This window comes from Lonchura striata, chromosome 37 (genome assembly GCF_050655825.1).
Source record: "Lonchura striata isolate lonStrDom1 chromosome 37, ASM5065582v1, whole genome shotgun sequence".
NCBI lineage: Eukaryota > Metazoa > Chordata > Aves > Passeriformes > Estrildidae > Lonchura > Lonchura striata.
Window position 1 is genome coordinate 2,247,484 of NC_140739.1, and position 72,089 is coordinate 2,319,572.

Sequence of the window (72,089 nt, forward strand, 5' to 3'; positions counted from 1 at the left end):
CTCCCAGCTCTCTGCCCTCTCGTAGCCGCAGCTGCCTGGGATGGTGCCCACGCCCTGCGCTGCTGCCTGGTCCCCGCCCTGTGCGGTTCTGGGCTCCTGCCGGCCGGGTCCCCTGTCACTGCCCTGTGCCTTTCAGGTCCTGCATTGCCTGGACTTGAGTGCATGCAGTGACAGCATCATGGATCTCTTGTCGAGGCACTTGCTGAGTGAGCACACGGAGATGCGCCGCCAGGTTCTGAGAGCCCTCCTCTTGGTCAGGGATAATCCCTCGCTGGTAAGGAGGGGGCAGCAGCTGAAGCCGTGCAGGCAGCGTGGTGCTGGGGAACACAGTTGCTGGTCTTCAGGCACTGGGTCAGCCGCTCCCAGCTCTCCTGCCTCCCACTTCAGCTGCCCGAGGGCTGCGGGACAGGCCTTTGGCCTCTAGGCCCTGTGGCAGCAGGGTGGCCTTTCACACACTTTTGTTCCGCACAGGCCAAAAGAATGCGGAGCCTGACCGAAAGCCTCGGGGAGCTCCTGCAGGAAAATGATACTGATGTGGTCAGGATGAGCATTGTTCTACTTAGTGATTTGTTCCTGGATAATGACACCCCAATACCCAGCCCCATCGCCCTGCAGCTGGCTAAGGTGCTCCTGCCACTCTTTGAACACGTAAGGCTCTGTGCCCTCAGCCACGGCCACTGGCTGCTGCCCAGACTTGTGGTGCCCTGTGGAGATGCAGGCCTGCGCCAAGGTGGGCCAGAATCAGCTGATGCCAAGGTCTTGTTTCCTTCCTGTTACACAGGATGACTGGCATGTGCAGTGGATCTCCATGTTTGTATTTCGAGCCTTGCTGTCTACTGTAGTGGAAGAAGAGAAAAAGCTCCTGATGACACAAGTGTGTCACAGCCTGCTGCCACTCTTCTTCCACTGCCATGATGAGAATCAGAGTGTGGCAGAGGTGAGGACTCACGGGCTGCTGCTGTCGCCCTGGGAGGGGGCTTGGCTGCCTCCTGCCCTGGCGCCTGGCAGGCTGCATCCTCCTCCTGGCCCTGGCACAGGGATGCTGATCCTGGGCTGTGGGGCCATTTCCGTGTCTCTACTGCTCTCCAGGCTTCTTGGGAAACCCTGCTTTGTGTGGCCAAATTCGTAAACAGGAGAGATCTTGAAAAACCTGTGAAGAAGGAGAAACTGTGGAGGTTCATTGAGATCCTGGTAAGGAGGGCCGGGAAGTCGCAGCCCCAGCCTGGAGCAGCCCCTGAGCGCGGTGCTCGGTGTGCGGGCTGGCAGCTGTGCCCCTGCCCGCTGCTGCAGCCCGAGGCCGCGCGGGCTCTGCTCCAGGCTCCTGCGGCCCGAGCCGGGTGCCCATGGAGCCCCGGCCCGGGGGGCTGCGGGGCCAACCCTTCCCTCCTGTCGCTCTCTCCAGCTGGCAGAGGACAGCAGCAGCGTGGCCGAGCACCTGCGCCGGGCCCTGCCCTACCTGCAGAGCCCACAGGAGCCCCTGCGAGAGGCGGCCGTCAGGTTCATGGGTGAGCCACGAGCCGGGCCAGGAGGGCGTGTGGGCACAGGGCTGGCGGCGCCGCTGGCAGGGAGCTGTGCCGCTGGGCCTGACAGGCTCTGTGTTCCCAGGGACGGCCGGGCGGTACCTGAGGGGGAGGAAGGAAGAGCTCCATCTCATCTGTGAGGGTGAGTGAGGGCAGCGGGCTGCACGCGAGGGCTGCCGGGGGAGCTGCGAGCCCTGCCCCGGCTGTGGAGGGCTCTGCTCCCTGTGCGGACCAGGGGCAGCGTGGACAGAGCACACAGAGCTTTCAGGGCACCTGGGGGATTCGTGGCCAGCAGCTTTGGGCTGATGCAGCTGGTCCCTGCTCCCTGCTGGCCATAGCCAGAGCCGGCTGGGATGGCCCTGGCACAGGGATCTCCTCGGGTCCCCTCAGATGCGGGAACTGACCATGGCGCTGTTCCTCTCTCTTTCAGCCCTAGAAGACACGGCCAATGACATCAGTGTTGCCGTTGCGAGCCTGGCAGTTCAAACATTGTCTGTCCTCCAGGGAATAGAGAGAGCTCGATATTCCCGCTTCCACAGCCTGCATGATCGGCTCTGCAGGGCATGGAGGAGACGGCCTCGTCTGTCGGGGCTCGGCTGGCTGCGCTGCTGCAGCTCTGCAGAGAGCTGATCCCAGAGGCTCTGTCTGCTGGGGCCACTCGAGCCAGCAGGAATGTTTCGTTTCTTTAGGATTGTTCTTTTCTTCTTTTTGTTTTTCTTTAGCATAGAAATATAGGATGTGTTGTAATAGACAGACTCCCAGGATCTTTCTTTTGCTGCCCAGGCTCTGCAGGGCCTAGGGGAAGAGGGAGAAAAGGGTTCCTGGGCTCAGCAAGCTGCCCAGGCATGCAGGGTTGCAGGGAAAATGGCCAGAAGCCCCTTGGCCTTTGGTGGTTCTGCTGAAGCCTTTGTGCTGCCCACAGAGCAGATGGGCAGGGGCTGGAGCTGTGGGGATCTCTGTGAGAGCGGTGCCTGGAGATGGCCACAAGCCCTGTCCCAGGCAGGAAGCGCCATCCGTGTCCTCCTGCCCGTGTGTTGCTGCCTGGAATGCTGAGGGCTCCCAGGTGCCTCTTGATGGGGCAGGTTGGCCAGGCTGGGGGAGACCCTGAGGGGACGGGGCCACGAAGGGATGAGGGGCTGTGGAAGCCCTGACAGGACAAGGCAGTGGGAAGGCACGGGGGGGACGTGTGAGGGAGTGGGTAACGTTGGCTCGGGGAGGAAAGTGGGTTGGAACCAAAGGCACCACTCACCCTCACAAAAATATCACCAAAAGTCCTCACAAAAATATCATCAAAATCCCATAAAAATCCCCCCCAAAACACCCAAAACCCAACTAAAATCTTCCTAAAAAATCCCCCAAAACTCCCCAAAATCCAATAGAAATCGACTCAAAATCCTCACAAAAAATCCCACCAAAAATACCATAAAATTCCCACAAAAATTCCACTGTAGATTCCTTGAAAATGCCAGAAAAACCACACAAAATCCCAGGTAAATCTCCACAAAAATTCCACCCACAAGCCCACAAAACTCACCCAAAAAAATCCACAAAAAATCACCCCAAGGCTCACAGAAATCCCTCAAAATCCCCATAAAAATCGCCCCCAAAATCCCCTTAAATGCCACACAAAAATCCCACAAAAAGTCCCACTAAATCCCCATGAAAATCCCACAGAATCCACAGAGAAAAATTTGTACAAAAATGCAGCCAAAAATCCCCCAATCACACAAAATCCACACAAAAAATCCCACCAAATCACCCAAAATATCCGACCAAAATTTCCCTAAACCCCCCCAAAATCCACACCAAATACACTCAAAAAATCCGCGCCGAAATCCCACCAAACCCCTCTCAAATTCCCCAAAAAATGCCCCCAAGTCCTATCACATCCCACCCGAAGTGCGAGGAAATCCACCCAAAAAATCCCCACGAAAATTTCCCTCAAAATCCCAGCCAAACCTCCCAGAAGCAGCCCAAGAATCCCGCAGAGATCGCTGCGAGTGCCCGAATCGCCCGGAACAATCGCCGAGCCATCCCCGCCCGGCCCCGCGCTCCGGCCCCGCTCTCTGTGGGGCCGGGGCCTCTCCCCCCTTGGCTCTGCGCTGGTCCCGTTCGCGCTCCGCTCCCGCTCCCGCCCCACCAGCGCTCCCTGCCCTGGGCCGCGCTGGCCGAGCCCGGCCGGGCGCGCTGGATCCGCTGGGACGGCGCATCCCGGCCCCGGCCCCGGCCCCGCGGGGCTCCCGGGGCAGCTCCGGCCGGGATGCGGCACTGCCGCGGGGCTTTGGGCTTTCCCGGCGCTGCCCGGCGGCTCCCGGGGATCTGCGGCTTCCCGAGGGACTCGGGGAGCTTCCAGAGGGGACCTGGGCTGGCTCCGGGGGGATTTGGGATCACTCCGGGGGGAGCTGGGGACGGCTCGGGGGGTTTGGGGTTGTTCCCGAGGATTTTGGGGGGATCTGGAAGAGGCTCCAGAGGGGATCTGGGGCTTTCTGAGGGATCTGGGGGAATTCAGAGGGGATCTGGGAGAGTTTCAAGAGGGATTTTGGGGTCTTCCAAGGGATTTTCAGAAGTTCGGAGGGATTTGGGGATGCTCCAGAATGGATCTGGGGCAGTTCCAGAAGCAATCAGGGACGTTTTTGAGGGATTTTGGCAAGTCCTAGAAGGAATTCGGGGAATTTCAGCAGGATTTTGGGGTAATTCAGAGGAATTGGGGAGGTTCCAGCAGGGATTTGGGGTCATTCCCAGGGGATTGCGGGGTGGATTTCTGGTGAGATTTCCGTTTCTTCCCCAGATTTCAGGCTTTTTCCCAAGATTTCCTGTTTTTTCAAGAATCTGTGGATTTTTCCCTGAATTTGGGTCTCACTGTGGGGTAGAAGGGGAAGGTTTGGGAGATTCAGGGTGAATTCTTGGGGGCTCCTGGATGGATTTTGGGTGGGTTCCCAATTGAATTTTGTGCTTTTGTCCCAGAATTACAGGATTTTTCCCAAAATTTGGGTATTTGCCTGAAGATTCTGCTATTACCACTGGTTTGTCCCGGAAGGGGAAGCTTTGGCGGGTGAGGGGGGGGGGGGGGGGGGGGCGTTAGGGTGAATTTTAGGGATAACTGAGGCTGGATTTGGGTTTTTTCCCAAGGATTTTGGAGTTTTTCCCAGAATTTCAGGATTGTTCCCAAAATCCCAGGACTTCTACTCTGATTTGTCTCTTACCATGGACATTTGGTAGAAGGGGAAGCTTTGGGGCAGTTCCTGGTTGGATTTTGGGGATATTTGAGGCTGCATTTTGAGTTTTTCCCCCAGGAATTCAGGATTTCTCCCAGAATTTCAGGATTTTTTCCCAAAATGTCAGGATTTTCCCAAGGATTTGGGTCTCACCATGGACTTGTCATAGAAGGGGAAGCTTTGGGGGGTTCCTGGTTGGATTTAGGGGTGTTTCCAACTCAATTTCAGGGATTCTTGATGGGATTTTGGGGGGAATCCTGGTTGGGTTTGTTTTTTTTCCTCAGGATTTTGGGTTTTTTCCATGAGAATTCCAGGATTTCACCCAGCATTTCTGTCTTACCATGGGCTTGTCATAGAAAGGGAAGCTTTGGGGTGCTCAGGGTGAATGAATTTGGTGGGATTCCAAGTTGGACTTTGGGGATATCTGAGGCCAGAGTTTGGCGGTTTTTCCCCAGCATTGCAGTTCTTTCCCCAGTGCCAGAACTCCCCCAGTCGCTGTCTCCCCACGGGTTGGCCGCAGGAGGGGAAGCCCTGCAGGGAGCGCAGGGCGTTGGTGGCGCTGCTCATCTCCCTGAAGGTGAGGAAGGCCTGGCCCCGCAGGCCGAGACTGCGCCGCACCAAAATGTCCAAAATCTGCCCAAACGGCGAGGAAACGGCGCAGAGGGACTTCTCCAGCTCGGGGACACCCAGGGGACAGCCTGAGCCCCTGGGGACAGGCACGGACACTCTCAGAGCCCCCAGGACCCCCCAGCCATCCCCGTCCTCCTTGGTGTCCCGGTTCAGGTGGTTGATGGAGATGCTGGGCTGGGGCCGGGGGTCCTGCACCGCCAGGGCCGGGACCCCTCTGTGGGGACAGGGGGGCTTCAGGGGGCGTCTGGGGGGCTGCGACCCCTTCACCCCCTGGCACCCCTTTAGGTGTCCCCAGAGCCCCAAATCCACCCCAGACCCACCTAAAGCCCCCAAATTACCCTCAGATCCCCCCACTTTACCCCAAAATTGACCCCAGAGCCACCTCAGAACCCCCAGATCCCCCCAGTTCCTCTCACAACTCCGCCAAAGTCCCCTCGGACCCCCGCAATTACCCTCAGATCCCCCTAAACCCAACGGAGAACGCTCCAGAAGCTCTCAAGCTCCCCCCAAAGCTCCCTAAAGCCCCCTCATTCCCCCAAACCCAGCAGACACACGCCTATTTCCTGTCAGTTCCCCAGAAATCCCCAGTTTCTCCCCGAGCCGCCCCAAACCCCCCGTTCAGTTTCCCCGGCCCCACCTCAGCCCCTCCTCAGCCGCGCTCCCCTGACAATTTCCCGCCTGCACCGCGCGCGCGGGCTCCTCCAGCCAATAGCGGCGCGCCCCGTGCCGAACCAACCAATCAGCGCGCGGCTGCAGCCAATCAGAGGGAGCCGGGAGCGGCGCCCCTCCCCCGGCGGCCCCGCCCCCCGGGCTCGGGCGGGCCCTGCGGGCGGCGCTGCCAGAGCGGGGGAGGCGCTGGGAGAGGCGGGAGCCGCGGGAGCCGCGGGGGCCGCAACGCTGGGGAGGGGGCTCCGCACAGGGGCCGGGGGCTGGGAGGGGCTGGGGGGGCTGGGGAGGGGTCCTGGGGGGATCGGGGGCCTTTGGGGAGGGATCCGGGGGGAGTTTAGGGAGGGCTCTGGGGGGTCCTGGATGGCTCATGGAGGAGTCCTCGGGGCAGTCTGGGCGTCCTGGAGGGCTCTTGGGTGGGGGATCCTGAGGGGTCCTGGAGGTGTCAGGGAGAGTCTGGGGAGGGGTCTTGGAGCATTGTGGGGGGACCTGGGGGGTGGGGATGGGTCCTGAGAGGGGCCTGGAGGGGGGGTCTTGGGAGGGTGTGGGCGGAGTTGGGGGAGCGGTTTGGGGGATCCTGGGGGCGTCCTAGGAGGTTTTGGAGGTTTTGGGGAGGGGCTTTGGGGGATCTGGAAGGGTCCCAGAGAGGGTCTGGGGGGAGTTAGGGGTTTTTGGGAGAGGTCCAGGAGGGATCTGGGGAGAGGCTGGGGGGTCCAGAGTTGGGTTTGGGGCGGGGTCTGGAGGGTCCTGGAAGGGTCCTGGGTGGGGTCTTGGGAAGCGTCTGGGGGGGTCTCAGGGGGCATCCTGGGCTGGGTGCAATTGGGGTCTGGGGGTTCTCAGGGGGTCCTGGGCCAACTTTGGGGGTGGGGCTCTGGGGAAGATTTGGGGTTCCTGGAGGGGGTCCTATGGAGATCTGGGGGTCCCAGGCAGTCCCAGGCCCACCCTGAATGGGGTATGGGGGATTCGGGGGACGGGGGCACAACAGCGGTGATTTTTAGGGGATTTTGGGTGTTTTTAGTGGAATTTTGGGGGCCTTCATGTAGTAAACAGGGCTCATGCCTTTATTAATGTTCAGTTCTTTATTAAAAAGATCAGCTGGGCAGGGAGCTCAAGACGGAGCTTGCCCCCGCTTTTGTAGCTTTTTCCCGGTAGCCAAAGGGTGAGAAGGCTGCAGAGTCACTCCCTGGAGTCTCCGTGGCACACTGGTAGCCGGAGGTGAAGAGGTGTGCAGTCTGTGTCTGAAGTCCTGGTAGCTGAAGGGTGAGGGCATGTGCAGAGCCTGCTGCCAAAGTGCAGCAGCAGCTGTCCCCTGTCCTTCCCTCCTGGGAACACCAGGAAGAGTTGTTCCTTTGTTCCTGCTTCCCACAGCCCAGTCCAGTCTGGTCCCCTGCAGGCTATGGTGACAGGTCAGACACAGACCAGGGATGTGGTTCCCTTTTCCCCAAGCAGCTCACCCATCCAGCCCCCTCCACTGTGCCCAGCCTTCCATTTAGGGGTGTTTTCATCCCCAAAACCCCCTCCCGTGATTCCACTGGTCTCTCTATTTTGCATCCCAGTCCTAGAATGGTAGTGTGGGTGGGGGTGTAGGTGATTCCCAGGAGCAATTCGCTAATTAATATTTCAATGTCAGTACTTAGCCCAAACCGAAATGTCTCAGCAAGGCTGTTTTGTTCATAATAAATCCCTCCACTATTTCTTTGATCGGGCTTAAGCCTGCATCAACTTACAGTCTCTGGCTTTTGAGGGTTAGCTTCTTTGGGTAATTCTCTTAATTCCTAGCAACTAAGTAAGACTTAATAATATTCTAACTAAAACTTTCTTCAGTTGACTTCCTTGGCTAAAGGACACTTATTAAAGAATTACAAAGTGTTTAAACTTTTACTGTGGTACTTTAACTCAGAAACGGTTACTACTACCTTACTGTATATCAGCTTCTAGCAAGTTTTTTTTAAATTAAAGTCTTCGGGTCCCCTAATTACTGTCCATATACAAGAGGAGGTGGGTGACCCTGTTGGGTCTGGTCTGGTGTCTGGGGGTGGCACTGGTCCTTTTACTCTGGTGATATTGATTCAGCCTTTTTCTTGAATACCTGGAAAGGTCCTTCAAATTTGAGGGTTAGTGGAGTGGTGGTGTTCTAGGATTTTATTAACACCCAGTCCTCAGGACTGATGTGGGCATTGGTATCCAGAGGGGAGGTTTTGGGGAGATAGCCCTTCTTTCTGAGGCCTTCTAGGGATTTTCTTATGATTTTTAAATATTTTTGAGTTGCTGCCTCCCCTTTTAAATAATCTGCAGTACTGAAAAGGGTGATTAGAAGAGGGAGTCTAAACATTATTTCATAAGGAGAAGCCCCTATGTCGGACCGAGGTCTTGTTCTGATGCACAAGAGAGTAAGAGGTAAATATTTGAGCTAATTAATTTTTGTCTCTTTAATTAATTTGGTTGTTACATTTTTAAGAGTTCTAGTCATCCTTTCTGCCCTTCTCGAGTTTTGAGGATGCCATGGGGTGTGCAATCTCTACCTTATCTCCAGGGTTTTTGTTACTTGATGCAAAGTTCAAGCGACAAAATGCGGACCTCAGTGCGAGTCAATGTTGTTGACTAGCCCGTATGGAGGTATGATATTTTCTAAGATTATTTTTGCAACTTCTTGTGCGGTTTCCTTTTTGGTAGGGAAAGCCTCTGCCCAGTGAGTGAGATGATCTACGATCACTAGTAAATGTTTGTACCTCTGCACAGAGGGCATTTTACTGAAATCTACTTGTATGTTTTGGAAAGGTCTTAAAGCAAGTTTTCCTCCCCCATGTGCTGTTTTTCTCATTACCTATTGGTCAGTTTTCAGGCAAATCGCACATCCTCTTGTGACTGCCTTTGCCAGGTCATACACTCCAATACATAAATTTTCCCATAAAATGTGGTCGCACAAACCTTGGATTCTCCAGTGGGTCAATTCATGACTTGAACTATTATCTTTTTATCTCGTGGGATGGTCCTTACCCTTAATTGGATTTGCAAGTTGTGAGAACCCTGGGTTTGGTTTGGGGTCTCGAGTGGTGGTAAAGTCTGTCTTCCAACCCGTGCTTCCAAAGAAAAACTCCACAGTCTCTTGTTGTTCGGTCTCAAGACGATTTATTGCGAGTTATCTAACAGATTATGTTCTCGGGCTGCGTCTGTTTGATCAGCGGCCCGGGCAGAGACGCACACACTCCTGACACCCTGACTGTCCGGTGTCTTCTTCTTCTCCCTCCCCGCCCAGGGCTGCTGCTATCTTTTATAAGATATATTACGTATAACATGTTTACAATTATTCCCCAATACCTACTACCTATATTACCAAGTGATTTTCTACTCTAAACCAATCTGCAAATGCCAACATCACCAAGAACATGGAGGTAAGGAAGAAGAAAGAGGAAAGACAGGAACAGCCCACTTTCCTCCATCTTAGAACTTCTGACCCCCATGTACAAAGTAAAAAACCCCTTGTATATATGCTAAAACCCCCCTGTACAATACTAAAAAAATTTCCCCTCTACTTTGTAACTACTTTTACTATACTATCTAACCCTTTATGACTGCTTGTTTCACCTTCAAATTTGGTAATTCATTCCATGGTTCAAACTCGAAATCACAGCTGTTTCCAGCTGCCTGCCGGGGTCTAGAATGCCTCTGACCAAGGCCTGGAACCTTTAAAAATGTCTGAGAGACATTTTGAGTTCCCACATCTCCCCTCCCTGTTTGAACCAAAAACACCTGCTTTGCCACTTTGTTCAAGGCCCTTAGAATACACATGAAAATGCATGGCATAACAAGCAGAAGAACTACAAGCCCTATAAGAATGTAAAATATTATTTTTTAAATTTCTTTCCACACTGGTGAGAGATCAAAAAGGTTAAAGAAATCATCCCACCAGGATCCTGTTACTTTTTTCAACTTGGTGATACTACTTTCTAACTGTTTTATATTTTCATGAATGGTTTTTGAATGATCTGACAAGTTCATTCAGCACATCCCCTCAAATTCTTCACATCCATGCCCATGTGACAGCAACAAATAGTCAATTGCTGCCCTGTTTTGAAGCACTGCCTGTCTTGCACTGCTGATATCTGTTAACATGTCACTCAGTGCAGACGAAATGGCATGACTGTGTTTGCTCAACCAGCAAGCTATGTGGTCCAATTGTGTCAAGGCCACCCCTGATGCTGTTTGGGGCGAGAAAATTGCAACTGCAATTCTCCGAGCCTTGTCCCAGGTATAAACATCATCATCACAATTCGGACTCTATTGATCAAAGGATCTTTTTCTCTTTGCATGTCTGCTCCTTTAAAGTTTTCAAATCAGGTGTTATCAATGACAGCTCCCCAATGCTGCATGGACTGCCCTTGACTTTTGCAGGGATAGCAGGACAAACTCTGTCCCCGCAAATCAGAAACACTCCCTTCGGTAAAGTGGCTGGGTGTTGAAGGGATGATTTGCTCGTCACCTTGGTGTAATTGCACCAGGATGATGCATTTTTATAAAAAGGCTGATTTGGAGTGACATCTATTGTATGATTATCTGTCTTTGCCACTCCCACTGGATTAAATTTGATGCAGTATTTCATTTTTGTTGACCCAAAAATGTCCAACTCTGGGGGTTCCAGGTGAGGCACAGGGAGGTACTGCGTTCAAACATGCCATCCTTCCATAGGATCTGAAAAAGTTTTCAAAACCTTTGGAGGGATATTTTTTGGAATTGGCCACTCCTTCACTGGCACACCTACCAAACATGTTGAAAATGGTTTCCCTGGCTTTGAATGAGTCAGACAAATACTGTCCAGACCCGCTGCCTTTGCCAAAATTTCCCACACATTTTCCCTCAGTTGTTTCATGGGAAAGTCTGTCTCATTGCCCAAAGCAACAGGCAAGAGAATGAGACGCATGAACACTGCCTGTCTAAACTCCATGTCCATGTCCCCAACCTCTGTGAAAATCCCTGCAATACACCAACACTCAAATAACACTTAATTTCCCCAAAAAACCACTAAGTCTCTGGGTAATCAATCGTTGTCTGACGAGACGTCTGCAGCGTCGTTGTCTGCCTCCGTCTGCGTGCTCTCTTCTTTGCTCCTCGGGTCTGCGTCCACCTGTGTCTGCACCCGAAAAGGTTTCACATGCCTTGCCGACACCCACTTCGGTCCTCGCTCTGTGGAAACACAAGAGAAACCCTTGCCCCAAGTTATTAATGTAAATGGACCTTCAATTTGTCCTGATTCTGGATTTCTGATCAAAACCAAAGGATTTTCCCTTAACTTTGCTTGTGCACTGTTTGTAAAATGCCTGACAATTGGTGGTGTGGGCTCTGAGAATGAACCATTTAAAAAAATTCAACACATACAGAGCTTTGTTCAGCCACATATAAGGTGTTGTGCCTGCCTCTCCCCTTTTCTGTTTATCCAAAAGGGATTTCAGGGTGTGATGTGTTCTTTCAATGATTGCTTGACCTGAGGGAGAATAAGGAATACCAAAAGTGTGTTTCACTCCCCATTTTTTCAGAAATTTGTCAAGCACCTTGCCTGTATAAGTTGGACCATTATCTGTTTTTATTTCTTGTGGCACTCCGAGTGATGCAAATGCTTGTAGAAAGTGTCTGCAGGCATGTTCTGCGGTCTCCCCTGTATGTAATGATGCAAAAATCGCCCCTGAAAATGTGTCTACTGAAACATGGATATTTTTGAGCCTCCCAAAGGATGGGTATTTTGTGACATCAGCTTGCCAGAGCTGAAGACTCTGCAATCCCCTTGGATAGACAGCTCCTGTAGATGCAGGAGGCTGCACAAGCTGACAGTCTGGACAAGCACTGATGATCTCCTTTGCCTGACTTTTAGAAAGGCGAAAGGATTCCATCAATGGCTGTGCATTTTGATGGAAAAATGCATGGCTCAATTTTGCCTGCTCAAAAATATCTGGCAATGTCTGAGATATGGTCATTTTGAGCTTGTCTGTGTGAGCATTTCCTTCTGCTAAGAACCCTGGGAGTGATGAATGTGCCCTGATACGTACAACAAAATATTCGTGTTCTCTACCTTCTAGAATTGTCCTCATGCATGACAAATATGAATATAAAATTTCATTGTCAGTGTGTTTCAAAAGTGATTCCTCTAACCGTTTGACCACATTCGCAACATATGCTGAATCTGTGATCAGATTGAGAGGTTCCTGAAACAATTGACAAACCCTGACCACTGCTGCCAATTCCACAATTTGTGGTGAATCCTGTACCATTTTAATGTCTGATTCCCACTCCCCTGTTTTTGGGTTTTGCCATGTAACTACTGATTTGTGTGTTTTTCCTGAACCATCAGTGAACACTGTCACCCCTTCCACTGGTTCCTGGCTTATTTTTGGTTTTTCCCTGAAACTTACTTTTGCATTCAGCATCCTGTGAGCTGGAAAATGAATTGTACAAATTCCCAGATATCCTAACAAAGCAACTACAAAATCCTGTGATTTCTGCATCGCCCATTCAAAATACGCATTTTTCAAAGGAACATGAATAACTGAGAAATCTCTGCCTGACATTGTCAGCAACCTGTTTCTCACCTTGATAATAATCTGTGCTACCATTTCTAGATCTGTGAGAATTGTTTTTGAGGGCCTGTAAGCTAAAAAATCCCACTCTATCAAGAAAAGAGGGTCCACTTGAGACAAATCCCACTGAAAAATCAACCCATATAACTGTGCTGTTTCCCCCAACACTGCTAAATGAAAAGGCAATGATTCTACAAAGCGATGTGCTTGTCTCTGCTGAATCATGTCTGTGATCTTTTCAAGGTTTCTTTTTGCTTCAGGCGTCAGAGTTCTGGGAGATTTGATGTTGTTGTCCCCTCTCAAAAGATCGAGCAATGACGAGATGTCATCATTGGTGATTCCCAGGATCGGTCTCATCCAGTTGATCTCCCCCAAAAGCTGTTACAAGTCCTGGAGATTGGTGACCTTTGTGTTGATTTCCAGTTTCTGTGGCCTTATCGTTTGCTTTGTGATCTTCCATCCCAAGTATTTCCAAGGTGCAATTTCCTGTATTTTTGGTGTACTATTTTCCAGTCCTGCTTTTTGCACCTGCGCAATCACACAGTCACGAACCTCTTGCACCTCCTGTTTTGTTGGTGCTGCAAAGAGCAAATTGTCCATATAATGGATAATATTTTTTTGGATGTTTCTCTCATGCTGGATGCAAAGCTTGGGCCACGTACCATTGGCAAATACTTGGAGAATTTTTGAGCCCCTGAGGAAGAACCGTCCAGTGGTGTCTTTGCAGAGGTTCTTCTCTGTTGATGCTTGGGACAGAAAATGCAAAGCATGGAGCATCATCTGGATGAAGTGGAATGCTGAAAAAATAGGCCTTGAGATCAATGATCACAAGCGACCAGTCCCTTGGGATCATCGAGAGAGATGGAAGCCCAAGCTGCAGTGGCCCCATGTCCTGATGACCTCGTTGATTTTCCTGAGATCATGAAGCACTCTCCAAGACCCTGAAGTTTTCTTGCAAATGACGAACACTGGGGAGTTCCATGGGCTGTCTGTTGGTTTGATGTGTCCCTTCTGCAGCTGTTCCTGGACCAACTTTTTCAATGCACTCAATTTTCTCCACTCCAGGGGCCACTGATCCACCCAAAGAGGACCATTTGTTTTCCAGGTCAGTTTCAGAGTTTGAGTGCCACAGTGACCCCTGTTAAAAATCCAATTCTAATTTCAGTCCCCATTGTGCCAAAAGGTCCCTTCCCCATACTGTGATGGGCTTTTGCACGATGAAAGGACGGATAACTGCTGTCTTTTTTCCCGGGCCTGTGACAACAATTGCATTCTCACTCTGCATGCACAGGGAACTCCCCCCTATGCCTGTGAGAGAACCCAAAGCTGCAACCAAGTCCCATTCCCGAGGCCAAAAAATGTATGAAATAACTGTAACATCCACTCCTGTGTCAAGCATCCCTGTAATAGCAATTGTCTTTTTGTTACAAGTCAACTGACAAGTAACGATGGGTCGATCCCGGCTCAAATGTTTCACCCAAGATGCATGCACGTCTGCTTGATCACCAGGAAAAGAGTCCCGTTTGTTGAACACCGGCATGGCTTGCCTTTCTGGATGAGATGGCAGAGCCATAGCTCGAGCAATCAGTGTGTTTTGTGGAATTGTCAGAGGTGGTCGCAAGGCTTTTGCCGTGACCATCAACTCCTCATTATGGTTTGCTGAAATCAAAGATGGATAAACAACAAGTCCAAGGATAGTACTTCTGTCCCTGGCCATTATTAAAAAGTCCTGCCTTTTCCAAGAAGTCCCTGTGACACCTGTAGGTATCACTGCATGGCTATTGTCCAAAAGACACGTCAATTTGGAGGTTGCCAAGACACATTGGAATCCAGGTGGTACCAAGTCTGGGTCGCTGGGGATTTTGGAGATTGCTCTGCTGAGGGGCTCTGTTCATTTCTCCCCGAGGATTGTTCCTGTTGGTTCTGTGTCACCGCCAGGATTTTTGCCTGAGCGCGCTGGCGTTGATTCGCGCTCTTTTTCCTGTTTCCCAGAATCGGAAGAAGTTTCCCATCCACATCTGTCTGTGAGTGACACTCACTTGTGAGATGTTTCCCTCTCCTGCATCGAGGGCAAAGGTCTGGTGGCTTGTTGGTCTTTGCAAGTTGTGGGCAGTTCCTTTTAATATGTCCTTGTGTCCCACACCCAAAGCACCGTCTCTTTGCCTAGAGTTGCCCTTTGTATAATTTGCAAGAACTTCCCTAACACGTTTTTCAATTCGATCCCCCAAGTGTTCCTCCATGATGGAATCAACATGTTGTGGTGTCCCCACCTTGCTGCACGCCTCGATCATGTCTGCCAAGGTGGCCTGGTACGGCATCATGCTGATGATCCGTCTGCACTCCGGATTGGCATTGGAGAACGCAAGGCTTTTGACCAGGTGTGGTTTCGCTTCCTCCTCGCTCACCTGCCGCTCCACTGCCTGAGAAAGACGATCCACGAATGAAGAAAACGGCTCTGAAGGACCCTGTTTGATCTCCGTGTAGATGTTGTCCTGGACCCCCACTGGAGCAATTTGAAGAATTGCCCTCCGTGCTGCCTCTTTGATGTCGCTGAGCACGTGATGCGGGAGCCTCACCGCCTGTTGAGTTGGATCGTCCTCAGGAGGATCACCAGCAAGCTGCACCATGGTGAAGTTTGCATTTGGCCCGCCCTGGTATCTGGCTCTCAGCTCCTCCAGGGATCTCCTCCATGCCTTCTGCCACATGAGAGCTTGGGTGTCTGTAAGAACTGATGTTGCAAGATATTTAAGATCATATGGTGTTAAGTCATACATGCTAAAAATACTTTTTAACATCTGCTTGAAATATGGTGATGACAACCCATTGTCCCGAATGGCCTTAGCTAAATCTTTGATTGCTCCACGGTCCAGGCGTTCCCATCTCGGGTCTTGGCCCTAAGCGTCATAGTTCACGGCCATCATTATATTTCCCGAGCCAACTCTGCTCGAATGTCCTGCCAGTCCAATTTTGCACTCTGCAAAGCTGTAAATTCAGTGGGTACTTGCCTGTAGAGTGGAGTCATCTGTTGTGGCTGCACCTCTGGTGCAGCAGCACTCACCGATACCAACGGCGTCTGCAGCATCTGCGAAGATGAAGGCTGAGAGTCTCTGGAGAAAAGTGAAGCATCTGCTGTGGAGGAGAACACACGACTGCCCTGCATTATTTGGAAAATTTTTGGAAGATGAACCAACAGTTCTGGCTCTGACTCCAAGGCTGTGCTTAAATATTGTAAAATAAATTCAACAACCCCCTTTGATATTAAAATTGACTCTCCCGGCCCCGAAATTTTGTCAGACCTTGATTTTGGAATTGTCCAAGCTGGGACACCCTCCGAAGCAGTGATGCGTATCGTTTCATCCCGTTGCTGCGCCTCAGCAGAAGTGTCCTGAGTCCCGCACTGTTCCGGTGTCAGTGGAGGTTCCTGCTGCCGTGCAGATGTGACCTTTTTCACCCTGGAGTTTTTCTTATAAGAAACTGGAAAAAAGTCCTGCAATGTCACAGTGCCACCACTGGGTGGCGCAGTGCCTTGACCGGACAAGTTCTGCGAAGCCTGTTGCAATGTTGTGGTTCCGCCGCTAGATGGCGCTGCCGCCTGACCAGCTGAGGTGGGAACCGCACTCTCCTCTTCAATCTGCACTTCCGATAAACATTTGAGCATTTCTTCGGACAATTGATTTACATTTGCAAATCCCGCAATATTCCTGATAAACCTTTGAGCATTTCTCCTAACAACTGATTCACGTTTGCGATCCCTGCAATCGGAGAAACTGACTCTTGTTGCAATAATTGTTTTAATTTGGCCATGTCTGAAGCTGACAGGGATTAACCCTGGGTTTGGGCTAGCTGTTGCCATGGGAATGATGACGGAACCGTGCCCTGAGGAATTTTTACATCCTGGCCACGCCCCGTCCGTGCCTGCATCATCACGGGGGAGTGAACGCTTCTGCTCCAACCCCGGCTATGCTTCGGCCTCGCTCTGCCCCACAACGCCTCTGATTCAGAGCCACTATCATACCCCTGAGACTGACATAACCACTCTCCTGTTCCCATTCCGGCTTTGGCATCGCCCCAGGAAATGAAGGGTTGAGCCTGGAGCAGACAGTGTCTGTGATGAGCTCCAGAGGAGCTGAGCCCAGGGGCTGCTGGCCAAGGCCCTGGCCCAGTGAGCATTTCTCAGCTGGCAGGGCGGCCTGAGAAGGGGAAAGGGGAATGCACCAGACCAGGAACCATGGAACCAAGGGACTATTGTTACACTGTGGGGCCATGTGAGAAGAAGTGACCATTGGGACACTGTGGGGCCTTGTGAGACCAAGGGACCATTGGGACACTGTGGGACCATGTGAGATCAAGAGACCATTGGGACACTGTGAGTCCTCATGGATTCATGGACACCACTGTGACATTGCTGGGCCTCATGGAAGCAAGGGGACCCTAGTGACGCTGTGTGCCTCAGTGGAATGTAGGCATCATTGTGACACTGTGAGGCCCCATCCAGCCAAGGCTCCATTGGGACACTGCGAGACCCCACGGAAACAAAGCTCCAGGGTAACACAGAGAGGCTGCCTGTAATCAGTGCTCCATTGTGACCCTGTGGAGCCAAAGGAGAGCGTTGTGACACTGCAAAGCCCCATGGTCCATTGGTCCAAAGGTCCATTGTGACATTGCAGGACTCATGGAACAGAGGAGTCACATGACACTGTGGGGCCTGTGGAACCATGGAGAACATTGTGACACTGCAAGGCCTCAAGGAATCATTAGGACTGTTATATGTCTATAGGATAATTCGTGCAAATAAAATTGTCGTCTATTTTATAGTCATGTGCTGTTAAATTATACTCTTATAAGAAGTTTTTAAATCGCACAAGCCAGCAACAGCGACTGCAACACCATGTGAAAGCCACCTGGACAAGAGAGGGAGGACTTTATTTACAAGCGAACGAAAGTGGCCAGCCCAGAGAGGGATCATGCATCAAGGTTGTCCGAGAAACACCCGGACGATAAATACACGATAAATATCCGAGACCGAGATAGTCAGAGCCATCAGGGAGGTACATCTCAAATCCGAATTCCGGGACTGCAAACACAGGTGTTCATCACTCTCCGGACACGTATTGTTCAACTTGCCACAGAGAAAAGAACTCCACATGAATACATGCACTTTGAAAAGGAAGAAAGGGGACCCTGGCTCAGGCAAGGAAAATCGTATAAAAATGGGTCTGACAGGATGGTCGGTGTGAAGCATAGAGGACCCTCTGCTGCAGCTGTCAAACCTGTGTCTCACCCGGTGGCAATCCCGGGCTCCACATTGAACTTTTTTTATAGTGGCTTTTTTTCATTTTTCTCAAAGTTTATATTTGGTACACTTAATAACTTTTATTAAATTAAAAATTAATAACTTGGAGCCTTGCATTTCTAAGATGTTTATCACATTCGGTTTCTCATGATAAGCCTATCTACTTCTGCTAATTCTGAGATGGGGAAAATGAACTGTCATGATTCCCGCTTGCACTAAAGGATTGTGACACGGGCTGACTTTGTGATGCCAGAGTCTTCTGTGCCATCACAGCGCAACTGTATGACATCCCAGAGTGATAGAGCAGCACTGGCTCTGTGACATCACAAGGGGGATTTGTGAGATCTCAGGGTGGGCTGTGACATCCCAGGAGGCAGTGTGACATCTCAGGGGCTCTGTGACCTTACTGGGGAGGTCACTTCAAGCCAGCTCCCACTCACAGTTCCTCCCAGAGAAGTCCAAAGCTGCTCGTGCCCGGTGGCATCCCGTGTCCCTCTGGGTCCCCCTGCCCCTGGCGCTGCAGCCTCCTCCTGAGGATGTTTGAGGAGATCAAGCCCAGAGCCTGACACGGGGACAGGGGCTCAGGGCCGTCACAGTTGGAACAGGGAGACAGGGACCCCCTAGCAGCATCCCTGTGCCCCCAGGGCCAGAGCTTGGCCAGGGCTCCTTCACCCTCTTATGAAGGAGGGCTTGAGAGCACTTTAAAAATCCCCAGCAGGGGAGTAGCATAAAACAGCTTTAATATTAAGTGACAGCACCACAGAGTTCCTTGGCAAGAGTCACTCTGCTCCTGACTGGACACTTCAGGCACACCAAGGAAACAAAGCAACAACAAAACCAAACAAAATCCAGGCAATGAAACCAAAAAGGAGTCAAGAACTGTCCCGGTGTCTGTGTGTCTCTGTGTGTTTGTGTGTGTGTGTGTGTGTGTGTGTGTGTGTGTGTGTGTGTGTATGTGTGACGAAAGGACAGTGAGGGCAAGGATAAAAGGAATACAGCCTAAAAGCTAAACAGAGCTGTGGAATAACACTTAACAATATTCAACTTCGCTTATAACTTCTATTAAGCTTCACAAATTAGCAAAAGAACAACTCTTAGCAGCATTTAACTTTGCTTACAGCTTGTGACTTTGTCGCTATAAGACACGTGAAAGCACGACGCGAGCCACCTGCTATTTTCAAGGTAAAGAGAAAAGTTTATTCTCTGACTCCAACTTTTATACTTTCCCAAAGGTGACATTGGATTGGAGAGTGAATGGGCCACCTGTCCAAAGACATTGGACAAAGCACTAGTACATCAAGTTTGTCCAGCCCCATAAAAGATTGTAAACAATATGTTGTTGACAGAAATTGTGTGGGAAGGTTCTCCAACAGAATGGAAACTCAGAAGGCTTTAGAAAATCTTAAGAATCAGGGTGACATGACTTAACCTTACTTCCAGGCCTGACTGGCTCAGCTATCCAAGGCAATCAAAGCCCTCAGAGAGCAGCATTTCTGCCACATTTCCCTGAGCACAGGCACTCCTGTGTGCACACAGACACAAAGAGTCACTACAAGGCACCTGTGAGAAATTCCCCTGAGCAAAGGGAAATGTTCCCTGAGGAGACTTTGGCATCTCCCCAGGGGATGAAGGGTTGAGCCTGGAGCAGACAGTGTCTGTGATGAGCTCCAGAGGAGCTGAGCCCAGGGGCTGCTGGCCAAGGCCCTGGCCCAGTGAGCATTTCTCAGCTGGCAGGGCGGCCTGAGAAGGGGAAAGGGGAATGCAACAGACCAGGAACCATGGAACCAAGGGACCATTGTTACACTGTGGGGCCATGTGAGAAGAAGTGACCATTGGGACACTGTGGGGCCTTGTGAGACCAAGGGACCATTGGGACACTGTGGGACCATGTGAGATCAAGGGACCATTGGGATACTGTGAGTCCTCATGGATTCATGGACACCACTGTGACATTGCTGGGCCTCATGGAAGCAAGGGGACCCTAGTGACGCCGTGTGCCTCAGTGGAATGTAGGCATCATTGTGACACTGTGAGGCCCCATCCAGCCAAGGCTCCATTGGGACACTGCGAGACCCCACGGAAACAAAGCTCCAGGGTAACACAGAGAGGCTGCCTGTAATCAGTGCTCCATTGTGACCCTGTGGAGCCAAAGGAGAGCGTTGTGACACTGCAAAGCCCCATGGTCCATTGGTCCAAAGGTCCATTGTGACATTGCAGGACTCATGGAACAGAGGAGTCACATGACACTGTGGGGCCTGTGGAACCATGGAGAACATTGTGACACTGCAAGGCCTCAAGGAATCATTAGGACTGTTATATGTCTATAGGATAATTCGTGCAAATAAAATTGTCGTCTCTTTTATAGTTATGTGCTGTTAAATTATACTCTTATAAGAAGTTTTTAAATCGCACAAGCCAGCAACAGCGACTGCAACACCATGTCAAAGCCACCTGGACAAGAGAGGGAGGACTTTATTTACAAGCGAACGAAAGTGGCCAGCCCAGAGAGGGATCATGCATCAAGGTTGTCCGAGAAACACCCGGACGATAAATACACGATAAATATCCGAGACCGAGATAGTCAGAGCCATCAGGGAGGTACATCTCAAATCCGAATTCCGGGACTGCAAACACAGGTGTTCATCACTCTCCGGACACGTATTGTTCAACTTGCCACAGAGAAAAGAACTCCACATGAATACATGCACTTTGAAAAGGAAGAAAGGGGACCCTGGCTCAGGCAAGGAAAATCGTATAAAAATGGGTCAGACAGGACGGTCGGTGTGAAGCATAGAGGACCCTCTGCTGCAGCTGTCAAACCTGTGTCTCACCCGGTGGCAATCCCGGGCTCCACATTGAACTTTTTTTATAGTGGCTTTTTATCATTTTTCTCAAAGTTTATATTTGGTACACTTAATAACTTTTATTAAATTAAAAATTAATAACTTGGAGCCTTGCATTTCTAAGATGTTTATCACATTCGGTTTCTCATGATAAGCCTATCTACTTCTGCTAATTCTGAGATGGGGAAAATGAACTGTCATGATTCCCGCTTGCACTAAAGGATTGTGACACGGGCTGACTTTGTGATGCCAGAGTCTTCTGTGCCATCACAGCGCAACTGTATGACATCCCAGAGTGCTAGAGCAGCACTGGCTCTGTGACATCACAAGGGGGATTTGTGAGATCTCAGGGTGGGCTGTGACATCCCAGGAGGCAGTGTGCCATCTCAGGGGCTCTGTGACCTTACTGGGGAGGTCACTTCAAGCCAGCTCCCACTCACAGTTCCTCCCAGAGAAGTCCAAAGCTGCTCGTGCCCGGTGGCATCCCGTGTCCCTCTGGGTCCCCCTGCCCCTGGCGCTGCAGCCTCCCGCTGAGGATGTTCGAGGAGATCAAGCCCAGAGCCTGACACGGGGACAGGGGCTCAGGGCCGTCACAGTTGGAACAGGGAGACAGGGACCCCCTAGCAGCATCCCTGTGCCCCCAGGACCAGAGCTTGGCCAGGGCTCCTTCACCCTCTTATGAAGGAGGGCTTGAGAGCACTTTAAAAATCCCCAGCAGGGGAGTAGCATAAAACAGCTTTAATATTAAGTGACAGCACCACAGAGTTCCTTGGCAAGAGTCACTCTGCTCCTGACTGGACACTTCAGGCACACCAAGGAAACAAAGCAACAACAAAACCAAACAAAATCCAGGCAATGAAACCAAAAAGGAGTCAAGAACTGTCCCGGTGTCTGTGTTTCTCTGTGTGTTTTTGTGTGTGTGTGTGTGTGTGTGTGTGTGTGTGTGTGTGTGTGTGTGTGTGTGTGACGAAAGGACAGTGAGGGCAAGGATAAAAGGAATACAGCCTAAAAGCTAAACAGAGCTGTGGAATAACACTTAACAATATTCAACTTTGCTTATAACTTCTATTAAGCTTCACAAATTAGCAAAAGAGCAACTCTTAGCAGCATTTAACTTTGCTTACAGCTTGTGACTTTGTCGCTATAAGACACGTGAAAGCACGACGCGAGCCACCTGCTATTTTCAAGGTAAAGAGAAAAGTTTATTCACTGACTCCAACTTTTATACTTTCCCAAAGGTGACATTGGATTGGAGAGTGAATGGGCCACCTGTCCAAAGACATTGGACAAAGCACTAGTACATCAAGTTTGTCCAGCCCCATAAAAGATTGTAAACAATATGTTGTTGACAGAAATTGTGTGGGAGGGTTCTCCAACAGAATGGAAACTCAGAAGGCTTTAGAAAATCTTAAGAATCAGGGTGACATGACTTAACCTTACTTGCAGGCCTGACTGGCTCAGCTATCCAAGGCAATCAAAGCCCTCAGAGAGCAGCATTTCTGCCACATTTCCCTGAGCACAGGCACTCCTGTGTGCACACAGACACAAAGAGTCACTACAAGGCACCTGTGAGAAATTCCCCTGAGCAAAGGGAAATGTTCCCTGAGGAGACTTTGGCATCTCCCCAGGGGATGAAGGGTTGAGCCTGGAGCAGACAGTGTCTGTGATGAGCTCCAGAGGAGCTGAGCCCAGGGGCTGCTGGCCAAGGCCCTGGCCCAGTGAGCATTTCTCAGCTGGCAGGGCGGCCTGAGAAGGGGAAAGGGGAATGCAACAGACCAGGAACCATGGAACCAAGGGACCATTGTTACACTGTGGGGCCATGTGAGAAGAAGTGACCATTGGGACACTGTGGGGCCTTGTGAGACCAAGGGACCATTGGGACACTGTGGGACCATGTGAGATCAAGGGACCATTGGGATACTGTGAGTCCTCATGGATTCATGGACACCACTGTGACATTGCTGGGCCTCATGGAAGCAAGGGGACCCTAGTGACGCCGTGTGCCTCAGTGGAATGTAGGCATCATTGTGACACTGTGAGGCCCCATCCAGCCAAGGCTCCATTGGGACACTGCGAGACCCCACGGAAACAAAGCTCCAGGGTAACACAGAGAGGCTGCCTGTAATCAGTGCTCCATTGTCACCCTGTGGAGCCAAAGGAGAGCGTTGTGACACTGCAAAGCCCCATGGTCCATTGGTCCAAAGGTCCATTGTGACATTGCAGGACTCATGGAACAGAGGAGTCACATGACACTGTGGGGCCTGTGGAACCATGGAGAACATTGTGACACTGCAAGGCCTCAAGGAATCATTAGGACTGTTATATGTCTATAGGATAATTCGTGCAAATAAAATTGTCGTCTCTTTTATAGTTATGTGCTGTTAAATTATACTCTTATAAGAAGTTTTTAAATCGCACAAGCCAGCAACAGCGACTGCAACACCATGTCAAAGCCACCTGGAGGAGAGAGGGAGGACTTTATTTACAAGCGAACGAAAGTGGCCAGCCCAGAGAGGGATCATGCATCAAGGTTGTCCGAGAAACACCCGGACGATAAATACACGATAAATATCCAAGACCGAGATAGTCAGAGCCATCAGGGAGGTACATCTCAAATCCGAATTCCGGGACTGCAAACACAGGTGTTCATCACTCTCTGGACACGTATTGTTCAACTTGCCACAGAGAAAAGAACTCCACATGAATACATGCACTTTGAAAAGGAAGAAAGGGGACTCTGGCTCAGGCAAGGAAAATCGTATAAAAATGGGTCAGACAGGACGGTCGGTGTGAAGCATAGAGGACCCTCTGCTGCAGCTGTCCAACCTGTGTCTCACCCGGTGGCAATCCCGGGCTCCACATTGACCTTTTTTTATAGTGGCTTTTTTTCATTTTTCTCAAAGTTTATATTTGGTACACTTAATAACTTTTATTAAATTAAAAATTAATAACTTGGAGCCTTGCATTTCTAAGATGTTTATCACATTCGGTTTCTCATGATAAGCCTATCTACTTCTGCTAATTCTGAGATGGGGAAAATGAACTGTCATGATTCCCGCTTGCACTAAAGGATTGTGACACGGGCTGACTTTGTGATGCCAGAGTCTTCTGTGCCATCACAGCGCAACTGTATGACATCCCAGAGTGATGGAGCAGCACTGGCTCTGTGACATCACAAAGGGGATTTGTGAGATCTCAGGGTGGGCTGTGACATCCCAGGAGGCAGTGTGACATCTCAGGGGCTCTGTGACCTTACTGGGGAGGTCACTTCAAGCCAGCTCCCACTCACAGTTCCTCCCAGAGAAGTCCAAAGCTGCTCGTGCCCGGTGGCATCCCGTGTCCCTCTGGGTCCCCCTGCCCCTGGCGCTGCAGCCTCCCGCTGAGGATGTTCGAGGAGATCAAGCCCAGAGCCTGACACGGGGACAGGGGCTCAGGGCCGTCACAGTTGGAACAGGGAGACAGGGACCCCCTAGCAGCATCCCTGTGCCCCCAGGGCCAGAGCTTGGCCAGGGCTCCTTCACCCTCTTATGAAGGAGGGCTTGAGAGCACTTTAAAATCCCCAGCAGGGGAGTAGCATAAAACAGCTTTAATATTAAGTGACAGCACCACAGAGTTCCTTGGCAAGAGTCACTCTGCTCCTGACTGGACACTTCAGGCACACCAAGGAAACAAAGCAACAACAAAACCAAACAAAATCCAGGCAATGAAACCAAAAAGGAGTCAAGAACTGTCCCGGTGTCTGTGTTTCTCTGTGTGTTTTTGTGTGTGTGTGTGTGTGTGTGTGTGTGTGTGTGTGTGTGTGTGTGTGTGACGAAAGGACAGTGAGGGCAAGGATAAAAGGAATACAGCCTAAAAGCTAAACAGAGCTGTGGAATAACACTTAACAATATTCAACTTTGCTTATAACTTCTATTAAGCTTCACAAATTAGCAAAAGAGCAACTCTTAGCAGCATTTAACTTTGCTTACAGCTTGTGACTTTGTCGCTATAAGACACGTGAAAGCACGACGCGAGCCACCTGCTATTTTCAAGGTAAAGAGAAAAGTTTATTCTCTGACTCCAACTTTTATACTTTCCCAAAGGTGACATTGGATTGGAGAGTGAATGGGCCACCTGTCCAAAGACATTGGACAAAGCACTAGTACATCAAGTTTGTCCAGCCCCATAAAAGATTGTAAACAATATGTTGTTGACAGAAATTGTGTGGGAAGGTTCTCCAACAGAATGGAAACTCAGAAGGCTTTAGAAAATCTTAAGAATCAGGGTGACATGACTTAACCTTACTTGCAGGCCTGACTGGCTCAGCTATCCAAGGCAATCAAAGCCCTCAGAGAGCAGCATTTCTGCCACATTTCCCTGAGCACAGGCACTCCTGTGTGCACACAGACACAAAGAGTCACTACAAGGCACCTGTGAGAAATTCCCCTGAGCAAAGGGAAATGTTCCCTGAGGAGACTTTGGCATCTCCCCAGGGGATGAAGGGTTGAGCCTGGAGCAGACAGTGTCTGTGATGAGCTCCAGAGGAGCTGAGCCCAGGGGCTGCTGGCCAAGGCCCTGGCCCAGTGAGCATTTCTCAGCTGGCAGGGCGGCCTGAGAAGGGGAAAGGGGAATGCACCAGACCAGGAACCATGGAACCAAGGGACCATTGTTACACTGTGGGGCCATGTGAGAAGAAGTGACCATTGGGACACTGTGGGGCCTTGTGAGACCAAGGGACCATTGGGACACTGTGGGACCATGTGAGATCAAGGGACCATTGGGATACTGTGAGTCCTCATGGATTCATGGACACCACTGTGACATTGCTGGGCCTCATGGAAGCAAGGGGACCCTAGTGACGCTGTGTGCCTCAGTGGAATGTAGGCATCATTGTGACACTGTGAGGCCCCATCCAGCCAAGGCTCCATTGGGACACTGCGAGACCCCACGGAAACAAAGCTCCAGGGTAACACAGAGAGGCTGCCTGTAATCAGTGCTCCATTGTGACCCTGTGGAGCCAAAGGAGAGCGTTGTGACACTGCAAAGCCCCATGGTCCATTGGTCCAAAGGTCCATTGTGACATTGCAGGACTCATGGAACAGAGGAGTCACATGACACTGTGGGGCCTGTGGAACCATGGAGAACATTGTGACACTGCAAGGCCTCAAGGAATCATTAGGACTGTTATATGTCTATAGGATAATTCGTGCAAATAAAATTGTCGTCTCTTTTATAGTTATGTGCTGTTAAATTATACTCTTATAAGAAGTTTTTAAATCGCACAAGCCAGCAACAGCGACTGCAACACCATGTCAAAGCCACCTGGACAAGAGAGGGAGGACTTTATTTACAAGCGAACGAAAGTGGCCAGCCCAGAGAGGGATCATGCATCAAGGTTGTCCGAGAAACACCCGGACGATAAATACACGATAAATATCCGAGACCGAGATAGTCAGAGCCATCAGGGAGGTACATCTCAAATCCGAATTCCGGGACTGCAAACACAGGTGTTCATCACTCTCCGGACACGTATTGTTCAACTTGCCACAGAGAAAAGAACTCCACATGAATACATGCACTTTGAAAAGGAAGAAAGGGGACTCTGGCTCAGGCAAGGAAAATCGTATAAAAATGGGTCAGACAGGACGGTCGGTGTGAAGCATAGAGGACCCTCTGCTGCAGCTGTCCAACCTGTGTCTCACCCGGTGGCAATCCCGGGCTCCACATTGACTTTTTTTTATAGTGGCTTTTTTTCATTTTTCTCAAAGTTTATATTTGGTACACTTAATAACTTTTATTAAATTAAAAATTAATAACTTGGAGCCTTGCATTTCTAAGATGTTTATCACATTGGGTTTCTCATGATAAGCCTATCTACTTCTGCTAATTCTGAGATGGGGAAAATGAACTGTCATGATTCCCGCTTGCACTAAAGGATTGTGACACGGGCTGACTTTGTGATGCCAGAGTCTTCTGTGCCATCACAGCGCAACTGTATGACATCCCAGAGTGATGGAGCAGCACTGGCTCTGTGACATCACAAGGGGGATTTGTGAGATCTCAGGGTGGGCTGTGACATCCCAGGAGGCAGTGTGACATCTCAGGGGCTCTGTGACCTTACTGGGGAGGTCACTTCAAGCCAGCTCCCACTCACAGTTCCTCCCAGAGAAGTCCAAAGCTGCTCGTGCCCGGTGGCATCCCGTGTCCCTCTGGGTCCCCCTGCCCCTGGCGCTGCAGCCTCCCGCTGAGGATGTTCGAGGAGATCAAGCCCAGAGCCTGACACGGGGACAGGGGCTCAGGGCCGTCACAGTTGGAACAGGGAGACAGGGACCCCCTAGCAGCATCCCTGTGCCCCCAGGGCCAGAGCTTGGCCAGGGCTCCTTCACCCTCTTATGAAGGAGGGCTTGAGAGCACTTTAAAAATCCCCAGCAGGGGAGTAGCATAAAACAGCTTTAAGATTAAGTGACAGCACCACAGAGTTCCTTGGCAAGAGTCACTCTGCTCCTGACTGGACACTTCAGGCACACCAAGGAAACAAAGCAACAACAAAACCAAACAAAATCCAGGCAATCAAACCAAAAAGGAGTCAAGAACTGTCCCGGTGTCTGTGTGTCTCTGTGTGTTTGTGTGTGTGTGTGTGTGTGTGTGTGTGTGTGTGTGTGTGTGTGACGAAAGGACAGTGAGGGCAAGGATAAAAGGAATACAGCCTAAAAGCTAAACAGAGCTGTGGAATAACACTTAACAATATTCAACTTCGCTTATAACTTCTATTAAGCTTCACAAATTAGCAAAAGAACAACTCTTAGCAGCATTTAACTTTGCTTACAGCTTGTGACTTTGTCGCTATAAGACACGTGAAAGCACGACGCGAGCCACCTGCTATTTTCAAGGTAAAGAGAAAAGTTTATTCTCTGACTCCAACTTTTATACTTTCCCAAAGGTGACATTGGATTGGAGAGTGAATGGGCCACCTGTCCAAAGACATTGGACAAAGCACTAGTACATCAAGTTTGTCCAGCCCCATAAAAGATTGTAAACAATATGTTGTTGACAGAAATTGTGTGGGAAGGTTCTCCAACAGAATGGAAACTCAGAAGGCTTTAGAAAATCTTAAGAATCAGGGTGACATGACTTAACCTTACTTCCAGGCCTGACTGGCTCAGCTATCCAAGGCAATCAAAGCCCTCAGAGAGCAGCATTTCTGCCACATTTCCCTGAGCACAGGCACTCCTGTGTGCACACAGACACAAAGAGTCACTACAAGGCACCTGTGAGAAATTCCCCTGAGCAAAGGGAAATGTTCCCTGTGGAGGCTTTGGCATCTCCCCAGGGGATGAAGGGTTGAGCCTGGAGCAGACAGTGTCTGTGATGAGCTCCAGAGGAGCTGAGCCCAGGGGCTGCTGGCCAAGGCCCTGGCCCAGTGAGCATTTCTCAGCTGGCAGGGAGGCCTGAGAAGGGGAAAGGGGAATGCACCAGACCAGGAACCATGGAACCAAGGGACCATTGTTACACTGTGGGGCCATGTGAGAAGAAGTGACCATTGGGACACTGTGGGGCCTTGTGAGACCAAGGGACCATTGGGACACTGTGGGACCATCTGAGATCAAGAGACCATTGGGATACTGTGAGTCCTCATGGATTCATGGACACCACTGTGACATTGCTGGGCCTCATGGAAGCAAGGGGACCCTAGTGACGCCGTGTGCCTCAGTGGAATGTAGGCATCATTGTGACACTGTGAGGCCCCATCCAGCCAAGGCTCCATTGGGACACTGCGAGACCCCACGGAAACAAAGCTCCAGGGTAACACAGAGAGGCTGCCTGTAATCAGTGCTCCATTGTGACCCTGTGGAGCCAAAGGAGAGCGTTGTGACACTGCAAAGCCCCATGGTCCATTGGTCCAAAGGTCCATTGTGACATTGCAGGACTCATGGAACAGAGGAGTCACATGACACTGTGGGGCCTGTGGAACCATGGAGAACATTGTGACACTGCAAGGCCTCAAGGAATCATTAGGACTGTTATATGTCTATAGGATAATTCGTGCAAATAAAATTGTCGTCTCTTTTATAGTTATGTGCTGTTAAATTATACTCTTATAAGAAGTTTTTAAATCGCACAAGCCAGCAACAGCGACTGCAACACCATGTGAAAGCCACCTGGAGGAGAGAGGGAGGACTTTATTTACAAGCGAACGAAAGTGGCCAGCCCAGAGAGGGATCATGCATCAAGGTTGTCCGAGAAACACCCGGACGATAAATACACGATAAATATCCAAGACCGAGATAGTCAGAGCCATCAGGGAGGTACATCTCAAATCCGAATTCCGGGACTGCAAACACAGGTGTTCATCACTCTCTGGACACGTATTGTTCAACTTGCCACAGAGAAAAGAACTCCACATGAATACATGCACTTTGAAAAGGAAGAAAGGGGACTCTGGCTCAGGCAAGGAAAATCGTATAAAAATGGGTCAGACAGGACGGTCGGTGTGAAGCATAGAGGACCCTCTGCTGCAGCTGTCCAACCTGTGTCTCACCCGGTGGCAATCCCGGGCTCCACATTGACCTTTTTTTATAGTGGCTTTTTTTCATTTTTCTCAAAGTTTATATTTGGTACACTTAATAACTTTTATTAAATTAAAAATTAATAACTTGGAGCCTTGCATTTCTAAGATGTTTATCACATTCGGTTTCTCATGATAAGCCTATCTACTTCTGCTAATTCTGAGATGGGGAAAATGAACTGTCATGATTCCCGCTTGCACTAAAGGATTGTGACACGGGCTGACTTTGTGATGCCAGAGTCTTCTGTGCCATCACAGCGCAACTGTATGACATCCCAGAGTGATGGAGCAGCACTGGCTCTGTGACATCACAAGGGGGATTTGTGAGATCTCAGGGTGGGCTGTGACATCCCAGGAGGCAGTGTGACATCTCAGGGGCTCTGTGACCTTACTGGGGAGGTCACTTCAAGCCAGCTCCCACTCACAGTTCCTCCCAGAGAAGTCCAAAGCTGCTCGTGCCCGGTGGCATCCCGTGTCCCTCTGGGTCCCCCTGCCCCTGGCGCTGCAGCCTCCCGCTGAGGATGTTCGAGGAGATCAAGCCCAGAGCCTGACACGGGGACAGGGGCTCAGGGCCGTCACAGTTGGAACAGGGAGACAGGGACCCCCTAGCAGCATCCCTGTGCCCCCAGGGCCAGAGCTTGGCCAGGGCTCCTTCACCCTCTTATGAAGGAGGGCTTGAGAGCACTTTAAAAATCCCCAGCAGGGGAGTAGCATAAAACAGCTTTAATATTAAGTGACAGCACCACAGAGTTCCTTGGCAAGAGTCACTCTGCTCCTGACTGGACACTTCAGGCACACCAAGGAAACAAAGCAACAACAAAACCAAACAAAATCCAGGCAATGAAACCAAAAAGGAGTCAAGAACTGTCCCGGTGTCTGTGTTTCTCTGTGTGTTTTTGTGTGTGTGTGTGTGTGTGTGTGTGTGTGTGTGTGACGAAAGGACAGTGAGGGCAAGGATAAAAGGAATACAGCCTAAAAGCTAAACAGAGCTGTGGAATAACACTTAACAATATTCAACTTTGCTTATAACTTCTATTAAGCTTCACAAATTAGCAAAAGAGCAACTCTTAGCAGCATTTAACTTTGCTTACAGCTTGTGACTTTGTCGCTATAAGACACGTGAAAGCACGACGCGAGCCACCTGCTATTTTCAAGGTAAAGAGAAAAGTTTATTCTCTGACTCCAACTTTTATACTTTCCCAAAGGTGACATTGGATTGGAGAGTGAATGGGCCACCTGTCCAAAGACATTGGACAAAGCACTAGTACATCAAGTTTGTCCAGCCCCATAAAAGATTGTAAACAATATGTTGTTGACAGAAATTGTGTGGGAAGGTTCTCCAACAGAATGGAAACTCAGAAGGCTTTAGAAAATCTTAAGAATCAGGGTGACATGACTTAACCTTACTTGCAGGCCTGACTGGCTCAGCTATCCAAGGCAATCAAAGCCCTCAGAGAGCAGCATTTCTGCCGCATTTCCCTGAGCACAGGCACTCCTGTGTGCACACAGACACAAAGAGTCACTACAAGGCACCTGTGAGAAATTCCCCTGAGCAAAGGGAAATGTTCCCTGAGGAGACTTTGGCATCTCCCCAGGGGATGAAGGGTTGAGCCTGGAGCAGACAGTGTCTGTGATGAGCTCCAGAGGAGCTGAGCCCAGGGGCTGCTGGCCAAGGCCCTGGCCCAGTGAGCATTTCTCAGCTGGCAGGGCGGCCTGAGAAGGGGAAAGGGGAATGCACCAGACCAGGAACCATGGAACCAAGGGACCATTGTTACACTGTGGGGCCATGTGAGAAGAAGTGACCATTGGGACACTGTGGGGCCTTGTGAGACCAAGGGACCATTGGGACACTGTGGGACCATGTGAGATCAAGAGACCATTGGGATACTGTGAGTCCTCATGGATTCATGGACACCACTGTGACATTGCTGGGCCTCATGGAAGCAAGGGGACCCTAGTGACGCCGTGTGCCTTAGTGGAATGTAGGCATCATTGTGACACTGTGAGGCCCCATCCAGCCAAGGCTCCATTGGGACACTGCGAGACCCCACGGAAACAAAGCTCCAGGGTAACACAGAGAGGCTGCCTGTAATCAGTGCTCCATTGTGACCCTGTGGAGCCAAAGGAGAGCGTTGTGACACTGCAAAGCCCCATGGTCCATTGGTCCAAAGGTCCATTGTGACATTGCAGGACTCATGGAACAGAGGAGTCACATGACACTGTGGGGCCTGTGGAACCATGGAGAACATTGTGACACTGCAAGGCCTCAAGGAATCATTAGGACTGTTATATGTCTATAGGATAATTCGTGCAAATAAAATTGTCGTCTTATTTATAGTTATGTGCTGTTAAATTATACTCTTATAAGAAGTTTTTAAATTGCACAAGCCAGCAACAGCGACTGCAACACCATGTCAAAGCCACCTGGACAAGAGAGGGAGGACTTTATTTACAAGCGAACGAAAGTGGCCAGCCCAGAGAGGGATCATGCATCAAGGTTGTCCGAGAAACACCCGGACGATAAATACACGATAAATATCCAAGACCGAGATAGTCAGAGCCATCAGGGAGGTACATCTCAAATCCGAATTCCGGGACTGCAAACACAGGTGTTCATCACTCTCTGGACACGTATTGTTCAACTTGCCACAGAGAAAAGAACTCCACATGAATACATGCACTTTGAAAAGGAAGAAAGGGGACTCTGGCTCAGGCAAGGAAAATCGTATAAAAATGGGTCAGACAGGACGGTCGGTGTGAAGCATAGAGGACCCTCTGCTGCAGCTGTCCAACCTGTGTCTCACCCGGTGGCAATCCCGGGCTCCACATTGACCTTTTTTTATAGTGGCTTTTTTTCATTTTTCTCAAAGTTTATATTTGGTACACTTAATAACTTTTATTAAATTAAAAATTAATAACTTGGAGCCTTGCATTTCTAAGATGTTTATCACATTGGGTTTCTCATGATAAGCCTATCTACTTCTGCTAATTCTGAGATGGGGAAAATGAACTGTCATGATTCCCGCTTGCACTAAAGGATTGTGACACGGGCTGACTTTGTGATGCCAGAGTCTTCTGTGCCATCACAGCGCAACTGTATGACATCCCAGAGTGATGGAGCAGCACTGGCTCTGTGACATCACAAGGGGGATTTGTGAGATCTCAGGGTGGGCTGTGACATCCCAGGAGGCAGTGTGACATCTCAGGGGCTCTGTGACCTTACTGGGGAGGTCACTTCAAGCCAGCTCCCACTCACAGTTCCTCCCAGAGAAGTCCAAAGCTGCTCGTGCCCGGTGGCATCCCGTGTCCCTCTGGGTCCCCCTGCCCCTGGCGCTGCAGCCTCCCGCTGAGGATGTTCGAGGAGATCAAGCCCAGAGCCTGACACGGGGACAGGGGCTCAGGGCCGTCACAGTTGGAACAGGGAGACAGGGACCCCCTAGCAGCATCCCTGTGCCCCCAGGGCCAGAGCTTGGCCAGGGCTCCTTCACCCTCTTATGAAGGAGGGCTTGAGAGCACTTTAAAAATCCCCAGCAGGGGAGTAGCATAAAACAGCTTTAATATTAAGTGACAGCACCACAGAGTTCCTTGGCAAGAGTCACTCTGCTCCTGACTGGACACTTCAGGCACACCAAGGAAACAAAGCAACAACAAAACCAAACAAAATCCAGGCAATGAAACCAAAAAGGAGTCAAGAACTGTCCCGGTGTCTGTGTTTCTCTGTGTGTTTTTGTGTGTGTGTGTGTGTGTGTGTGTGTGTGTGTGTGTGTGTGTGTGTGTGACGAAAGGACAGTGAGGGCAAGGATAAAAGGAATACAGCCTAAAAGCTAAACAGAGCTGTGGAATAACACTTAACAATATTCAACTTTGCTTATAACTTCTATTAAGCTTCACAAATTAGCAAAAGAGCAACTCTTAGCAGCATTTAACTTTGCTTACAGCTTGTGACTTTGTCGCTATAAGACACGTGAAAGCACGACGCGAGCCACCTGCTATTTTCAAGGTAAAGAGAAAAGTTTATTCTCTGACTCCAACTTTTATACTTTCCCAAAGGTGACATTGGATTGGAGAGTGAATGGGCCACCTGTCCAAAGACATTGGACAAAGCACTAGTACATCAAGTTTGTCCAGCCCCATAAAAGATTGTAAACAATATGTTGTTGACAGAAATTGTGTGGGAAGGTTCTCCAACAGAATGGAAACTCAGAAGGCTTTAGAAAATCTTAAGAATCAGGGTGACATGACTTAACCTTACTTGCAGGCCTGACTGGCTCAGCTATCCAAGGCAATCAAAGCCCTCAGAGAGCAGCATTTCTGCCACATTTCCCTGAGCACAGGCACTCCTGTGTGCACACAGACACAAAGAGTCACTACAAGGCACCTGTGAGAAATTCCCCTGAGCAAAGGGAAATGTTCCCTGAGGAGACTTTGGCATCTCCCCAGGGGATGAAGGGTTGAGCCTGGAGCAGACAGTGTCTGTGATGAGCTCCAGAGGAGCTGAGCCCAGGGGCTGCTGGCCAAGGCCCTGGCCCAGTGAGCATTTCTCAGCTGGCAGGGCGGCCTGAGAAGGGGAAAGGGGAATGCACCAGACCAGGAACCATGGAACCAAGGGACCATTGTTACACTGTGGGGCCATGTGAGAAGAAGTGACCATTGGGACACTGTGGGGCCTTGTGAGACCAAGGGACCATTGGGACACTGTGGGACCATGTGAGATCAAGAGACCATTGGGACACTGTGAGTCCTCATGGATTCATGGACACCACTGTGACATTGCTGGGCCTCATGGAAGCAAGGGGACCCTAGTGACGCCGTGTGCCTTAGTGGAATGTAGGCATCATTGTGACACTGTGAGGCCCCATCCAGCCAAGGCTCCATTGGGACACTGCGAGACCCCACGGAAACAAAGCTCCAGGGTAACACAGAGAGGCTGCCTGTAATCAGTGCTCCATTGTGACCCTGTGGAGCCAAAGGAGAGCGTTGTGACACTGCAAAGCCCCATGGTCCATTGGTCCAAAGGTCCATTGTGACATTGCAGGACTCATGGAACAGAGGAGTCACATGACACTGTGGGGCCTGTGGAACCATGGAGAACATTGTGACACTGCAAGGCCTCAAGGAATCATTAGGACTGTTATATGTCTATAGGATAATTCGTGCAAATAAAATTGTCGTCTCTTTTATAGTTATGTGCTGTTAAATTATACTCTTATAAGAAGTTTTTAAATCGCACAAGCCAGCAACAGCGACTGCAACACCATGTGAAAGCCACCTGGACAAGAGAGGGAGGACTTTATTTACAAGCGAACGAAAGTGGCCAGCCCAGAGAGGGATCATGCATCAAGGTTGTCCGAGAAACACCCGGACGATAAATACACGATAAATATCCAAGACCGAGATAGTCAGAGCCATCAGGGAGGTACATCTCAAATCCGAATTCCGGGACTGCAAACACAGGTGTTCATCACTCTCCGGACACGTATTGTTCAACTTGCCACAGAGAAAAGAACTCCACATGAATACATGCACTTTGAAAAGGAAGAAAGGGGACTCTGGCTCAGGCAAGGAAAATCGTATAAAAATGGGTCAGACAGGACGGTCGGTGTGAAGCATAGAGGACCCTCTGCTGCAGCTGTCCAACCTGTGTCTCACCCGGTGGCAATCCCGGGCTCCACATTGACTTTTTTTTATAGTGGCTTTTTTTCATTTTTCTCAAAGTTTATATTTGGTACACTTAATAACTTTTATTAAATTAAAAATTAATAACTTGGAGCCTTGCATTTCTAAGATGTTTATCACATTCGGTTTCTCATGATAAGCCTATCTACTTCTGCTAATTCTGAGATGGGGAAAATGAACTGTCATGATTCCCGCTTGCACTAAAGGATTGTGACACGGGCTGACTTTGTGATGCCAGAGTCTTCTGTGCCATCACAGCGCAACTGTATGACATCCCAGAGTGATGGAGCAGCACTGGCTCTGTGACATCACAAGGGGGATTTGTGAGATCTCAGGGTGGGCTGTGACATCCCAGGAGGCAGTGTGACATCTCAGGGGCTCTGTGACCTTACTGGGGAGGTCACTTCAAGCCAGCTCCCACTCACAGTTCCTCCCAGAGAAGTCCAAAGCTGCTCGTGCCCGGTGGCATCCCGTGTCCCTCTGGGTCCCCCTGCCCCTGGCGCTGCAGCCTCCCGCTGAGGATGTTCGAGGAGATCAAGCCCAGAGCCTGACATGGGGACAGGGGCTCAGGGCCGTAACAGTTGGAACAGGGAGACAGGGACCCCCTAGCAGCATCCCTGTGCCCCCAGGGCCAGAGCTTGGCCAGGGCTCCTTCACCCTCTTATGAAGGAGGGCTTGAGAGCACTTTAAAAATCCCCAGCAGGGGAGTAGCATAAAACAGCTTTAATATTAAGTGACAGCACCACAGAGTTCCTTGGCAAGAGTCACTCTGCTCCTGACTGGACACTTCAGGCACACCAAGGAAACAAAGCAACAACAAAACCAAACAAAATCCAGGCAATGAAACCAAAAAGGAGTCAAGAACTGTCCCAGTGTCTGTGTTTCTCTGTGTGTTTTTGTGTGTGTGTGTGTGTGTGTGTGTGTGTGACGAAAGGACAGTGAGGGCAAGGATAAAAGGAATACAGCCTAAAAGCTAAACAGAGCTGTGGAATAACACTTAACAATATTCAACTTTGCTTATAACTTCTATTAAGCTTCACAAATTAGCAAAAGAGCAACTCTTAGCAGCATTTAACTTTGCTTACAGCTTGTGACTTTGTCGCTATAAGACACGTGAAAGCACGACGCGAGCCACCTGCTATTTTCAAGGTAAAGAGAAAAGTTTATTCTCTGACTCCAACTTTTATACTTTCCCAAAGGTGACATTGGATTGGAGAGTGAATGGGCCACCTGTCCAAAGACATTGGACAAAGCACTAGTACATCAAGTTTGTCCAGCCCCATAAAAGATTGTAAACAATATGTTGTTGACAGAAATTGTGTGGGAAGGTTCTCCAACAGAATGGAAACTCAGAAGGCTTTAGAAAATCTTAAGAATCAGGGTGACATGACTTAACCTTACTTGCAGGCCTGACTGGCTCAGCTATCCAAGGCAATCAAAGCCCTCAGAGAGCAGCATTTCTGCCACATTTCCCTGAGCACAGGCACTCCTGTGTGCACACAGACACAAAGAGTCACTACAAGGCACCTGTGAGAAATTCCCCTGAGCAAAGGGAAATGTTCCCTGTGGAGGCTTTGGCATCTCCCCAGGGGATGAAGGGTTGAGCCTGGAGCAGACAGTGTCTGTGATGAGCTCCAGAGGAGCTGAGCCCAGGGGCTGCTGGCCAAGGCCCTGGCCCAGTGAGCATTTCTCAGCTGGCAGGGCGGCCTGAGAAGGGGAAAGGGGAATGCACCAGACCAGGAACCATGGAACCAAGGGACCATTGTTACACTGTGGGGCCATGTGAGAAGAAGTGACCATTGGGACACTGTGGGGCCTTGTGAGACCAAGGGACCATTGGGACACTGTGGGACCATGTGAGATCAAGAGACCATTGGGATACTGTGAGTCCTCATGGATTCATGGACACCACTGTGACATTGCTGGGCCTCATGGAAGCAAGGGGACCCTAGTGACGCCGTGTGCCTTAGTGGAATGTAGGCATCATTGTGACACTGTGAGGCCCCATCCAGCCAAGGCTCCATTGGGACACTGCGAGACCCCACGGAAACAAAGCTCCAGGGTAACACAGAGAGGCTGCCTGTAATCAGTGCTCCATTGTGACCCTGTGGAGCCAAAGGAGAGCGTTGTGACACTGCAAAGCCCCATGGTCCATTGGTCCAAAGGTCCATTGTGACATTGCAGGACTCATGGAACAGAGGAGTCACATGACACTATGGGGCCTGTGGAACCATGGAGAACATTGTGACACTGCAAGGCCTCAAGGAATCATTAAGACTGTTATATGTCTATAGGATAATTCGTGCAAATAAAATTGTCGTCTATTTTATAGTTATGTGCTGTTAAATTATACTCTTATAAGAAGTTTTTAAATCGCACAAGCCAGCAACAGCGACTGCAACACCATGTCAAAGCCACCTGGACAAGAGAGGGAGGACTTTATTTACAAGCGAACGAAAGTGGCCAGCCCAGAGAGGGATCATGCATCAAGGTTGTCCGAGAAACACCCGGACGATAAATACACGATAAATATCCAAGACCGAGATAGTCAGAGCCATCAGGGAGGTACATCTCAAATCCGAATTCCGGGACTGCAAACACAGGTGTTCATCACTCTCTGGACACGTATTGTTCAACTTGCCACAGAGAAAAGAACTCCACATGAATACATGCACTTTGAAAAGGAAGAAAGGGGACTCTGGCTCAGGCAAGGAAAATCGTATAAAAATGGGTCAGACAGGACGGTCGGTGTGAAGCATAGAGGACCCTCTGCTGCAGCTGTCCAACCTGTGTCTCACCCGGTGGCAATCCCGGGCTCCACATTGACCTTTTTTTATAGTGGCTTTTTTTCATTTTTCTCAAAGTTTATATTTGGTACACTTAATAACTTTTATTAAATTAAAAATTAATAACTTGGAGCCTTGCATTTCTAAGATGTTTATCACATTGGGTTTCTCATGATAAGCCTATCTACTTCTGCTAATTCTGAGATGGGGAAAATGAACTGTCATGATTCCCGCTTGCACTAAAGGATTGTGACACGGGCTGACTTTGTGATGCCAGAGTCTTCTGTGCCATCACAGCGCAACTGTATGACATCCCAGAGTGATGGAGCAGCACTGGCTCTGTGACATCACAAGGGGGATTTGTGAGATCTCAGGGTGGGCTGTGACATCCCAGGAGGCAGTGTGACATCTCAGGGGCTCTGTGACCTTACTGGGGAGGTCACTTCAAGCCAGCTCCCACTCACAGTTCCTCCCAGAGAAGTCCAAAGCTGCTCGTGCCCGGTGGCATCCCGTGTCCCTCTGGGTCCCCCTGCCCCTGGCGCTGCAGCCTCCCGCTGAGGATGTTCGAGGAGATCAAGCCCAGAGCCTGACATGGGGACAGGGGCTCAGGGCCGTCACAGTTGGAACAGGGAGACAGGGACCCCCTAGCAGCATCCCTGTGCCCCCAGGGCCAGAGCTTGGCCAGGGCTCCTTCACCCTCTTATGAAGGAGGGCTTGAGAGCACTTTAAAAATCCCCAGCAGGGGAGTAGCATAAAACAGCTTTAATATTAAGTGACAGCACCAAAGAGTTCCTTGGCAAGAGTCACTCTGCTCCTGACTGGACACTTCAGGCACACCAAGGAAACAAAGCAACAACAAAACCAAACAAAATCCAGGCAATGAAACCAAAAAGGAGTCAAGAACTGTCCCGGTGTCTGTGTTTCTCTGTGTGTTTTTGTGTGTGTGTGTGTGTGTGTGTGTGTGTGTGTGTGTGTGTGTGTGTGTGACGAAAGGACAGTGAGGGCAAGGATAAAAGGAATACAGCCTAAAAGCTAAACAGAGCTGTGGAATAACACTTAACAATATTCAACTTTGCTTATAACTTCTATTAAGCTTCACAAATTAGCAAAAGAGCAACTCTTAGCAGCATTTAACTTTGCTTACAGCTTGTGACTTTGTCGCTATAAGACACGTGAAAGCACGACGCGAGCCACCTGCTATTTTCAAGGTAAAGAGAAAAGTTTATTCTCTGACTCCAACTTTTATACTTTCCCAAAGGTGACATTGGATTGGAGAGTGAATGGGCCACCTGTCCAAAGACATTGGACAAAGCACTAGTACATCAAGTTTGTCCAGCCCCATAAAAGATTGTAAACAATATGTTGTTGACAGAAATTGTGTGGGAAGGTTCTCCAACAGAATGGAAACTCAGAAGGCTTTAGAAAATCTTAAGAATCAGGGTGACATGACTTAACCTTACTTGCAGGCCTGACTGGCTCAGCTATCCAAGGCAATCAAAGCCCTCAGAGAGCAGCATTTCTGCCACATTTCCCTGAGCACAGGCACTCCTGTGTGCACACAGACACAAAGAGTCACTACAAGGCACCTGTGAGAAATTCCCCTGAGCAAAGGGAAATGTTCCCTGAGGAGACTTTGGCATCTCCCCAGGGGATGAAGGGTTGAGCCTGGAGCAGACAGTGTCTGTGATGAGCTCCAGAGGAGCTGAGCCCAGGGGCTGCTGGCCAAGGCCCTGGCCCAGTGAGCATTTCTCAGCTGGCAGGGCGGCCTGAGAAGGGGAAAGGGGAATGCACCAGACCAGGAACCATGGAACCAAGGGACCATTGTTACACTGTGGGGCCATGTGAGAAGAAGTGACCATTGGGACACTGTGGGGCCTTGTGAGACCAAGGGACCATTGGGACACTGTGGGACCATGTGAGATCAAGAGACCATTGGGATACTGTGAGTCCTCATGGATTCATGGACACCACTGTGACATTGCTGGGCCTCATGGAAGCAAGGGGACCCTAGTGACGCCGTGTGCCTTAGTGGAATGTAGGCATCATTGTGACACTGTGAGGCCCCATCCAGCCAAGGCTCCATTGGGACACTGCGAGACCCCACGGAAACAAAGCTCCAGGGTAACACAGAGAGGCTGCCTGTAATCAGTGCTCCCTTGTGACCCTGTGGAGCCAAAGGAGAGCGTTGTGACACTGCAAAGCCCCATGGTCCATTGGTCCAAAGGTCCATTGTGACATTGCAGGACTCATGGAACAGAGGAGTCACATGACACTGTGGGGCCTGTGGAACCATGGAGAACATTGTGACACTGCAAGGCCTCAAGGAATCATTAGGACTGTTATATGTCTATAGGATAATTCGTGCAAATAAAATTGTCGTCTCTTTTATAGTTATGTGCTGTTAAATTATACTCTTATAAGAAGTTTTTAAATCGCACAAGCCAGCAACAGCGACTGCAACACCATGTGAAAGCCACCTGGACAAGAGAGGGAGGACTTTATTTACAAGCGAACGAAAGTGGCCAGCCCAGAGAGGGATCATGCATCAAGGTTGTCCGAGAAACACCCGGACGATAAATACACGATAAATATCCGAGACCGAGATAGTCAGAGCCATCAGGGAGGTACATCTCAAATCCGAATTCCGGGACTGCAAACACAGGTGTTCATCACTCTCCGGACACGTATTGTTCAACTTGCCACAGAGAAAAGAACTCCACATGAATACATGCACTTTGAAAAGGAAGAAAGGGGACTCTGGCTCAGGCAAGGAAAATCGTATAAAAATGGGTCAGACAGGACGGTCGGTGTGAAGCATAGAGGACCCTCTGCTGCAGCTGTCCAACCTGTGTCTCACCCGGTGGCAATCCCGGGCTCCACATTGACTTTTTTTTATAGTGGCTTTTTTTCATTTTTCTCAAAGTTTATATTTGGTACACTTAATAAGTTTTATTAAATTAAAAATTAATAACTTGGAGCCTTGCATTTCTAAGATGTTTATCACATTCGGTTTCTCATGATAAGCCTATCTACTTCTGCTAATTCTGAGATGGGGAAAATGAACTGTCATGATTCCCGCTTGCACTAAAGGATTGTGACACGGGCTGACTTTGTGATGCCAGAGTCTTCTGTGCCATCACAGCGCAACTGTATGACATCCCAGAGTGATGGAGCAGCACTGGCTCTGTGACATCACAAGGGGGATTTGTGAGATCTCAGGGTGGGCTGTGACATCCCAGGAGGCAGTGTGACATCTCAGGGGCTCTGTGACCTTACTGGGGAGGTCACTTCAAGCCAGCTCCCACTCACAGTTCCTCCCAGAGAAGTCCAAAGCTGCTCGTGCCCGGTGGCATCCCGTGTCCCTCTGGGTCCCCCTGCCCCTGGCGCTGCAGCCTCCCGCTGAGGATGTTCGAGGAGATCAAGCCCAGAGCCTGACATGGGGACAGGGGCTCAGGGCCGTAACAGTTGGAACAGGGAGACAGGGACCCCCTAGCAGCATCCCTGTGCCCCCAGGGCCAGAGCTTGGCCAGGGCTCCTTCACCCTCTTATGAAGGAGGGCTTGAGAGCACTTTAAAAATCCCCAGCAGGGGAGTAGCATAAAACAGCTTTAATATTAAGTGACAGCACCACAGAGTTCCTTGGCAAGAGTCACTCTGCTCCTGACTGGACACTTCAGGCACACCAAGGAAACAAAGCAACAACAAAACCAAACAAAATCCAGGCAATGAAACCAAAAAGGAGTCAAGAACTGTCCCAGTGTCTGTGTTTCTCTGTGTGTTTTTGTGTGTGTGTGTGTGTGTGTGTGTGTGTGACGAAAGGACAGTGAGGGCAAGGATAAAAGGAATACAGCCTAAAAGCTAAACAGAGCTGTGGAATAACACTTAACAATATTCAACTTTGCTTATAACTTCTATTAAGCTTCACAAATTAGCAAAAGAGCAACTCTTAGCAGCATTTAACTTTGCTTACAGCTTGTGACTTTGTCGCTATAAGACACGTGAAAGCACGACGCGAGCCACCTGCTATTTTCAAGGTAAAGAGAAAAGTTTATTCTCTGACTCCAACTTTTATACTTTCCCAAAGGTGACATTGGATTGGAGAGTGAATGGGCCACCTGTCCAAAGACATTGGACAAAGCACTAGTACATCAAGTTTGTCCAGCCCCATAAAAGATTGTAAACAATATGTTGTTGACAGAAATTGTGTGGGAAGGTTCTCCAACAGAATGGAAACTCAGAAGGCTTTAGAAAATCTTAAGAATCAGGGTGACATGACTTAACCTTACTTGCAGGCCTGACTGGCTCAGCTATCCAAGGCAATCAAAGCCCTCAGAGAGCAGCATTTCTGCCACATTTCCCTGAGCACAGGCACTCCTGTGTGCACACAGACACAAAGAGTCACTACAAGGCACCTGTGAGAAATTCCCCTGAGCAAAGGGAAATGTTCCCTGTGGAGGCTTTGGCATCTCCCCAGGGGATGAAGGGTTGAGCCTGGAGCAGACAGTGTCTGTGATGAGCTCCAGAGGAGCTGAGCCCAGGGGCTGCTGGCCAAGGCCCTGGCCCAGTGAGCATTTCTCAGCTGGCAGGGCGGCCTGAGAAGGGGAAAGGGGAATGCACCAGACCAGGAACCATGGAACCAAGGGACCATTGTTACACTGTGGGGCCATGTGAGAAGAAGTGACCATTGGGACACTGTGGGGCCTTGTGAGACCAAGGGACCATTGGGACACTGTGGGACCATGTGAGATCAAGAGACCATTGGGATACTGTGAGTCCTCATGGATTCATGGACACCACTGTGACATTGCTGGGCCTCATGGAAGCAAGGGGACCCTAGTGACGCCGTGTGCCTCAGTGGAATGTAGGCATCATTGTGACACTGTGAGGCCCCATCCAGCCAAGGCTCCATTGGGACACTGCGAGACCCCACGGAAACAAAGCTCCAGGGTAACACAGAGAGGCTGCCTGTAATCAGTGCTCCATTGTGACCCTGTGGAGCCAAAGGAGAGCGTTGTGACACTGCAAAGCCCCATGGTCCATTGGTCCAAAGGTCCATTGTGACATTGCAGGACTCATGGAACAGAGGAGTCACATGACACTATGGGGCCTGTGGAACCATGGAGAACATTGTGACACTGCAAGGCCTCAAGGAATCATTAAGACTGTTATATGTCTATAGGATAATTCGTGCAAATAAAATTGTCGTCTATTTTATAGTTATGTGCTGTTAAATTATACTCTTATAAGAAGTTTTTAAATCGCACAAGCCAGCAACAGCGACTGCAACACCATGTGAAAGCCACCTGGACAAGAGAGGGAGGACTTTATTTACAAGCGAACGAAAGTGGCCAGCCCAGAGAGGGATCATGCATCAAGGTTGTCCGAGAAACACCCGGACGATAAATACACGATAAATATCCAAGACCGAGATAGTCAGAGCCATCAGGGAGGTACATCTCAAATCCGAATTCCGGGACTGCAAACACAGGTGTTCATCACTCTCCGGACACGTATTGTTCAACTTGCCACAGAGAAAAGAACTCCACATGAATACATGCACTTTGAAAAGGAAGAAAGGGGACTCTGGCTCAGGCAAGGAAAATCGTATAAAAATGGGTCAGACAGGACGGTCGGTGTGAAGCATAGAGGACCCTCTGCTGCAGCTGTCCAACCTGTGTCTCACCCGGTGGCAATCCCGGGCTCCACATTGACATTTTTTTATAGTGGCTTTTTTTCATTTTTCTCAAAGTTTATATTTGGTACACTTAATAACTTTTATTAAATTAAAAATTAATAACTTGGAGCCTTGCATTTCTAAGATGTTTATCACATTGGGTTTCTCATGATAAGCCTATCTACTTCTGCTAATTCTGAGATGGGGAAAATGAACTGTCATGATTCCCGCTTGCACTAAAGGATTGTGACACGGGCTGACTTTGTGATGCCAGAGTCTTCTGTGCCATCACAGCGCAACTGTATGACATCCCAGAGTGATGGAGCAGCACTGGCTCTGTGACATCACAAGGGGGATTTGTGAGATCTCAGGGTGGGCTGTGACATCCCAGGAGGCAGTGTGACATCTCAGGGGCTCTGTGACCTTACTGGGGAGGTCACTTCAAGCCAGCTCCCACTCACAGTTCCTCCCAGAGAAGTCCAAAGCTGCTCGTGCCCGGTGGCATCCCGTGTCCCTCTGGGTCCCCCTGCCCCTGGCGCTGCAGCCTCCCGCTGAGGATGTTCGAGGAGATCAAGCCCAGAGCCTGACATGGGGACAGGGGCTCAGGGCCGTCACAGTTGGAACAGGGAGACAGGGACCCCCTAGCAGCATCCCTGTGCCCCCAGGGCCAGAGCTTGGCCAGGGCTCCTTCACCCTCTTATGAAGGAGGGCTTGAGAGCACTTTAAAAATCCCCAGCAGGGGAGTAGCATAAAACAGCTTTAAGATTAAGTGACAGCACCACAGAGTTCCTTGGCAAGAGTCACTCTGCTCCTGACTGGACACTTCAGGCACACCAAGGAAACAAAGCAACAACAAAACCAAACAAAATCCAGGCAATCAAACCAAAAAGGAGTCAAGAACTGTCCCGGTGTCTGTGTGTCTCTGTGTGTTTGTGTGTGTGTGTGTGTGTGTGTGTGTGTGTGTGTGTGTGTGACGAAAGGACAGTGAGGGCAAGGATAAAAGGAATACAGCCTAAAAACTAAACAGAGCTGTGGAATAACACTTAACAATATTCAACTTTGCTTATAACTTCTATTAAGCTTCACAAATTTGCAAAAGAACAACTTTTAGCAGCATTTAACTTTGCTTACAGCTTGTGACTTTGTCGCTATAAGACACGTGAAAGCACGACGCGAGCCACCTGCTATTTTCAAGGTAAAGAGAAAAGTTTATTCTCTGACTCCAACTTTTTATACTTTCCCAAAGGTGACATTGGATTGGAGAGTGAATGGGCCACCTGTCCAAAGACATCGGACAAAGCACTAGTACATCAAGTTTGTCCAGCCCCATAAAAGATTGTAAACAATATGTTGTTGACAGAAATTGTGTGGGAAGGTTCTCCAACAGAATGGAAACTCAGAAGGCTTTAGAAAATCTTAAGAATCAGGGTGACATGACTTAACCTTACTTGCAGGCCTGACTGGCTCAGCTATCCAAGGCAATCAAAGCCCTCAGAGAGCAGCATTTCTGCCACATTTCCCTGAGCACAGGCACTCCTGTGTGCACACAGACACAAAGAGTCACTACAAGGCACCTGTGAGAAATTCCCCTGAGCAAAGGGAAATGTTCCCTGTGGAGGCTTTGGCATCTCCCCAGGGGATGAAGGGTTGAGCCTGGAGCAGACAGTGTCTGTGATGAGCTCCAGAGGAGCTGAGCCCAGGGGCTGCTGGCCAAGGCCCAGGCCCAGTGAGCATTTCTCAGCTGGCAGGGCGGCCTGAGAAGGGAAAAGGGGAATGCACCAGACCAGGAACCATGGAACCAAGGGACCATTGTTACACTGTGGGGCCATGTGAGAAGAAGTGACCATTGGGACACTGTGGGGCCTTGTGAGACCAAGGGACCATTGGGACACTGTGGGACCATGTGAGATCAAGGGACCATTGGGATACTGTGAGTCCTCATGGATTCATGGACACCACTGTGACATTGCTGGGCCTCATGGAAGCAAGGGGACCCTAGTGATGCCGTGTGCCTCAGTGGAATGTAGGCATCATTGTGACACTGTGAGGCCCCATCCAGCCAAGGCTCCATTGGGACACTGCGAGACCCCACGGAAACAAAGCTCCAGGGTAACACAGAGAGGCTGCCTGTAATCAGTGCTCCATTGTGACCCTGTGGAGCCAAAGGAGAGCGTTGTGACACTGCAAAGCCCCATGGTCCATTGGTCCAAAGGTCCATTGTGACATTGCAGGACTCATGGAACAGAGGAGTCACATGACACTATGGGGCCTGTGGAACCATGGAGAACATTGTGACACTGCAAGGCCTCAAGGAATCATTAGGACTGTTATATGTCTATAGGATAATTCGTGCAAATAAAATTGTTGTCTATTTTATAGTTATGTGCTGTTAAATTATACTCTTATAAGAAGTTTTTAAATCGCACAAGCCAGCAACAGCGACTGCAACACCATGTGAAAGCCACCTGGACAAGAGAGGGAGGACTTTATTTACAAGCGAACGAAAGTGGCCAGCCCAGAGAGGGATCATGCATCAAGGTTGTCCGAGAAACACCCGGACGATAAATACACGATAAATATCCAAGACCGAGATAGTCAGAGCCATCAGGGAGGTACATCTCAAATCCGAATTCCGGGACTGCAAACACAGGTGTTCATCACTCTCCGGACACGTATTGTTCAACTTGCCACAGAGAAAAGAACTCCACATGAATACATGCACTTTGAAAAGGAAGAAAGGGGACTCTGGCTCAGGCAAGGAAAATCGTATAAAAATGGGTCAGACAGGACGGTCGGTGTGAAGCATAGAGGACCCTCTGCTGCAGCTGTCCAACCTGTGTCTCACCCGGTGGCAATCCCGGGCTCCACATTGACATTTTTTTATAGTGGCTTTTTTTCATTTTTCTCAAAGTTTATATTTGGTACACTTAATAACTTTTATTAAATTAAAAATTAATAACTTGGAGCCTTGCATTTCTAAGATGTTTATCACATTGGGTTTCTCATGATAAGCCTATCTACTTCTGCTAATTCTGAGATGGGGAAAATGAACTGTCATGATTCCCGCTTGCACTAAAGGATTGTGACACGGGCTGACTTTGTGATGCCAGAGTCTTCTGTGCCATCACAGCGCAACTGTATGACATCCCAGAGTGATAGAGCAGCACTGTCTCTGTGACATCACAAGGGGGATTTGTGAGATCTCAGGGTGGGCTGTGACATCCCAGGAGGCAGTGTGACATCTCAGGGGCTCTGTGACCTTACTGGGGAGGTCACTTCAAGCCAGCTCCCACTCACAGTTCCTCCCAGAGAAGTCCAAAGCTGCTCGTGCCCGGTGGCATCCCGTGTCCCTCTGGGTCCCCCTGCCCCTGGCGCTGCAGCCTCCCGCTGAGGATGTTCGAGGAGATCAAGCCCAGAGCCTGACACGGGGACAGGGGCTCAGGGCCGTCACAGTTGGAACAGGGAGACAGGGACCCCCTAGCAGCATCCCTGTGCCCCCAGGGCCAGAGCTTGGCCAGGGCTCCTTCACCCTCTTATGAAGGAGGGCTTGAGAGCACTTTAAAAATCCCCAGCAGGGGAGTAGCATAAAACAGCTTTAAGATTAAGTGACAGCACCACAGAGTTCCTTGGCAAGAGTCACTCTGCTCCTGACTGGACACTTCAGGCACACCAAGGAAACAAAGCAACAACAAAACCAAACAAAATCCAGGCAATGAAACCAAAAAGGAGTCAAGAACTGTCCCGGTGTCTGTGTTTCTCTGTGTGTTTTTGTGTGTGTGTGTGTGTGTGTGTGTGTGTGTGTGACGAAAGGACAGTGAGGGCAAGGATAAAAGGAATACAGCCTAAAAGCTAAACAGAGCTGTGGAATAACACTTAACAATATTCAACTTTGCTTATAACTTCTATTAAGCTTCACAAATTAGCAAAAGAACAACTCTTAGCAGCATTTAACTTTGCTTACAGCTTGTGACTTTGTCGCTATAAGACACGTGAAAGCACGACGCGAGCCACCTGCTATTTTCAAGGTAAAGAGAAAAGTTTATTCTCTGACTCCAACTTTTTATACTTTCCCAAAGGTGACATTGGATTGGAGAGTGAATGGGCCACCTGTCCAAAGACATCGGACAAAGCACTAGTACATCAAGTTTGTCCAGCCCCATAAAAGATTGTAAACAATATGTTGTTGACAGAAATTGTGTGGGAAGGTTCTCCAACAGAATGGAAACTCAGAAGGCTTTAGAAAATCTTAAGAATCAGGGTGACATGACTTAACCTTACTTCCAGGCCTGACTGGCTCAGCTATCCAAGGCAATCAAAGCCCTCAGAGAGCAGCATTTCTGCCACATTTCCCTGAGCACAGGCACTCCTGTGTGCACACAGACACAAAGAGTCACTACAAGGCACCTGTGAGAAATTCCCCTGAGCAAAGGGAAATGTTCCCTGTGGAGGCTTTGGCATCTCCCCAGGGGATGAAGGGTTGAGCCTGGAGCAGACAGTGTCTGTGATGAGCTCCAGAGGAGCTGAGCCCAGGGGCTGCTGGCCAAGGCCCAGGCCCAGTGAGCATTTCTCAGCTGGCAGGGCGGCCTGAGAAGGGGAAAGGGGAATGCACCAGACCAGGAACCATGGAACCAAGGGACCATTGTTACACTGTGGGGCCATGTGAGAAGAAGTGACCATTGGGACACTGTGGGGCCTTGTGAGACCAAGGGACCATTGGGACACTGTGGGACCATGTGAGATCAAGGGATCATTGGGATACTGTGAGTCCTCATGGATTCATGGACACCACTGTGACATTGCTGGGCCTCATGGAAGCAAGGGGACCCTAGTGTCGCCATGTGCCTCAGTGGAATGTAGGCATCATTGTGACACTGTGAGGCCCCATCCAGCCAAGGCTCCATTGGGACACTGCGAGACCCCACGGAAACAAAGCTCCAGGGTAACACAGAGAGGCTGCCTGTAATCAGTGCTCCATTGTGACCCTGTGGAGCCAAAGGAGAGCGTTGTGACACTGCAAAGCCCCATGGTCCATTGGTCCAAAGGTCCATTGTGACATTGCAGGACTCATGGAACAGAGGAGTCACATGACACTATGGGGCCTGTGGAACCATGGAGAACATTGTGACACTGCAAGGCCTCAAGGAATCATTAGGACTGTTATATGTCTATAGGATAATTCGTGCAAATAAAATTGTTGTCTATTTTATAGTTATGTGCTGTTAAATTATACTCTTATAAGAAGTTTTTAAATCGCACAAGCCAGCAACAGCGACTGCAACACCATGTGAAAGCCACCTGGACAAGAGAGGGAGGACTTTATTTACAAGCGAACGAAAGTGGCCAGCCCAGAGAGGGATCATGCATCAAGGTTGTCCGAGAAACACCCGGACGATAAATACACGATAAATATCCAAGACCGAGATAGTCAGAGCCATCAGGGAGGTACATCTCAAATCCGAATTCCGGGACTGCAAACACAGGTGTTCATCACTCTCCGGACACGTATTGTTCAACTTGCCACAGAGAAAAGAACTCCACATGAATACATGCACTTTGAAAAGGAAGAAAGGGGACTCTGGCTCAGGCAAGGAAAATCGTATAAAAATGGGTCAGACAGGACGGTCGGTGTGAAGCATAGAGGACCCTCTGCTGCAGCTGTCCAACCTGTGTCTCACCCGGTGGCAATCCCGGGCTCCACATTGACCTTTTTTTATAGTGGCTTTTTTTCATTTTTCTCAAAGTTTATATTTGGTACACTTAATAACTTTTATTAAATTAAAAATTAATAACTTGGAGCCTTGCATTTCTAAGATGTTTATCACATTGGGTTTCTCATGATAAGCCTATCTACTTCTGCTAATTCTGAGATGGGGAAAATGAACTGTCATGATTCCCGCTTGCACTAAAGGATTGTGACACGGGCTGACTTTGTGATGCCAGAGTCTTCTGTGCCATCACAGCGCAACTGTATGACATCCCAGAGTGATAGAGCAGCACTGGCTCTGTGACATCACAAGGGGGATTTGTGAGATCTCAGGGTGGGCTGTGACATCCCAGGAGGCAGTGTGACATCTCAGGGGCTCTGTGACCTTACTGGGGAGGTCACTTCAAGCCAGCTCCCACTCACAGTTCCTCCCAGAGAAGTCCAAAGCTGCTCGTGCCCGGTGGCATCCCGTGTCCCTCTGGGTCCCCCTGCCCCTGGCGCTGCAGCCTCCCGCTGAGGATGTTCGAGGAGATCAAGCCCAGAGCCTGACACGGGGACAGGGGCTCAGGGCCGTCACAGTTGGAACAGGGAGACAGGGACCCCCTAGCAGCATCCCTGTGCCCCCAGGGCCAGAGCTTGGCCAGGGCTCCTTCACCCTCTTATGAAGGAGGGCTTGAGAGCACTTTAAAAATCCCCAGCAGGGGAGTAGCATAAAACAGCTTTAAGATTAAGTGACAGCACCACAGAGTTCCTTGGCAAGAGTCACTCTGCTCCTGACTGGACACTTCAGGCACACCAAGGAAACAAAGCAACAACAAAACCAAACAAAATCCAGGCAATGAAACCAAAAAGGAGTCAAGAACTGTCCCGGTGTCTGTGTTTCTCTGTGTGTTTTTGTGTGTGTGTGTGTGTGTGTGTGTGTGTGTGTGACGAAAGGACAGTGAGGGCAAGGATAAAAGGAATACAGCCTAAAAGCTAAACAGAGCTGTGGAATAACACTTAACAATATTCAACTTTGCTTATAACTTCTATTAAGCTTCACAAATTAGCAAAAGAACAACTCTTAGCAGCATTTAACTTTGCTTACAGCTTGTGACTTTGTCGCTATAAGACACGTGAAAGCACGACGCGAGCCACCTGCTATTTTCAAGGTAAAGAGAAAAGTTTATTCTCTGACTCCAACTTTTATACTTTCCCAAAGGTGACATTGGATTGGAGAGTGAATGGGCCACCTGTCCAAAGACATTGGACAAAGCACTAGTACATCAAGTTTGTCCAGCCCCATAAAAGATTGTAAACAATATGTTGTTGACAGAAATTGTGTGGGAAGGTTCTCCAACAGAATGGAAACTCAGAAGGCTTTAGAAAATCTTAAGAATCAGGGTGACATGACTTAACCTTACTTCCAGGCCTGACTGGCTCAGCTATCCAAGGCAATCAAAGCCCTCAGAGAGCAGCATTTCTGCCACATTTCCCTGAGCACAGGCACTCCTGTGTGCACACAGACACAAAGAGTCACTACAAGGCACCTGTGAGAAATTCCCCTGAGCAAAGGGAGATGTTCCCTGAGGAGACTTTGGCATCTCCCCAGGGGATGAAGGGTTGAGCCTGGAGCAGACAGTGTCTGTGATGAGCTCCAGAGGAGCTGAGCCCAGGGGCTGCTGGCCAAGGCCCTGGCCCAGTGAGCATTTCTCAGCTGGCAGGGCGGCCTGAGAAGGGGAAAGGGGAATGCACCAGACCAGGAACCATGGAACCAAGGGACCATTGTTACACTGTGGGGCCATGTGAGAAGAAGTGACCATTGGGACACTGTGGGGCCTTGTGAGACCAAGGGACCATTGGGACACTGTGGGACCATGTGAGATCAAGAGACCATTGGGATACTGTGAGTCCTCATGGATTCATGGACACCACTGTGACATTGCTGGGCCTCATGGAAGCAAGGGGACCCTAGTGACGCCGTGTGCCTTAGTGGAATGTAGGCATCATTGTGACACTGTGAGGCCCCATCCAGCCAAGGCTCCATTGGGACACTGCGAGACCCCACGGAAACAAAGCTCCAGGGTAACACAGAGAGGCTGCCTGTAATCAGTGCTCCATTGTGACCCTGTGGAGCCAAAGGAGAGCGTTGTGACACTGCAAAGCCCCATGCTCCATTGGTCCAAAGGTCCATTGTGACATTGCAGGACTCATGGAACAGAGGAGTCACATGACACTGTGGGGCCTGTGGAACCATGGAGAACATTGTGACACTGCAAGGCCTCAAGGAATCATTAGGACTGTTATATGTCTATAGGATAATTCGTGCAAATAAAATTGTCGTCTATTTTATAGTTATGTGCTGTTAAATTATACTCTTATAAGAAGTTTTTAAATCGCACAAGCCAGCAACAGCGACTGCAACACCATGTGAAAGCCACCTGGACAAGAGAGGGAGGACTTTATTTACAAGCGAACGAAAGTGGCCAGCCCAGAGAGGGATCATGCATCAAGGTTGTCCGAGAAACACCCGGACGATAAATACACGATAAATATCCAAGACCGAGATAGTCAGAGCCATCAGGGAGGTACATCTCAAATCCGAATTCCGGGACTGCAAACACAGGTGTTCATCACTCTCCGGACACGTATTGTTCAACTTGCCACAGAGAAAAGAACTCCACATGAATACATGCACTTTGAAAAGGAAGAAAGGGGACTCTGGCTCAGGCAAGGAAAATCGTATAAAAATGGGTCAGACAGGACGGTCGGTGTGAAGCATAGAGGACCCTCTGCTGCAGCTGTCCAACCTGTGTCTCACCCGGTGGCAATCCCGGGCTCCACATTGACCTTTTTTTATAGTGGCTTTTTTTCATTTTTCTCAAAGTTTATATTTGGTACACTTAATAACTTTTATTAAATTAAAAATTAATAACTTGGAGCCTTGCATTTCTAAGATGTTTATCACATTGGGTTTCTCATGATAAGCCTATCTACTTCTGCTAATTCTGAGATGGGGAAAATGAACTGTCATGATTCCCGCTTGCACTAAAGGATTGTGACACGGGCTGACTTTGTGATGCCAGAGTCTTCTGTGCCATCACAGCGCAACTGTATGACATCCCAGAGTGATAGAGCAGCACTGGCTCTGTGACATCACAAGGGGGATTTGTGAGATCTCAGGGTGGGCTGTGACATCCCAGGAGGCAGTGTGACATCTCAGGGGCTCTGTGACCTTACTGGGGAGGTCACTTCAAGCCAGCTCCCACTCACAGTTCCTCCCAGAGAAGTCCAAAGCTGCTCGTGCCCGGTGGCATCCCGTGTCCCTCTGGGTCCCCCTGCCCCTGGCGCTGCAGCCTCCCGCTGAGGATGTTCGAGGAGATCAAGCCCAGAGCCTGACACGGGGACAGGGGCTCAGGGCCGTCACAGTTGGAACAGGGAGACAGGGACCCCCTAGCAGCATCCCTGTGCCCCCAGGGCCAGAGCTTGGCCAGGGCTCCTTCACCCTCTTATGAAGGAGGGCTTGAGAGCACTTTAAAAATCCCCAGCAGGGGAGTAGCATAAAACAGCTTTAAGATTAAGTGACAGCACCACAGAGTTCCTTGGCAAGAGTCACTCTGCTCCTGACTGGACACTTCAGGCACACCAAGGAAACAAAGCAACAACAAAACCAAACAAAATCCAGGCAATGAAACCAAAAAGGAGTCAAGAACTGTCCCGGTGTCTGTGTTTCTCTGTGTGTTTTTGTGTGTGTGTGTGTGTGTGTGTGTGTGTGTGTGACGAAAGGACAGTGAGGGCAAGGATAAAAGGAATACAGCCTAAAAGCTAAACAGAGCTGTGGAATAACACTTAACAATATTCAACTTTGCTTATAACTTCTATTAAGCTTCACAAATTAGCAAAAGAACAACTCTTAGCAGCATTTAACTTTGCTTACAGCTTGTGACTTTGTCGCTATAAGACACGTGAAAGCACGACGCGAGCCACCTGCTATTTTCAAGGTAAAGAGAAAAGTTTATTCTCTGACTCCAACTTTTATACTTTCCCAAAGGTGACATTGGATTGGAGAGTGAATGGGCCACCTGTCCAAAGACATTGGACAAAGCACTAGTACATCAAGTTTGTCCAGCCCCATAAAAGATTGTAAACAATATGTTGTTGACAGAAATTGTGTGGGAAGGTTCTCCAACAGAATGGAAACTCAGAAGGCTTTAGAAAATCTTAAGAATCAGGGTGACATGACTTAACCTTACTTCCAGGCCTGACTGGCTCAGCTATCCAAGGCAATCAAAGCCCTCAGAGAGCAGCATTTCTGCCACATTTCCCTGAGCACAGGCACTCCTGTGTGCACACAGACACAAAGAGTCACTACAAGGCACCTGTGAGAAATTCCCCTGAGCAAAGGGAGATGTTCCCTGAGGAGACTTTGGCATCTCCCCAGGGGATGAAGGGTTGAGCCTGGAGCAGACAGTGTCTGTGATGAGCTCCAGAGGAGCTGAGCCCAGGGGCTGCTGGCCAAGGCCCTGGCCCAGTGAGCATTTCTCAGCTGGCAGGGCGGCCTGAGAAGGGGAAAGGGGAATGCACCAGACCAGGAACCATGGAACCAAGGGACCATTGTTACACTGTGGGGCCATGTGAGAAGAAGTGACCACTGGGACACTGTGGGGCCTTGTGAGACCAAGGGACCATTGGGACACTGTGGGACCATGTGAGATCAAGAGACCATTGGGATACTGTGAGTCCTCATGGATTCATGGACACCACTGTGACATTGCTGGGCCTCATGGAAGCAAGGGGACCCTAGTGACGCCGTGTGCCTTAGTGGAATGTAGGCATCATTGTGACACTGTGAGGCCCCATCCAGCCAAGGCTCCATTGGGACACTGCGAGACCCCACGGAAACAAAGCTCCAGGGTAACACAGAGAGGCTGCCTGTAATCAGTGCTCCATTGTGACCCTGTGGAGCCAAAGGAGAGCGTTGTGACACTGCAAAGCCCCATGGTCCATTGGTCCAAAGGTCCATTGTGACATTGCAGGACTCATGGAACAGAGGAGTCACATGACACTGTGGGGCCTGTGGAACCATGGAGAACATTGTGACACTGCAAGGCCTCAAGGAATCATTAGGACTGTTATATGTCTATAGGATAATTCGTGCAAATAAAATTGTCGTCTCTTTTATAGTTATGTGCTGTTAAATTATACTCTTATAAGAAGTTTTTAAATCGCACAAGCCAGCAACAGCGACTGCAACACCATGTCAAAGCCACCTGGACGAGAGAGGGAGGACTTTATTTACAAGCGAACGAAAGTGGCCAGCCCAGAGAGGGATCATGCATCAAGGTTGTCCGAGAAACACCCGGACGATAAATACACGATAAATATCCGAGACCGAGATAGTCAGAGCCATCAGGGAGGTACATCTCAAATCCGAATTCCGGGACTGCAAACACAGGTGTTCATCACTCTCCGGACACGTATTGTTCAACTTGCCACAGAGAAAAGAACTCCACATGAATACATGCACTTTGAAAAGGAAGAAAGGGGACTCTGGCTCAGGCAAGGAAAATCGTATAAAAATGGGTCAGACAGGACGGTCGGTGTGAAGCATAGAGGACCCTCTGCTGCAGCTGTCCAACCTGTGTCTCACCCGGTGGCAATCCCGGGCTCCACATTGACCTTTTTTTATAGTGGCTTTTTTTCATTTTTCTCAAAGTTTATATTTGGTACACTTAATAACTTTTATTAAATTAAAAATTAATAACTTGGAGCCTTGCATTTCTAAGATGTTTATCACATTCGGTTTCTCATGATAAGCCTATCTACTTCTGCTAATTCTGAGATGGGGAAAATGAACTGTCATGATTCCCGCTTGCACTAAAGGATTGTGACACGGGCTGACTTTGTGATGCCAGAGTCTTCTGTGCCATCACAGCGCAACTGTATGACATCCCAGAGTGATGGAGCAGCACTGGCTCTGTGACATCACAAGGGGGATTTGTGAGATCTCAGGGTGGGCTGTGACATCCCAGGAGGCAGTGTGACATCTCAGGGGCTCTGTGACCTTACTGGGGAGGTCACTTCAAGCCAGCTCCCACTCACAGTTCCTCCCAGAGAAGTCCAAAGCTGCTCGTGCCCGGTGGCATCCCGTGTCCCTCTGGGTCCCCCTGCCCCTGGCGCTGCAGCCTCCCGCTGAGGATGTTCGAGGAGATCAAGCCCAGAGCCTGACATGGGGACAGGGGCTCAGGGCCGTCACAGTTGGAACAGGGAGACAGGGACCCCCTAGCAGCATCCCTGTGCCCCCAGGGCCAGAGCTTGGCCAGGGCTCCTTCACCCTCTTATGAAGGAGGGCTTGAGAGCACTTTAAAAATCCCCAGCAGGGGAGTAGCATAAAACAGCTTTAAGATTAAGTGACAGCACCACAGAGTTCCTTGGCAAGAGTCACTCTGCTCCTGACTGGACACTTCAGGCACACCAAGGAAACAAAGCAACAACAAAACCAAACAAAATCCAGGCAATCAAACCAAAAAGGAGTCAGGAACTGTCCCGGTGTCTGTGTGTCTCTGTGTGTTTGTGTGTGTGTGTGTGTGTGACGAAAGGACAGTGAGGGCAAGGATAAAAGGAATACAGCCTAAAAGCTAAACACAGCTGTGGAATAACACTTAACAATATTCAACTTCGCTTATAACTTCTATTAAGCTTCAAAAATTAGCAAAAGAACAACTCTTAGCAGCATTTAACTTTGCTTACAGCTTGTGACTTTGTCGCTATAAGACACGTGAAAGCACGACGCGAGCCACCTGCTATTTTCAAGGTAAAGAGAAAAGTTTATTCTCTGACTCCAACTTTTATACTTTCCCAAAGGTGACATTGGATTGGAGAGTGAATGGGCCACCTGTCCAAAGACATTGGACAAAGCACTAGTACATCAAGTTTGTCCAGCCCCATAAAAGATTGTAAACAATATGTTGTTGACAGAAATTGTGTGGGAAGGTTCTCCAACAGAATGGAAACTCAGAAGGCTTTAGAAAATCTTAAGAATCAGGGTGACATGACTTAACCTTACTTCCAGGCCTGACTGGCTCAGCTATCCAAGGCAATCAAAGCCCTCAGAGAGCAGCATTTCTGCCACATTTCCCTGAGCACAGGCACTCCTGTGTGCACACAGACACAAAGAGTCACTACAAGGCACCTGTGAGAAATTCCCCTGAGCAAAGGGAAATGTTCCCTGTGGAGACTTTGGCATCTCCCCAGGGGATGAAGGGTTGAGTCTGGAGCAGACAGTGTCTGTGATGAGCTCCAGAGGAGCTGAGCCCAGGGGCTGCTGGCCAAGGCCCTGGCCCAGTGAGCATTTCTCAGCTGGCAGGGCGGCCTGAGAAGGGGAAAGGGGAATGCACCAGACCAGGAACCATGGAACCAAGGGACCATTGTTACACTGTGGGGCCATGTGAGAAGAAGTGACCACTGGGACACTGTGGGGCCTTGTGAGACCAAGGGACCATTGGGACACTGTGGGACCATGTGAGATCAAGAGACCATTGGGATACTGTGAGTCCTCATGGATTCATGGACACCACTGTGACATTGCTGGGCCTCATGGAAGCAAGGGGACCCTAGTGACGCCGTGTGCCTTAGTGGAATGTAGGCATCATTGTGACACTGTGAGGCCCCATCCAGCCAAGGCTCCATTGGGACACTGCGAGACCCCACGGAAACAAAGCTCCAGGGTAACACAGAGAGGCTGCCTGTAATCAGTGCTCCATTGTGACCCTGTGGAGCCAAAGGAGAGCGTTGTGACACTGCAAAGCCCCATGGTCCATTGGTCCAAAGGTCCATTGTGACATTGCAGGACTCATGGAACAGAGGAGTCACATGACACTGTGGGGCCTGTGGAACCATGGAGAACATTGTGACACTGCAAGGCCTCAAGGAATCATTAGGACTGTTATATGTCTATAGGATAATTCGTGCAAATAAAATTGTCGTCTCTTTTATAGTTATGTGCTGTTAAATTATACTCTTATAAGAAGTTTTTAAATCGCACAAGCCAGCAACAGCGACTGCAACACCATGTCAAAGCCACCTGGACGAGAGAGGGAGGACTTTATTTACAAGCGAACGAAAGTGGCCAGCCCAGAGAGGGATCATGCATCAAGGTTGTCCGAGAAACACCCGGACGATAAATACACGATAAATATCCGAGACCGAGATAGTCAGAGCCATCAGGGAGGTACATCTCAAATCCGAATTCCGGGACTGCAAACACAGGTGTTCATCACTCTCCGGACACGTATTGTTCAACTTGCCACAGAGAAAAGAACTCCACATGAATACATGCACTTTGAAAAGGAAGAAAGGGGACTCTGGCTCAGGCAAGGAAAATCGTATAAAAATGGGTCAGACAGGACGGTCGGTGTGAAGCATAGAGGACCCTCTGCTGCAGCTGTCCAACCTGTGTCTCACCCGGTGGCAATCCCGGGCTCCACATTGACCTTTTTTTATAGTGGCTTTTTTTCATTTTTCTCAAAGTTTATATTTGGTACACTTAATAACTTTTATTAAATTAAAAATTAATAACTTGGAGCCTTGCATTTCTAAGATGTTTATCACATTGGGTTTCTCATGATAAGCCTATCTACTTCTGCTAATTCTGAGATGGGGAAAATGAACTGTCATGATTCCCGCTTGCACTAAAGGATTGTGACACGGGCTGACTTTGTGATGCCAGAGTCTTCTGTGCCATCACAGCGCAACTGTATGACATCCCAGAGTGATAGAGCAGCACTGGCTCTGTGACATCACAAGGGGGATTTGTGAGATCTCAGGGTGGGCTGTGACATCCCAGGAGGCAGTGTGCCATCTCAGGGGCTCTGTGACCTTACTGGGGAGGTCACTTCAAGCCAGCTCCCACTCACAGTTCCTCCCAGAGAAGTCCAAAGCTGCTCGTGCCCGGTGGCATCCCGTGTCCCTCTGGGTCCCCCTGCCCCTGGCGCTGCAGCCTCCCGCTGAGGATGTTCGAGGAGATCAAGCCCAGAGCCTGACACGGGGACAGGGGCTCAGGGCCGTCACAGTTGGAACAGGGAGACAGGGACCCCCTAGCAGCATCCCTGTGCCCCCAGGGCCAGAGCTTGGCCAGGGCTCCTTCACCCTCTTATGAAGGAGGGCTTGAGAGCACTTTAAAAATCCCCAGCAGGGGAGTAGCATAAAACAGCTTTAAGATTAAGTGACAGCACCACAGAGTTCCTTGGCAAGAGTCACTCTGCTCCTGACTGGACACTTCAGGCACACCAAGGAAACAAAGCAACAACAAAACCAAACAAAATCCAGGCAATGAAACCAAAAAGGAGTCAAGAACTGTCCCGGTGTCTGTGTTTCTCTGTGTGTTTTTGTGTGTGTGTGTGTGTGTGTGTGTGTGTGTGTGTGACGAAAGGACAGTGAGGGCAAGGATAAAAGGAATACAGCCTAAAAGCTAAACAGAGCTGTGGAATAACACTTAACAATATTCAACTTTGCTTATAACTTCTATTAAGCTTCACAAATTAGCAAAAGAACAACTCTTAGCAGCATTTAACTTTGCTTACAGCTTGTGACTTTGTCGCTATAAGACACGTGAAAGCACGACGCGAGCCACCTGCTATTTTCAAGGTAAAGAGAAAAGTTTATTCTCTGACTCCAACTTTTATACTTTCCCAAAGGTGACATTGGATTGGAGAGTGAATGGGCCACCTGTCCAAAGACATTGGACAAAGCACTAGTACATCAAGTTTGTCCAGCCCCATAAAAGATTGTAAACAATATGTTGTTGACAGAAATTGTGTGGGAAGGTTCTCCAACAGAATGGAAACTCAGAAGGCTTTAGAAAATCTTAAGAATCAGGGTGACATGACTTAACCTTACTTCCAGGCCTGACTGGCTCAGCTATCCAAGGCAATCAAAGCCCTCAGAGAGCAGCATTTCTGCCACCTTTCCCTGAGCACAGGCACTCCTGTGTGCACACAGACACAAAGAGTCACTACAAGGCACCTGTGAGAAATTCCCCTGAGCAAAGGGAAATGTTCCCTGTGGAGACTTTGGCATCTCCCCAGGGGATGAAGGGTTGAGTCTGGAGCAGACAGTGTCTGTGATGAGCTCCAGAGGAGCTGAGCCCAGGGGCTGCTGGCCAAGGCCCTGGCCCAGTGAGCATTTCTCAGCTGGCAGGGCGGCCTGAGAAGGGGAAAGGGGAATGCACCAGACCAGGAACCATGGAACCAAGGGACCATTGTTACACTGTGGGGCCATGTGAGAAGAAGTGACCACTGGGACACTGTGGGGCCTTGTGAGACCAAGGGACCATTGGGACACTGTGGGACCATGTGAGATCAAGGGACCATTGGGTTACTGTGAGTCCTCATGGATTCATGGACACCACTGTGACATTGCTGGGCCTCATGGAAGCAAGGGGACCCTAGTGACGCCGTGTGCCTTAGTGGAATGTAGGCATCATTGTGACACTGTGAGGCCCCATCCAGCCAAGGCTCCATTGGGACACTGCGAGACCCCACGGAAACAAAGCTCCAGGGTAACACAGAGAGGCTGCCTGTAATCAGTGCTCCATTGTGACCCTGTGGAGCCAAAGGAGAGCGTTGTGACACTGCAAAGCCCCATGCTCCATTGGTCCAAAGGTCCATTGTGACATTGCAGGACTCATGGAACAGAGGAGTCACATGACACTGTGGGGCCTGTGGAACCATGGAGAACATTGTGACACTGCAAGGCCTCAAGGAATCATTAGGACTGTTATATGTCTATAGGATAATTCGTGCAAATAAAATTGTCGTCTCTTTTATAGTTATGTGCTGTTAAATTATACTCTTATAAGAAGTTTTAAAATCGCACAAGCCAGCAACAGCGACTGCAACACCATGTCAAAGCCACCTGGACGAGAGAGGGAGGACTTTATTTACAAGCGAACGAAAGTGGCCAGCCCAGAGAGGGATCATGCATCAAGGTTGTCCGAGAAACACCCGGACGATAAATACACGATAAATATCCGAGACCGAGATAGTCAGAGCCATCAGGGAGGTACATCTCAAATCCGAATTCCGGGACTGCAAACACAGGTGTTCATCACTCTCCGGACACGTATTGTTCAACTTGCCACAGAGAAAAGAACTCCACATGAATACATGCACTTTGAAAAGGAAGAAAGGGGACTCTGGCTCAGGCAAGGAAAATCGTATAAAAATGGGTCAGACAGGACGGTCGGTGTGAAGCATAGAGGACCCTCTGCTGCAGCTGTCCAACCTGTGTCTCACCCGGTGGCAATCCCGGGCTCCACATTGACCTTTTTTTATAGTGGCTTTTTTTCATTTTTCTCAAAGTTTATATTTGGTACACTTAATAACTTTTATTAAATTAAAAATTAATAACTTGGAGCCTTGCATTTCTAAGATGTTTATCACATTCGGTTTCTCATGATAAGCCTATCTACTTCTGCTAATTCTGAGATGGGGAAAATGAACTGTCATGATTCCCGCTTGCACTAAAGGATTGTGACACGGGCTGACTTTGTGATGCCAGAGTCTTCTGTGCCATCACAGCGCAACTGTATGACATCCCAGAGTGATGGAGCAGCACTGGCTCTGTGACATCACAAGGGGGATTTGTGAGATCTCAGGGTGGGCTGTGACATCCCAGGAGGCAGTGTGACATCTCAGGGGCTCTGTGACCTTACTGGGGAGGTCACTTCAAGCCAGCTCCCACTCACAGTTCCTCCCAGAGAAGTCCAAAGCTGCTCGTGCCCGGTGGCATCCCGTGTCCCTCTGGGTCCCCCTGCCCCTGGCGCTGCAGCCTCCCGCTGAGGATGTTCGAGGAGATCAAGCCCAGAGCCTGACATGGGGACAGGGGCTCAGGGCCGTCACAGTTGGAACAGGGAGACAGGGACCCCCTAGCAGCATCCCTGTGCCCCCAGGGCCAGAGCTTGGCCAGGGCTCCTTCACCCTCTTATGAAGGAGGGCTTGAGAGCACTTTAAAAATCCCCAGCAGGGGAGTAGCATAAAACAGCTTTAAGATTAAGTGACAGCACCACAGAGTTCCTTGGCAAGAGTCACTCTGCTCCTGACTGGACACTTCAGGCACACCAAGGAAACAAAGCAACAACAAAACCAAACAAAATCCAGGCAATCAAACCAAAAAGGAGTCAGGAACTGTCCCGGTGTCTGTGTGTCTCTGTGTGTTTGTGTGTGTGTGTGTGTGTGACGAAAGGACAGTGAGGGCAAGGATAAAAGGAATACAGCCTAAAAGCTAAACACAGCTGTGGAATAACACTTAACAATATTCAACTTCGCTTATAACTTCTATTAAGCTTCAAAAATTAGCAAAAGAACAACTCTTAGCAGCATTTAACTTTGCTTACAGCTTGTGACTTTGTCGCTATAAGACACGTGAAAGCACGACGCGAGCCACCTGCTATTTTCAAGGTAAAGAGAAAAGTTTATTCTCTGACTCCAACTTTTATACTTTCCCAAAGGTGACATTGGATTGGAGAGTGAATGGGCCACCTGTCCAAAGACATTGGACAAAGCACTAGTACATCAAGTTTGTCCAGCCCCATAAAAGATTGTAAACAATATGTTGTTGACAGAAATTGTGTGGGAAGGTTCTCCAACAGAATGGAAACTCAGAAGGCTTTAGAAAATCTTAAGAATCAGGGTGACATGACTTAACCTTACTTCCAGGCCTGACTGGCTCAGCTATCCAAGGCAATCAAAGCCCTCAGAGAGCAGCATTTCTGCCACATTTCCCTGAGCACAGGCACTCCTGTGTGCACACAGACACAAAGAGTCACTACAAGGCACCTGTGAGAAATTCCCCTGAGCAAAGGGAAATGTTCCCTGTGGAGACTTTGGCATCTCCCCAGGGGATGAAGGGTTGAGTCTGGAGCAGACAGTGTCTGTGATGAGCTCCAGAGGAGCTGAGCCCAGGGGCTGCTGGCCAAGGCCCTGGCCCAGTGAGCATTTCTCAGCTGGCAGGGCGGCCTGAGAAGGGGAAAGGGGAATGCACCAGACCAGGAACCATGGAACCAAGGGACCATTGTTACACTGTGGGGCCATGTGAGAAGAAGTGACCACTGGGACACTGTGGGGCCTTGTGAGACCAAGGGACCATTGGGACACTGTGGGACCATGTGAGATCAAGAGACCATTGGGATACTGTGAGTCCTCATGGATTCATGGACACCACTGTGACATTGCTGGGCCTCATGGAAGCAAGGGGACCCTAGTGACGCCGTGTGCCTTAGTGGAATGTAGGCATCATTGTGACACTGTGAGGCCCCATCCAGCCAAGGCTCCATTGGGACACTGCGAGACCCCACGGAAACAAAGCTCCAGGGTAACACAGAGAGGCTGCCTGTAATCAGTGCTCCATTGTGACCCTGTGGAGCCAAAGGAGAGCGTTGTGACACTGCAAAGCCCCATGGTCCATTGGTCCAAAGGTCCATTGTGACATTGCAGGACTCATGGAACAGAGGAGTCACATGACACTGTGGGGCCTGTGGAACCATGGAGAACATTGTGACACTGCAAGGCCTCAAGGAATCATTAGGACTGTTATATGTCTATAGGATAATTCGTGCAAATAAAATTGTCGTCTCTTTTATAGTTATGTGCTGTTAAATTATACTCTTATAAGAAGTTTTTAAATCGCACAAGCCAGCAACAGCGACTGCAACACCATGTCAAAGCCACCTGGACGAGAGAGGGAGGACTTTATTTACAAGCGAACGAAAGTGGCCAGCCCAGAGAGGGATCATGCATCAAGGTTGTCCGAGAAACACCCGGACGATAAATACACGATAAATATCCGAGACCGAGATAGTCAGAGCCATCAGGGAGGTACATCTCAAATCCGAATTCCGGGACTGCAAACACAGGTGTTCATCACTCTCCGGACACGTATTGTTCAACTTGCCACAGAGAAAAGAACTCCACATGAATACATGCACTTTGAAAAGGAAGAAAGGGGACTCTGGCTCAGGCAAGGAAAATCGTATAAAAATGGGTCAGACAGGACGGTCGGTGTGAAGCATAGAGGACCCTCTGCTGCAGCTGTCCAACCTGTGTCTCACCCGGTGGCAATCCCGGGCTCCACATTGACCTTTTTTTATAGTGGCTTTTTTTCATTTTTCTCAAAGTTTATATTTGGTACACTTAATAACTTTTATTAAATTAAAAATTAATAACTTGGAGCCTTGCATTTCTAAGATGTTTATCACATTCGGTTTCTCATGATAAGCCTATCTACTTCTGCTAATTCTGAGATGGGGAAAATGAACTGTCATGATTCCCGCTTGCACTAAAGGATTGTGACACGGGCTGACTTTGTGATGCCAGAGTCTTCTGTGCCATCACAGCGCAACTGTATGACATCCCAGAGTGATGGAGCAGCACTGGCTCTGTGACATCACAAGGGGGATTTGTGAGATCTCAGGGTGGGCTGTGACATCCCAGGAGGCAGTGTGACATCTCAGGGGCTCTGTGACCTTACTGGGGAGGTCACTTCAAGCCAGCTCCCACTCACAGTTCCTCCCAGAGAAGTCCAAAGCTGCTCGTGCCCGGTGGCATCCCGTGTCCCTCTGGGTCCCCCTGCCCCTGGCGCTGCAGCCTCCCGCTGAGGATGTTCGAGGAGATCAAGCCCAGAGCCTGACATGGGGACAGGGGCTCAGGGCCGTCACAGTTGGAACAGGGAGACAGGGACCCCCTAGCAGCATCCCTGTGCCCCCAGGGCCAGAGCTTGGCCAGGGCTCCTTCACCCTCTTATGAAGGAGGGCTTGAGAGCACTTTAAAAATCCCCAGCAGGGGAGTAGCATAAAACAGCTTTAAGATTAAGTGACAGCACCACAGAGTTCCTTGGCAAGAGTCACTCTGCTCCTGACTGGACACTTCAGGCACACCAAGGAAACAAAGCAACAACAAAACCAAACAAAATCCAGGCAATCAAACCAAAAAGGAGTCAGGAACTGTCCCGGTGTCTGTGTGTCTCTGTGTGTTTGTGTGTGTGTGTGTGTGTGACGAAAGGACAGTGAGGGCAAGGATAAAAGGAATACAGCCTAAAAGCTAAACACAGCTGTGGAATAACACTTAACAATATTCAACTTCGCTTATAACTTCTATTAAGCTTCAAAAATTAGCAAAAGAACAACTCTTAGCAGCATTTAACTTTGCTTACAGCTTGTGACTTTGTCGCTATAAGACACGTGAAAGCACGACGCGAGCCACCTGCTATTTTCAAGGTAAAGAGAAAAGTTTATTCTCTGACTCCAACTTTTATACTTTCCCAAAGGTGACATTGGATTGGAGAGTGAATGGGCCACCTGTCCAAAGACATTGGACAAAGCACTAGTACATCAAGTTTGTCCAGCCCCATAAAAGATTGTAAACAATATGTTGTTGACAGAAATTGTGTGGGAAGGTTCTCCAACAGAATGGAAACTCAGAAGGCTTTAGAAAATCTTAAGAATCAGGGTGACATGACTTAACCTTACTTCCAGGCCTGACTGGCTCAGCTATCCAAGGCAATCAAAGCCCTCAGAGAGCAGCATTTCTGCCACATTTCCCTGAGCACAGGCACTCCTGTGTGCACACAGACACAAAGAGTCACTACAAGGCACCTGTGAGAAATTCCCCTGAGCAAAGGGAAATGTTCCCTGTGGAGACTTTGGCATCTCCCCAGGGGATGAAGGGTTGAGTCTGGAGCAGACAGTGTCTGTGATGAGCTCCAGAGGAGCTGAGCCCAGGGGCTGCTGGCCAAGGCCCTGGCCCAGTGAGCATTTCTCAGCTGGCAGGGCGGCCTGAGAAGGGGAAAGGGGAATGCACCAGACCAGGAACCATGGAACCAAGGGACCATTGTTACACTGTGGGGCCATGTGAGAAGAAGTGACCACTGGGACACTGTGGGGCCTTGTGAGACCAAGGGACCATTGGGACACTGTGGGACCATGTGAGATCAAGAGACCATTGGGATACTGTGAGTCCTCATGGATTCATGGACACCACTGTGACATTGCTGGGCCTCATGGAAGCAAGGGGACCCTAGTGACGCCGTGTGCCTTAGTGGAATGTAGGCATCATTGTGACACTGTGAGGCCCCATCCAGCCAAGGCTCCATTGGGACACTGCGAGACCCCACGGAAACAAAGCTCCAGGGTAACACAGAGAGGCTGCCTGTAATCAGTGCTCCATTGTGACCCTGTGGAGCCAAAGGAGAGCGTTGTGACACTGCAAAGCCCCATGGTCCATTGGTCCAAAGGTCCATTGTGACATTGCAGGACTCATGGAACAGAGGAGTCACATGACACTGTGGGGCCTGTGGAACCATGGAGAACATTGTGACACTGCAAGGCCTCAAGGAATCATTAGGACTGTTATATGTCTATAGGATAATTCGTGCAAATAAAATTGTCGTCTCTTTTATAGTTATGTGCTGTTAAATTATACTCTTATAAGAAGTTTTTAAATCGCACAAGCCAGCAACAGCGACTGCAACACCATGTCAAAGCCACCTGGACGAGAGAGGGAGGACTTTATTTACAAGCGAACGAAAGTGGCCAGCCCAGAGAGGGATCATGCATCAAGGTTGTCCGAGAAACACCCGGACGATAAATACACGATAAATATCCGAGACCGAGATAGTCAGAGCCATCAGGGAGGTACATCTCAAATCCGAATTCCGGGACTGCAAACACAGGTGTTCATCACTCTCCGGACACGTATTGTTCAACTTGCCACAGAGAAAAGAACTCCACATGAATACATGCACTTTGAAAAGGAAGAAAGGGGACTCTGGCTCAGGCAAGGAAAATCGTATAAAAATGGGTCAGACAGGACGGTCGGTGTGAAGCATAGAGGACCCTCTGCTGCAGCTGTCCAACCTGTGTCTCACCCGGTGGCAATCCCGGGCTCCACATTGACCTTTTTTTATAGTGGCTTTTTTTCATTTTTCTCAAAGTTTATATTTGGTACACTTAATAACTTTTATTAAATTAAAAATTAATAACTTGGAGCCTTGCATTTCTAAGATGTTTATCACATTCGGTTTCTCATGATAAGCCTATCTACTTCTGCTAATTCTGAGATGGGGAAAATGAACTGTCATGATTCCCGCTTGCACTAAAGGATTGTGACACGGGCTGACTTTGTGATGCCAGAGTCTTCTGTGCCATCACAGCGCAACTGTATGACATCCCAGAGTGATGGAGCAGCACTGGCTCTGTGACATCACAAGGGGGATTTGTGAGATCTCAGGGTGGGCTGTGACATCCCAGGAGGCAGTGTGACATCTCAGGGGCTCTGTGACCTTACTGGGGAGGTCACTTCAAGCCAGCTCCCACTCACAGTTCCTCCCAGAGAAGTCCAAAGCTGCTCGTGCCCGGTGGCATCCCGTGTCCCTCTGGGTCCCCCTGCCCCTGGCGCTGCAGCCTCCCGCTGAGGATGTTCGAGGAGATCAAGCCCAGAGCCTGACACGGGGACAGGGGCTCAGGGCCGTCACAGTTGGAACAGGGAGACAGGGACCCCCTAGCAGCATCCCTGTGCCCCCAGGGCCAGAGCTTGGCCAGGGCTCCTTCACCCTCTTATGAAGGAGGGCTTGAGAGCACTTTAAAAATCCCCAGCAGGGGAGTAGCATAAAACAGCTTTAAGATTAAGTGACAGCACCACAGAGTTCCTTGGCAAGAGTCACTCTGCTCCTGACTGGACACTTCAGGCACACCAAGGAAACAAAGCAACAACAAAACCAAACAAAATCCAGGCAATGAAACCAAAAAGGAGTCAAGAACTGTCCCGGTGTCTGTGTTTCTCTGTGTGTTTTTGTGTGTGTGTGTGTGTGTGTGTGTGTGTGTGTGTGACGAAAGGACAGTGAGGGCAAGGATAAAAGGAATACAGCCTAAAAGCTAAACAGAGCTGTGGAATAACACTTAACAATATTCAACTTTGCTTATAACTTCTATTAAGCTTCACAAATTAGCAAAAGAACAACTCTTAGCAGCATTTAACTTTGCTTACAGCTTGTGACTTTGTCGCTATAAGACACGTGAAAGCACGACGCGAGCCACCTGCTATTTTCAAGGTAAAGAGAAAAGTTTATTCTCTGACTCCAACTTTTATACTTTCCCAAAGGTGACATTGGATTGGAGAGTGAATGGGCCACCTGTCCAAAGACATTGGACAAAGCACTAGTACATCAAGTTTGTCCAGCCCCATAAAAGATTGTAAACAATATGTTGTTGACAGAAATTGTGTGGGAAGGTTCTCCAACAGAATGGAAACTCAGAAGGCTTTAGAAAATCTTAAGAATCAGGGTGACATGACTTAACCTTACTTCCAGGCCTGACTGGCTCAGCTATCCAAGGCAATCAAAGCCCTCAGAGAGCAGCATTTCTGCCACATTTCCCTGAGCACAGGCACTCCTGTGTGCACACAGACACAAAGAGTCACTACAAGGCACCTGTGAGAAATTCCCCTGAGCAAAGGGAAATGTTCCCTGTGGAGGCTTTGGCATCTCCCCAGGGGATGAAGGGTTGAGCCTGGAGCAGACAGTGTCTGTGATGAGCTCCAGAGGAGCTGAGCCCAGGGGCTGCTGGCCAAGGCCCTGGCCCAGTGAGCATTTCTCAGCTGGCAGGGCGGCCTGAGAAGGGGAAAGGGGAATGCACCAGACCAGGAACCATGGAACCAAGGGACCATTGTTACACTGTGGGGCCATGTGAGAAGAAGTGACCATTGGGACACTGTGGGGCCTTGTGAGACCAAGGGACCATTGGGACACTGTGGGACCATGTGAGATCAAGAGACCATTGGGATACTGTGAGTCCTCATGGATTCATGGACACCACTGTGACATTGCTGGGCCTCATGGAAGCAAGGGGACCCTAGTGACGCCGTGTGCCTTAGTGGAATGTAGGCATCATTGTGACACTGTGAGGCCCCATCCAGCCAAGGCTCCATTGGGACACTGCGAGACCCCACGGAAACAAAGCTCCAGGGTAACACAGAGAGGCTGCCTGTAATCAGTGCTCCATTGTGACCCTGTGGAGCCAAAGGAGAGCGTTGTGACACTGCAAAGCCCCATGGTCCATTGGTCCAAAGGTCCATTGTGACATTGCAGGACTCATGGAACAGAGGAGTCACATGACACTGGGGCCTGTGGAACCATGGAGAACATTGTGACACTGCAAGGCCTCAAGGAATCATTAGGACTGTTATATGTCTATAGGATAATTCGTGCAAATAAAATTGTCGTCTATTTTATAGTTATGTGCTGTTAAATTATACTCTTATAAGAAGTTTTTAAATCGCACAAGCCAGCAACAGCGACTGCAACACCATGTCAAAGCCACCTGGACAAGAGAGGGAGGACTTTATTTACAAGCGAACGAAAGTGGCCAGCCCAGAGAGGGATCATGCATCAAGGTTGTCCGAGAAACACCCGGACGATAAATACACGATAAATATCCAAGACCGAGATAGTCAGAGCCATCAGGGAGGTACATCTCAAATCCGAATTCCGGGACTGCAAACACAGGTGTTCATCACTCTCCGGACACGTATTGTTCAACTTGCCACAGAGAAAAGAACTCCACATGAATACATGCACTTTGAAAAGGAAGAAAGGGGACTCTGGCTCAGGCAAGGAAAATCGTATAAAAATGGGTCAGACAGGACGGTCGGTGTGAAGCATAGAGGACCCTCTGCTGCAGCTGTCCAACCTGTGTCTCACCCGGTGGCAATCCCGGGCTCCACATTGACCTTTTTTTATAGTGGCTTTTTTTCATTTTTCTCAAAGTTTATATTTGGTACACTTAATAACTTTTATTAAATTAAAAATTAATAACTTGGAGCCTTGCATTTCTAAGATGTTTATCACATTGGGTTTCTCATGATAAGCCTATCTACTTCTGCTAATTCTGAGATGGGGAAAATGAACTGTCATGATTCCCGCTTGCACTAAAGGATTGTGACACGGGCTGACTTTGTGATGCCAGAGTCTTCTGTGCCATCACAGCGCAACTGTATGACATCCCAGAGTGATAGAGCAGCACTGGCTCTGTGACATCACAAGGGGGATTTGTGAGATCTCAGGGTGGGCTGTGACATCCCAGGAGGCAGTGTGACATCTCAGGGGCTCTGTGACCTTACTGGGGAGGTCACTTCAAGCCAGCTCCCACTCACAGTTCCTCCCAGAGAAGTCCAAAGCTGCTCGTGCCCGGTGGCATCCCGTGTCCCTCTGGGTCCCCCTGCCCCTGGCGCTGCAGCCTCCCGCTGAGGATGTTCGAGGAGATCAAGCCCAGAGCCTGACACGGGGACAGGGGCTCAGGGCCGTCACAGTTGGAACAGGGAGACAGGGACCCCCTAGCAGCATCCCTGTGCCCCCAGGGCCAGAGCTTGGCCAGGGCTCCTTCACCCTCTTATGAAGGAGGGCTTGAGAGCACTTTAAAAATCCCCAGCAGGGGAGTAGCATAAAACAGCTTTAAGATTAAGTGACAGCACCACAGAGTTCCTTGGCAAGAGTCACTCTGCTCCTGACTGGACACTTCAGGCACACCAAGGAAACAAAGCAACAACAAAACCAAACAAAATCCAGGCAATGAAACCAAAAAGGAGTCAAGAACTGTCCCGGTGTCTGTGTTTCTCTGTGTGTTTTTGTGTGTGTGTGTGTGTGTGTGTGTGTGTGTGTGACGAAAGGACAGTGAGGGCAAGGATAAAAGGAATACAGCCTAAAAGCTAAACAGAGCTGTGGAATAACACTTAACAATATTCAACTTTGCTTATAACTTCTATTAAGCTTCACAAATTAGCAAAAGAACAACTCTTAGCAGCATTTAACTTTGCTTACAGCTTGTGACTTTGTCGCTATAAGACACGTGAAAGCACGACGCGAGCCACCTGCTATTTTCAAGGTAAAGAGAAAAGTTTATTCTCTGACTCCAACTTTTATACTTTCCCAAAGGTGACATTGGATTGGAGAGTGAATGGGCCACCTGTCCAAAGACATTGGACAAAGCACTAGTACATCAAGTTTGTCCAGCCCCATAAAAGATTGTAAACAATATGTTGTTGACAGAAATTGTGTGGGAAGGTTCTCCAACAGAATGGAAACTCAGAAGGCTTTAGAAAATCTTAAGAATCAGGGTGACATGACTTAACCTTACTTCCAGGCCTGACTGGCTCAGCTATCCAAGGCAATCAAAGCCCTCAGAGAGCAGCATTTCTGCCACCTTTCCCTGAGCACAGGCACTCCTGTGTGCACACAGACACAAAGAGTCACTACAAGGCACCTGTGAGAAATTCCCCTGAGCAAAGGGAAATGTTCCCTGTGGAGACTTTGGCATCTCCCCAGGGGATGAAGGGTTGAGTCTGGAGCAGACAGTGTCTGTGATGAGCTCCAGAGGAGCTGAGCCCAGGGGCTGCTGGCCAAGGCCCTGGCCCAGTGAGCATTTCTCAGCTGGCAGGGCGGCCTGAGAAGGGGAAAGGGGAATGCACCAGACCAGGAACCATGGAACCAAGGGACCATTGTTACACTGTGGGGCCATGTGAGAAGAAGTGACCACTGGGACACTGTGGGGCCTTGTGAGACCAAGGGACCATTGGGACACTGTGGGACCATGTGAGATCAAGGGACCATTGGGTTACTGTGAGTCCTCATGGATTCATGGACACCACTGTGACATTGCTGGGCCTCATGGAAGCAAGGGGACCCTAGTGACGCCGTGTGCCTTAGTGGAATGTAGGCATCATTGTGACACTGTGAGGCCCCATCCAGCCAAGGCTCCATTGGGACACTGCGAGACCCCACGGAAACAAAGCTCCAGGGTAACACAGAGAGGCTGCCTGTAATCAGTGCTCCATTGTGACCCTGTGGAGCCAAAGGAGACCGTTGTGACACTGCAAAGCCCCATGCTCCATTGGTCCAAAGGTCCATTGTGACATTGCAGGACTCATGGAACAGAGGAGTCACATGACACTGTGGGGCCTGTGGAACCATGGAGAACATTGTGACACTGCAAGGCCTCAAGGAATCATTAGGACTGTTATATGTCTATAGGATAATTCGTGCAAATAAAATTGTCGTCTCTTTTATAGTTATGTGCTGTTAAATTATACTCTTATAAGAAGTTTTAAAATCGCACAAGCCAGCAACAGCGACTGCAACACCATGTCAAAGCCACCTGGACGAGAGAGGGAGGACTTTATTTACAAGCGAACGAAAGTGGCCAGCCCAGAGAGGGATCATGCATCAAGGTTGTCCGAGAAACACCCGGACGATAAATACACGATAAATATCCGAGACCGAGATAGTCAGAGCCATCAGGGAGGTACATCTCAAATCCGAATTCCGGGACTGCAAACACAGGTGTTCATCACTCTCCGGACACGTATTGTTCAACTTGCCACAGAGAAAAGAACTCCACATGAATACATGCACTTTGAAAAGGAAGAAAGGGGACTCTGGCTCAGGCAAGGAAAATCGTATAAAAATGGGTCAGACAGGACGGTCGGTGTGAAGCATAGAGGACCCTCTGCTGCAGCTGTCCAACCTGTGTCTCACCCGGTGGCAATCCCGGGCTCCACATTGACCTTTTTTTATAGTGGCTTTTTTTCATTTTTCTCAAAGTTTATATTTGGTACACTTAATAACTTTTATTAAATTAAAAATTAATAACTTGGAGCCTTGCATTTCTAAGATGTTTATCACATTTGGTTTCTCATGATAAGCCTATCTACTTCTGCTAATTCTGAGATGGGGAAAATGAACTGTCATGATTCCCGCTTGCACTAAAGGATTGTGACACGGGCTGACTTTGTGATGCCAGAGTCTTCTGTGCCATCACAGCGCAACTGTATGACATCCCAGAGTGATAGAGCAGCACTGGCTCTGTGACATCACAAGGGAGATTTGTGAGATCTCAGGGTGGGCTGTGACATCCCAGGAGGCAGTGTGCCATCTCAGGGGCTCTGTGACC